The sequence below is a fragment of the Acomys minous genome, assembly GCF_964271855.1.
Source record: "Acomys minous genome assembly, chromosome: 17".
In the NCBI taxonomy this organism is placed as follows: domain Eukaryota; kingdom Metazoa; phylum Chordata; class Mammalia; order Rodentia; family Muridae; genus Acomys; species Acomys minous.
The window spans coordinates 16,931,317-17,003,405 of NC_140500.1; the positions used below are offsets into that span (position 1 = coordinate 16,931,317).

Consider the following 72,089-nt stretch of genomic DNA (forward strand, 5'->3'; position numbering starts at 1 on the left):
AAACAAGCAGCCTTCTCCTTCCTCCTCCACCTGTCTCCTCAAAGCCCCTTCCTCTCTCTCTGGGCTCTGATATTTATACTCTCCCAGAGTCCTCAGAATTCCACACTAATTCCAGCTGGCATAGAGCCTGTCTTGAAAGTGGCCATTATCAGGTGTGGACAAACTAAAAGCAACTCTATATTCCATGCTTAGGATTAAAAGAAAAAGCTGTTTACATAACATAACTTAGTTTTTTTTTTAAAGTAAAACTTCAACTACATCCTCCAACACAGACACTTATTCAACCATGTTCATTGCTACTACATTCATAGTAACAGGCAATAGGAAACAGAATACGTGTCCATCAACAGATGAATGGACAAAGACATTTTAGGTTCACAATAAAATTAAATGGAAAAAAAATGCAGTTTACATGTCCTTAATTGCTTGGTTACTTCATTAGTCTCCATCAAATAAATATTTTTGAACAAAGAGTTTAATTTTAAATTCCTCTATGGGAGCCAATGTGGGAATTCTCTGTTTTTCTCTCAATGGAGATGTCCACATCAGAATGACCTGATTCCCAGTTCATACTTCTAGTAAACTTACAGTGAAATGTATGTACCATCCCTCCATTTTAGTGTTTGTCGGTGTGTCTGCTGTTCTACTTACCTGTACTCCTTTAATGTTTCTTCAAAAATGCCTCATGAGGTTGCACAGAATCTATAGTGTGGGAGTATCCATATCCTCATGATATTAGAATGCATGGTTCAGTTTTTATTCATGATTTGGGGAGGTCTTTATTAATTCTCTCAGTATTTTTGGATATGTGTCACACATACTGATAAATTTCATGATAATTTTTCATTTGATTTTGGAATTTCTCTCTTAATTTATAAGTCTAAAATGAGTGATAATGTTCTTTCTTTCAACCAGCCTGCTGTTCTTCTACATTGTTAAATCTACTCATTATTTTCAGCATTTTAATCTTGTTTTCTTCAGTAGATAAATTAGAATGTTTCTTTCCCATGTTAGAATAACATCTGAGTTGAAAAACGTTTTATTTTTCCATCATTTGTTTCTTGTTCTTGACTCATTTTCCTAACTGTGGCCTCAAGGCTAATTTTAAGAGCAGTGAGGACATATGCATTCTTTCTCTTCTATCTAGCAGTTTAGAGAAAGCTTTCATTCTCTGTTAAAGGTTATGTTTATTAAAAAGTGTTTGTTTCTCTTAGATTCTCTCTTAACCCAACTATCATGCAAATAATTGAGACTCTATTATGTTTGTTTAATAACAAGCTTCACAACTCAGTCTTGAGCAGTTTAAGTCTGTTCTTAACCCTCTATTGCTATCCTGACTCCATCTTTGCCGAAATTCCTAAATTACTTGCTTTTTTATTCTTTCTTTGTTCCAGTTTAATCTCCTTCATCTTCCTGGCACCTCTGCTTGTGGCTGACTCCCCTCCTGAATCCTCTACTTCCTGTTCTAACTCCTCCTCCCTTATCTGTCAGGAAGCCCAGGGCTATTCTCTCCCCTACTCAGCGATTGGCTGTAAGCTGCTCTATTGGCGTACAGGGGGATAGTTGTTGAACAAATTTATAAAGCATTGAGATGTATTCTCAGAATGAGGCTTGCAACCATATATAAGGGATACAGAAATCAGCATTTGAATTACACTATAACCTTATACCAACATCTTCTCTTTTTAGTCTAATAAAAGGCTCTTTGTTTTACAATAACAAACTCTATGTAATATAACAAAATTATTAGATAAAATTTACACTTGTCTTTTTAGCATCCTTGGATAAAGTATTTTGCTATCAGTTTCTATCATCCGAAACAATTTAACTATGAGACTATATTTATCCAGTCTTCAAACCCATCAGGGACTTAATAAGAAATAAATATTACCTAACTATGTAGGAAGTGCAAGCAAGTTGTTTCCAAATGTATAGAAATGACAGAGACATTAGGCTTCTTCAATAGTACCCCAAAATTTCTTCATAACACTGGAGCATCATGTTTAGCCTTGTGGCTCAGGATATTTGACAGACTTTGTGAAGCAGGAATTATAAAAGGCTTGCCTACCTTGTCCTGCAGAGCTTGGCAGTCAACTTGCATCTAGTTTGTTCGTTTTGGACAGTATTCTGTCTGTGACTGACCCTAGGGCATCTTTTTTCACCCAGGGCCTGCTTACTATATACGAAATCTTTGATGCTTTTTGAAGTAAACTGAGGGTACTGGCAGGAACAGACCTGCCTCATTGTCAAAAAAGCCTTAATCAATACAATCTTTAAATCTTATATTCTGTAGATCTTTGAAGTTTTTGAAGACCATCTATCTATCTCTAATCTGAATTGTTTATTTTTAGCTATTTTATGTGTCACTACAGAAAACACATTTTTGTAACTAACTAAACTGGTATCTAAAATGACTTGAGTTTCATTGTTTCACTGTGAATATGCCTTTCTTAGTTATCCTAAGCAGCTGGCAATAGCAGCTTTCAGAAGGACTGGAACTTAACTTTGCACTTTTAAGGATTACATAGGTACAATACCTTAGCATGTTGTAACAAAGTATAATCTTAAATCTATATTAATATACAAAGATCTATACAATGCAATATTTTTGGGTATTAGTGTTCTTTGGTCCCAAAGAGGATTCAATAATCTACCCCTATACTTTTTATTCCTATAACCAACTCCTTTAAAACAATAACAAACATCTATCACTCATAGGATGACTAAAAACCATCTACCCCATCTTGATAACTGGGCATAGTTTTCTTAAATCGCTTCCTGTTGATTTGGGACATATTTTTTTTTATTTTGGGTGCCTAAGAATATTGAGATATTGTCCAATCTTAAGAAAGTTAGCAATAACTGTCGCTGTCCAGGATCTGAATGCTGAGAAAGTTCAGAGCTCAACTGAAGTCCTGACTGAAACAGCCTGTCATGTTGCATATCTAGCCAGTTGTTTGGAAATTGTCCCCAAAATGTAGAATTTTGAAGAAACTGTTATTGAGGCCATCTTTGAGAAAGAATCACCTGGACTACTTTTCTTGTCTTTCTTTGTGTATAGCTCTCTTGTTCTGTAAAATATATAAACTTTCAAAGGTTTTATATATTTTGTATTAATATATGTACGGACTACACACTGAGAACAGTTCACCTAAAGATGATTCTATATAGAACAAATTTTTATCTATGCCATTTAAAAGAATGGCATGGTAATTCCTGAGGACTTTGTAGCCAAAGAGTTATGGGCCATGCACTGCAGAAGTCCAGGCTGGAGACACATTCCTGTCTCAGTCAGTCTCTGAGCTGTTCCCATGGGGTGAGATCAGCAAATAGTTACCACGTGTTCTGTTTGGTCTTCTTGATATCTTTTCTTCAGTCTGTATCCAAGATCTTCAGGAGGTCTCACCCTGTAAAATCTTATTTCCAACAGTTCGGATGGAATACATAGCTTTTTATTTCCTGTTTAGATAAGAGCATATTCTCCTCCCTAATGCAACACCTTTCTTTTTTTTTTATTTATTAATTTATTCTTGTTACATCTCAATGGTTATCCTATCCCTTGTATCCTCCCATTCTTCCCTCCCTCCCATTTTCCCCTTATTCCCTTCCCCTATGACGGTTCCTGAGGGGGATTATCTCCCCCCGTATATGCTCATTAGGGCTTCTGTTTGCTGATCTAATTCAGCAGTCCTTTATAAAATCCAGTGTTATCTTAGCAGGTATGGTACTTGTCTCATTTTAGAAATTCAAGATCAATAAATCACTATTTAATTAATTTTGGTGGGGCATTATATTCCCTTTCTGCTTCATGACTACCTTCTAAATATGACTGTTAGATCTTTTTATAATTGTCTGATCTAGAGGATTACAGGTTATATCTGTGACAGGTTTTCTGTCATAATGTCTAAAAATGTGTGGATTCTAGTGGATACCCATGTAACAGCACCATCAGCCTCAATTTTCAAAGGCATCTCCAAGACAGTCACCATCTTTAACAAATGGATAACCTTAGAATCATGCTTTGCAGAATTTAATGCAGAAGCCAACTGGAATTCTGAGTATGAACCTATGGCATGGTACATATATTTCGCTTCTCCGAACTCTGCAAAAGGGATCACATAGACCACTGTATGACCTTGTTCCAAGGCAACACCAAACAGGATCTGCATTCCCTAGTTTAGCATATAGACCTTCATCCACGAATGGAACCTTGAAATACAAATACAATATCCCTTCTGACCGTGTGGGCCTATAGCTGAAGATTTTCTATCTGGCATCTAAATGGGCTGCCATTCTGCAGTTTATTCAAGCTTTTGTGGATCTTCCTCATCTGAAATTACCTCCTTTGGTATCACTGTAAGTTTAGTATCAGGAATGTCAATGACCAATACCTTAGCCCTATGGGAATGTCAAAGTTTTCCACAGGTGAAACTCAGAAGGATGGCAATGCATTCCTCAGGTCTGCATATGAATGTTGGCAGTGTGTTTAGATACCATTCACTGTACCTGTCTTGAAAACCGCTCCTCTGGAGAGACTTCTCCTACTCAGATAAGCTAAGCTTGACTCCTTGTTTGGCTGTATACCATGCCTCTCTGTACAACTGTAGATGGTAAACATGTAGGACGTCCTGTGTGCCACATCTTGTCTATCAGAGTGTCTAGGCCACCTGGTCACAGCTCTTCTGTGTCCATCTACGCATCTTTTTTTCTTCATTTGCTCACTGCCCCAGTTAGACCAATCCCTGGACGGTTGCAGAGCGCAGGTGAAGAACTGTATCCATTAAGTCTTCTGTGCTGACGGGTAGGGGCAAGAATGAAGAGAATGATTACCCATCCCTACCTACATTGATCAGTAGTCAATGGTTCCCAAAAGAAGGCTAACGTCCCATGAAACTTTTCCCTACACAGAATTGAATGTTGACAGATTGAAATTTGTGCAGACTCAGTACTGACAACTGCAGCTGAACAGAGGTACTGTATCATGATTGATAATGACATACCACAGAGAGAAGTCAAGTTGGGACACAGGCAGATCTTTCTTGCTACTGGCTAGTGTACACAGAGCTAGAAGGTGGCTTATCAGGTAGGGAGGGAAAGAATCCACCAACATTCTTATGCAGCTATTGTAGGCTTAGATTTTGCACAAACTTACTTTATTTAGGGTCCTTAAACATCTTTACCTTCCTTCCAATGTCCTAACCCTAGGTAGGAGAGAAAGAAAGTTAGATCGTTTTAATAGCTGGATACCTAGGCTTCTTGGATAATGAGCTAGGATAAAATATCTCATCAAAATAATAAAAATAAATATAGAACCAAGAGTGAAAGAATGATACAAAGGCTTGATAAGGTAGTTCATACTGTAATCCCAGAACTCACAAGTTAGAGGGAGTAAGATCAGGAACTCCACGCCTATGTCAGCTACATGGTCATTCTGGGACACCCTGAACTGTATCAGAGCATGTGTCCGTGGGAAAAACTCAAACATAAAAGAAAGAGTGCTTGAGGAGGATGAGCTGAGCCTGCAGACTACACAGAGGATGCAGTGGGGGTTGGGTCACTATGAAACAGTGAGAGAAAAGGGACTGAAGAGGCAAAAGTCTTAGTTATGGATTGGTTCTTAACTGTCTTCTCCATAAACAGGTTTTATACCTGGATATCAAAGAGCCCAGATATCCACATGAAACCCTTTTTGTGAGTCCCTCTTATCGCTTACGGAGTTCCTGGTCCATCTTTCTTATTTCTTCACTCTTAGTGCTTGAGCTCAGCAAAGATTGTGTGGGTAATGAGATAACACAGAGTGGCAGTGTCAGAGCAGCTGTGATTATAAATTCATGGGGTGGTTACAGGAACAGGAAATCTCAAAATAGAGCTCTTATGGGTTTACTATATTTTAGTGTTGTGGACATTCCACCCTATAAATGAAATATTTGGTAAGACACTGGCCAGGACCAGACACTCCTCCCAAAGATTTGAGTCTGGACATCCTTCCCTGTGGGGTGGTGGCTTACTCCAGGTGTACCTCACCTCAGCATGGAATAGGGCAAAGATAGCTTGCAGCTGTGAAATGGTGAAGGCGTTGAGATATTAGGGTGTGACTTCGTGGTTTGAATGTGTGACTAGGATTGTTTCTTTCTCTACATAAAAGAGTGGACAGTTGTGGTTTCTCAAATAAAGGCTTGTACGGTGAAACTAGCTTGTACGGTGTATATATATATATATATATATATATATATATATATATATATATATGTGTGCGTGTGTTTACATGTGTGTATATGTGGTTTTTGTTTTTGCTGTTTGGTTTGTTTCTCACAAAAATTAATTTAGGCTAATTTCAAGGAAAAACATTTCTTCAAGTATTTCACCTATTTGTTTTATTAGTTTCTGTCCTTCAAAACACCTGCACTCTTAGAAATGATCAAGTAGAAAATCTGCTCTTTGTCAGTCTTAGAGAAGCTTCTGACATATAGAAATCTTTAAAAAAGTTATTTTGAAATCTAAGAACTTCTGTCTATATTTCTCATTGCATCTATTCCAACCCTAGGAAGCAGGCAACATGCTCTTGATGACCATATGAAAAAAGAGACTGGAAGATGAGGTGTTTTGCTCAGATTTGTTTATAAGGAGAGATTGGAGCCTTGAACTATAAATAATAATGTTTAATGTGGAATGCGTGCTTACTATCTATTTGTCAGGTTATGATAAAAAAAACAACCTTGTGAATCTTGATGTGGTGGCTTACACTTTGAATCCCAGCAGTGATCTCTATGAAGCTGGATGTGGAGCTTCACACCTTTATTCCCAGCACTTGGAAGTCAGAGGCAGGTGGTCTCTAAGAGTCTGAGGCCAGCCAGGTCTACGTGATGAATTCCAGGCTAGCCTGGGCTACATAGTGAGACTCTGCCTCAAATACAACAATAAAAGCTATTTGTGTATATAATCAACCCCCCACAGCAACCTAAAGAGAAATGCCACTTCTGTTTTATTGTGGTCAAAGTGTGAGAATGATGGGAGTTACCTGAAGTCACAGGAGGCCGAGTTGATGTTTCTACTCATGTCTCCCATTTCTCAGACTCAGGCTTAATGGTAAGATAAAACCCATTCTGATTGCATTTGTATCCATATTCTGTGTATTCAGTAGGCTATATTTATTTAGTCTTAAGATGTCTTGTCCGTGTGTGTGTGTGTGTGTGTGTGTGTGTGTGTGTGTGTGTGTGTGTCTTAAAACTAGAGAGCAGTAGGATATCCCAGAATTAGTGAACAGAGACAAAAAAGACTAGATGGAGGTATTCTAGAAGCATCTATACTGCACTCAAGGAACTTGGCTTACACTGTTCATATGAGTTAGTGACTGAGGTGTTTCAGAGACCTTGGGTGCATGCCAATGGCCGACTTGAATGTTGTCTTTGAGCTATCAGGGTTTAAGAACCATAAAGGGGACCTGTGAGATGGCTCAGTGGGTAAAAGCATCGGCCACAAAAGCTTGATGTCATCCCTAAATTTGATTCCTAGAGCCCAAAGTGGAAGGAAAGTGTTAACTAATTCCCAAAGTTGTCCTCTTATGCCCACTTGCAACCCATAGCATGAATAGGTTCAAACTCTTATACACATTAGACACAATAATAATAAATTTCAACTTTTTAAAAAGTCTACAAAAGGAACAATGTAAGGAGACAGAAACTGGTCATGTAAAACACAGGCAGTGTAGTCCATTGGTGAGTACATGAGTGGATTGTGAAAGAGGTGGACATGTTGCATGTGGGAGCTAATAAAGGTTAAGAGAGTGATGGCCTAAGGCTGGGTAGAACTTAGAAAAGGAAAAGAAAAGCAGAGAGCTCACCTCTAGCCTTGTCAAGCGGGTGTCAGGTTTCTCTTTGTATCCTCAGTTCATCTTCTGTTCTCCAGCCCATGGCCCATGCCCAGGCTTCCGTTAAGCTATGTGACTTAATTTGAAGAACAATTTAAATTGGCTTTTTAAAAAAATAAAAATAAGCTAGTGGATTAGCAAAGCTACAATAAAATGAAATTATATTTAGTGAGATATTTAAATGTATTCTGAAAAGCTTCCGCTCATGACAACAGACTATAGACACCAAATAGTCTTCCATTCCCTCCTTTCTCTATCATCGTCACTTTATCACCATCCTCATTATCATCATATCGTGCTGTTTGGTGTCAAGCCTGGGCTTTGCACATGCTTAGCAAGGTCCCCAATTGCAATGAAATGTCTCAAGTCTTCAGAATGGTTTGAATGCGAGGCTGTGAGGCCTCACTGGCAGTGTGCACAGTGAGAGCTTGGAATGAAGACCTGTTGATGAAAAAAAAAAACACCAGCTTTCACCTTACAGGGAACAAAAGACAGTTTATTTGAGAGCCATTTGGAACGACTCTATTTCCCAACATGGAAGCAGTTTTGTGAAGTTTTGTGGTTTTTCCAAAGCTGAGAAAGCCACACATCAAGGCGGATTCAGCACACATTGGTGGGCACATCAGAGAGGTGGTTACAGCAAGACGAGGAAAGCTTTCCTGTGGGTCACCAGATGACATTCTTAGCCTTCACGTTGGTGCAAGTCAGTGGTCTGCTAAATCAATAGATTTCACAAAATGCTTAATCTATTAGCCACAGAATATTAGTTCTTACAAAGGTGGGCAAGGAATGGCTACTTAGGGGGCCAGGTCAGCCTGTAGTAAGGTAATTAGTCCCTGGGCCTAGAACATTCCAACCTCTCCACTTCATTTGCAGTTTTAATCAGTAAATCAGTCTTTGCTGACACAGCTTCTTTTCAAGAGTTCCTGTCACAAACCCATGGGCAGAAATCATAAAAGGAAACTTCACCTTATCTCATTTCTAAAATATCATTTTCACACACACACCTGGTAGACTGTAAATGAACTAGAGAGTGTCATCTATATTATCTGTATCAGAATTTCATAAATGTGTATCTCCTTTGATTGCATGACTTGATGCATAAAATGCCTTTCTAAGTATGTTCTAAAATATAGCCCATGTAGTATCTAAATTAACAACAACAAAATAGTGTAAATGATTTAAATGATTAACAGTAGGGGATAACCTAATTATTTACTATACGCTATACAGAAGGGATTAATAACTATATATGGGTTTAAATGTCTTGATACATATTTATGAAGTGCAGAATTGCTTATCATTTATTACAAAGTATCAATCAGAAATGTGATACAAATTGGTGTGGTGGTATACAGCTGTAATGCCAGCATCGAAGAGGGTGAGAGAAGAGACCTGTGAGTTTGAGGCCAGCCTGTGCTACAGTAAGACATGACAACTGTCTTTAAAAACGCCAAACAAACTGAAAGAAAAGCAAACAAGTAAACAATCACAACTCAAAGTCATAGTGTGTAGCTCAGGGGAAGAGTTTGTTGAGCACGCTCATTGTACTAGATTTGATGTCCCAGCATCATAAAAACATCAGCAGTTAAGACCACTTCGTATGCAATGACAACGACATTCACGGTAAACTTTCTCTATGAATAAAAAGCTAGAAGAGTAAGTAGAAATAGTTTCACAATGGACTTATCAGTGCTTTGAAGATACTCCTAAAACACACTTAGCTGCAATTAACTTAGTTCAAAAACAGAAGTATTTTTACTTTTTATCAAATAGCAATGTAAGAAAAAATTTCCAATAGCCTGTTAACAAAACCAGGAACAGAGGAACTTCAGTCCCCTCTTCTTACCAGTGGTTTTGCTAAGGATGCTGGCTTTGCTTTATCTGACAGTGTTGTCTTCTCAGTGTTCAATTTGATTATTGCATTTGGTGGGTTTTTTCCCCTCAGCATATAACATGATACGTTAGTTTATTTATTTATTCATTCATTTTTGCTTTCGGTCAGAAACAGCTTTCATCATACAGTTTCCTCTTCTTCTTTTGGTTAAGAGGAGGGGCTGAAAAATCATGAGTTCCAGTATCTCTTTGAGGAGGTTTATTTCTGCTTTTTCTCTTGGAGCCTCTGAGGGGACATAGCCAGGAAAGGCCACCTTGTCCCCCAATTAGGTAATCAATTCCATCCACGAGAATCACTTCCTCCCATCGGCACAGGTAAGAGCTGCTTTTATGGTATTTCTATCACATGATCATATGTAGTCTAGAGAATTTCAGATGGGGTAACATGAGAGCGGGATAGATGGGGAAGCCTTGTTGTCAGAGCTTGGCAGCATGTGAAAACTGGAGTTTGTTACTGGTTCTTTTCTGAGTGTGCTGTGACTCCTGATGTGAGCTAGAAAATTAAGATAGAGGATCTATGGAGCTCATTCCTCTTTTTGTTTTGATTTGTTTTTCAAGACAGGGTTTCTCTGTGTAACCTTGGGTGTCCTAGGCTCACTTGGTAGACCAGGCTAGCCTCAAACTCAGAGTGATTTGCCTGCCTCTCACATTCACAGAGATCGGCCGCCTCCATGAGCGCTGGGATTAAAAGCGTGTACCACCACACCCAGCTGAGTTCAGTACTCTTTATCTTGGCCAAAAGTTTAAATATAATTCGCTTAGGAGAAGTCATAACAGCAGCCAGGTATGATATCTCAGTGGGCACATACTTGCTACCCAGCCTAATTGACCACGTGACTTTCATCCCTGGAACACAAATAAAGGTAAAAGGAGAGAACTCACTTGGAAAAGTTGTCATCTGCACACATGTACGTTGTGGCATAGGTACACACCCAACAAAAAATTAAATAAAATAAAAAATTAAATAAAAAAATCTGTAATCAAATATTTTTTAAATATTAGAGAAAACATGAACAATTTCTGAAAACTTTATTAAAACACTGGAGAAGAATAATTCCATATGCAGTTTGTTTTCTATATTATTTGTTGCCTATAATCTCAGTTAATGGTGTAAATGGAAAGATTATTTACAAATATTTACTATTTAATAATACATTGATATCTATTATCAGATTAGATCCTTATGAGCATGAAGTAATTACTGCATAGTGACAAAACTTACTTCATGTAGGCTCCTTTGGCAACATCATGTACTAGAAGATCATAAGTGAAATGATCTTATACATGGAATAATTTGGGATTAAAACTTCAGGTTGCATCCTGCGATGCCCCTTTCTCTTGCTCCCATATCCCACCCCTGAATTATTCTACGTTCCTGGTTTCTGCAGTTACTCCAGGTGATGTAGCATCTCTGCAGGACCCTCAGATACAAGGAACACTGTAGCGTTTTTCTTTCTGGGTGTCACTTACTAGGCTAAGGAGTGTCTTTCCTAGTTACAGGCACAATCCTGGAGAAGAGGGAATGTATAGGCTGTGGCTAAGTGGAGAGGTTGGACATCTCAGGCGTTTCAGCTTTAGAAATATACCCAGGAGATATTTCTAATATTTGGAGACCAAAATGTTAGTCATCTGTAGTATCAAACTTCAAATATTCCTTGAAGGTGCTGGCTTGGAATGACTGATAATCATGTATAACTGAAAACTCTGTAAGAACGCTTTTTGTAGTCATGTGTTTACCAAAATCTGTAAGGAACTTTAAAGCAAAGATTTAAAAATTTTTTTATTTGAATTGATAGTTTTAAAAGTGTTTTAATGCTTTGAAGTAGTACAAAATTTCGCTACCAAAACTTTTAAAAATATATGTAGAATATTTTGAACAAATAGGCTGTGTCAATATTACAATGGCTTTTAATACATTATTAATTCTATCCATGTTTTCTAATAATAACTGCTGTGACCATTCGAAGTACAAATGCCTTCAACAGAAATGTGCAAAGACTTCTCACCTGTAGAGCAAATCAGGGTCTGTGGATGTTAGGGTATTTAGATCATTCAGGGAGTTAGTCAGACAACCCCACCCCTTTCCACCCAGTGCAGCATCAGATCCAGGTACCTTCCTAAAGGTGGACATTTAAACTTTTTCTTTAGAAATTGCTCAAGGCCATAGAGCAGAAAACACACTTCACATGAACAAGATGAGTGACCAGGATGTCACTTACTCAACTGTGAGATTTCATACGTCTTCAGGGTTGCAGAACGCAGTGAGGCCTAATGAGACTCAAGGGCCCAGAGAAGCTGCCCACAGAGGTAAGTGTTTTATGTGTCTACATTCAACTGTTTATGCATTGCAAAGTTTTGACCTTTGTAAGAAATAACCCTAATTCCAGCTATTAGCTGGTAACAGATAAAGCCTGAAGGGCAGCATAGAGCATTGGGAGTCTGTACAAAAAGGGGTATTGAAAAAGGAGAAGCGAGAAGTGATCACATTCTATCAAATTTGAGAAACCATTAGGAAGTTTTTGAAATTAGTCTAGTCAAGACAGGATTCGATTAAAAAAAGAAAAAGAAGCAGAGCCAAAAAAAAAAAAAAAATCCCTGAAGCCTTTAAAAGTAATAGACAAATTAGAATCTGAAGAAATACCAAATGTTCTAGTTAGAAAAATCTTAAGGAACTGAAAAGTTTTATTAGAAACAGTACTTTCACTCTCACAGAAGATGTTTAATTGTCCCAATTATTCCCAAGATCTGATGCAACAAAGCAGCAACAGTCGCCCATCAGAGGAGGAAGTTTCTTCCTGCAGGGATAGATGTGGAGGAAGAGATCAGGGGTGAGAGAGTATAGTGAGGTGGGAATGAGTAAAGCACACTGTGCATTCCCAAAAACGTCAAAGAAGAAATAAAATGTGTTAGCGAAAAAGAGGAGATCTCATTTTTAATCCTCTTTTTCTGCTCACTCTCCACGTTCTGTCACTGTTGAACTCCAACCTGAGAGTCTTTCCCTCTTCGATGTGGTGAAGATTTGCCGTTTTACTTTCCCATTCCAAGCAGGTTTTTAGAACTGTCTAAAGAGAAATAGAGTCTGTGGACGAAAAGAGACAGTTAACTTCTAGGTCTCTTTAAGGGCAGGGCTGTATGCAGGTCAGATCCTGAACAGCCATGGCTCCCTTTCTGAAGGATGCACTTCTGATCCTGTAGAACTGGGTGACGGCACGTGACTGTCACGCAGCTCCTTCTAGGCTGACTCAGGAGGACTCAGTAATCAAGAATAAAGGTGAAGGCAGTTCAAAATCCGGTGAAACTTCACACAAGTAGGACTTCTGAAGTCTTCTGCGTGTTAGGCAGAAAGCTACAAGATTGAAAGCATATTTTCAGTCGTTTCGTATCATGGACTCCTGTAAAATTTTTAGAGACCAGTATCTCCTTGTTTTCATGCTACAGAGAACTAGAATTAGTCCTGGGATTTGCTCTCTTCATGGTGATGAATTCCTTGCTTTGTTTTGTTGATTCAAGAGCGCTCAGTGCCCTGGAAGCTCATGGTGATGGTTCTTGGAGTCTTTTGTTTCCTTCTGCTGCTAAGTGTTGCCGTGTTGCTGACACAGAGTGAGTAACTGGGATGCATCTTCTTTGCCTTTCTGCCTAAGCAATGGCTTTAGACACTAATGATGCAGTCAACGCACTCTGTCCATTGTCCTGCCTTACATAACCAGGCAGTGTGCTGGACAGCTCTGGACTTTAATAGTTTTGCCTGACACACTGCAGCGTCCTGTTCTTTCACATACCTATTCTGTGAGCTCTGGAGCTGCCTTGTTTTATCTCATGGTCATGTTCCTTCTGGGCTCAGGTGATTGTGAATCTTAGGGAATCATTCTGTGAGAAACAGTTGTGCAGAAGAATAGACGAGTTCTCTTCATTTTTCCTCGATGTATATTGAGGCCATGGTTGCATAAATACACTAGCTCTGTACAGTGTCATTAAAGCTCCAGCCCTGTTGGATTCCTTCACATATATAGTGGAAGTTACTTTCCAGCCTATGCTAAAACATAGCCATGTATTCTTTATCTAGGTATTTATTTGTAACATGTTGCTAATTGTGATAAAATGAAAGACTTGGAAGGTACGATACTTTCACCGTAATTTAAATTCAGCTGCATCATTTATTTTACACTGAAGTTGATGATAAAATTCAGTGTCATTTCCATAGAGTAATTTGAGGTGTTATTTTCTAAATGTCAAAATACCAATTAAAATAATGATATGTGTTGTCAGTAAAGACTAGGCGTTTTTTTTTCTTAAATTTCAATATTTACCCCTTAAGAGCATTTTTGAATTATATACGCTATTACCTTTAGTTTTTCAGTATAGACAAGAAAAACATGAACTGAAGCAAAATCTTAACAACCTCACTCAAATGTACAGTACCCTGCAAAATAAAAGCCACTTAAATAATGAAATATTGAGAAATAATTCTCCAGAGTATGATGCCTCGAAACAACAGAAGGAACGAGACTCCATCCACAGAGGACAGAACAGATGCTTCAGGGAAACCAAGATGGGTTTAGAGTGCTCTCAGCCCACAGGTATGGAGGATCTTGACGACAGAATTGCGTTATTCTCTAGTTTCTGCTCCAGAAGCTTCCAACTCCACTTAGCAGCTACATGCTGGGGACTCTGGGTTAATGGTTTGGGGTTTCCTTATTTCATGTAGTAGCCTGGAACACCAGAAATCTCTCTCTGGATTAGGGGAGTCTTATAGTTTCTCGATGTCAGTGGCCATTCTGGCTTTCCTACTGCTCCCAGGAGATGTAACCACAATTCAGAACTGCTAAGAGTTCAGGTCCTTTGGGTTTATGGGCAAATCTGTGTCTCTAACTTTATTGCTGACAGAACATGCACTTTTTAAAGCAAGAGTCTATGTACCAAATATTCAGGCTAAAATGGACTAGAAATTTATATGGATAAAAAGTGGTGTGTGTGTGTGTGTGTGTGTGTGTGTGTGTGTGTGTGTGTGTGTGTGTGTGTGTTTCCTTCTGTCTTGTTATGAGAGAGGTGGTCTGCTTGTGACAAAGGATCCTCCATTTAGAGCACATAGCAGCTTCACCATGGTGTCCACACGCCACAATTCCGTCAGTGATGCAGTGAACAAAGCTAGAAAGATGAAGATACCAAGCATTTCAAGAAATCTTTCTTACTTTTCAATGTGCCTGATTATATTTAAATAACACAGTTATCATTCATTATTACATAGTTTTCCGGATTAGAGTTTACAAAGAGCTCTTGTACATGGTCTGACTGTCATGTGGTAATAGGGGACCTAATATTGTTAAAACTGCCACATTATGAAATATGTGGCAGGAAAAAGAAAAAGCTCCAAAAAGTCTCTAAAGTATTTCTGACCCATGAAAAATGTTTTCTGTAATTAATTTGAAATAACTTCATCATCTGTAAATGATAGCATAATGATGTAATCCCTCAAATTAGGAGGATGAAGGAGGAGGATTATAAATTTGCGTACAATCTGGACAACCCAGCAAACTCCAGGCCAGCCTTAGCTACACAGTGGTCACTGTTCACAGCAAACAAAGGTTGGAGATTAAGGTTGTCAGTAGAGCATGGCCATCCCAGGACCTCACTAAACAAAGTCATCATACTGACATGTTGCTACTACACAAACTGCCTACATTTTACTGTATTCAATTTGCCACATGGGCATACCAGTGAAGACATCGCACAATCAGGAGAACAGACTATCATCATCCTGAGCTCCTTTGTGTGCCTCTTATGTCTCTTAAGGTAAAAGCATTTAGCAGAGACCATGCATGACGCAGCTCTTAGTGTGCAGTAGCATGTGGTCCTCTGTGTGCACAGTGAGTTACTGCAGATCTGATTTCATCCTCCATTTAGCTGCCTGTGAGCAACAAGTACTTGTTTCCCATCCACAAGGTCATGGGATAGTACATGCTTCTGCTTCTTAGAGTCGGGCTGGGTTAGAACCCCTTTCTGAGTGGAATTATAAAGGCTGATCCTTGGCCTGGGTGGTTTCACTTTGCACCGATCCTCAAGTTCATGCATGTTGATCACATAGGTCAGCATCTCTCTTTGGGAGATTGGAGTTTCAGATGTGCTTTCATTCGGTAGCCCTGGCTCACTAGAAGCTCACGGTATAGACAAGGCTGGCATTCGAGTCACCACTTAGCCTAGGCTGGCCGCGAACTGTTGGTGATCCTCCTGCCTCACTGTTTGGAGTGTCCAGGTTATAGTCATAAGTCATCAGCCTGAGCTGATTTAGTTCCCTTTAAAGAACAACTGGTAACTTTTTGAGTATATGTGGTACATTTTCTCTACTGGTTCACCCACAAAAGACACTCAAGCTGTTTCCATAGCTACTGTGATAAACAGTGCTGCATAGAGCATGGGTGTGCAGGAGTCTCTCCACATTCTATAATCTCAATTTCTGAGAGCTGTGAGATTTTATATTCCTCTGATAACAGAATACCAGAAAATAAGCAGTTTAGCCATTCACCTTCTCTGTTGTAGGCAAACATGTTGAAGGACACTTGTTCTGCTGCGGCATAAAATGTTATTATTTCATCATGGATAATAAACACTGGAGTGGATGTAAACAGACCTGCCAAGATTGCGGCTTATCCTTTTTGAACATACATGATGACTGTGAAATGGTATGGTAGACACTTATCTGCCATTGTATTCTCCTTGACTCTGTCTCTTGGATAGTGAAATACCAAACCCAGGCAGATTTTCTTTGAAAGATAGACCTTTATGGTTATATATTGTTTTCTTGTCATTTGAGCAAAACTGCAGTAAGAAGGTCCCAGGAAACTCCCTTTTGCTCCTCACTTAGTGTCAGGAGACAGGGTCTGTTTTGAAATTTGTTATTACAAGGCTACCTGTGTCTTTCAGTCTTCTTCATTTCTCAGGCATCTGCAAAAAGAGTTTCTTAGTGAAGCATGGCTTTCCCTGATAAGTTTAACCCTTTGGTGTAGCACATCCTGTGACTGACAGTTACTTATCTCCATAGCGTGCAAACTAAACCCCCAGAGGCCACTGTCTAGGGTTTGCTCCTTGGAACCCAGAAGTGAGACTCCCAGAGATGAGTAATCAGATGACAATAGGGCAAGTAGTTGCCCTCTGGGTCTATATTCAAAATGGGAATGATGTGAGAACCACAGGAGTGAGTGGTATTTCCAGTAAACCTTATGGTGATTTTCACTGAAACTGTTCATAATTTTTACTTCATATTATTCTTAAGTTTTGTAAAAAGATGCCATCTTTAGAAGTGAGTACTTAAAAGAAAACGTTGCCAAGATGGTGATATTTTCTGTTTAAATTATTACCAATGAAATATTTTCATATATGAAGGTTTTTTTTTAGCGAAACGATTGCAGAATCACCTTGCAAGCTTTGTTATTCAGAACATGACACACTATTTATACACCAATTTAATATATATTAAATAACTGCATAAAATAGTTTCAAATGTCAGGTAATAATGTAATTTTCCATTTAACAGAGTAAGTATAATCAAATTAAAACCCATATTGTAAAATATATTCAGTAACTTAATTAGACATCATGCCATTCAGTTGTCTCAAGTAAGATCCTCTAAATACTTCCAAATATCTCCCACCTTCTCAAGTTCTGTCCTCTGCAACTGAACTAGAGAAAGGCTCCCTTTCTGTTCATGGAGTTTACTGCACAGCTTTGTAACTTCACTTACTTACTGCACAAGATTCTTTACCTCTATGAATTATATTTGAAGACAGGGCACTACTTCCCATATGAGCAATTCCAATATGTTTCTGTAGTATATGGGAACGCTCATTTCATAATTTCATAGAGTGTCAGAAATTGTTTAATGGTCTACTTATGTAGGGCACGTTTGTGGTCCTTAAGCAGAAAGACTGTGTGTTGAAAGCCAGCCTTGGTTACATAGTGTGATTTGGTCTAAGAAACACAGTCATAAATCATGTGATGAACCCAGTATTTCAGGACACATGAAGTTTTTATTTTAAGTGACTTATCAAGGTGACATCAGTTTTGTTTATCAATATGCTACCAGTAGGAAGTCACTTCAAAAAATGAACATGGTGGAAGTTACAATGGGAGTACAGGAGAGCAGAGAACTGACACAGGAATGCTGGGACCTTTTCCTGAATGTTCTCCTCAAACAAACAAAAATTGTATCATAAAGTATATTGTTTCCTTTACAGAAGCTCCTTCGGGATAAGATGTCTCCAAACAATTACTGGATTGGATCGTCATATAATACGAATACAAATAAATGGACATGGGTTGGTGATGACCCATCTAAATTGTGAGTTTCTGGAGCTATTCACACTCTAACGCTGGTGTGGGAATTGGGAAGATTGTGTGAAAAGGGGTTCTCCCATTCACATGGTTTTCTTCATTGTTTATGGAGGTCATGGGTAAGGACAAAATGCATGAGGCAGTGTCAGAGCACGTGTTACACAAGGACAATGTATGGTTGAGGAGCTGATTGAAAGTGTGTTAACACTGCATACATCTTAGGACTGCATGTTCTTCTTTTTAAAAATTTATTCAGATTACAACTCAGTTTTTATCCCATCACTTATATCCTCCCATCCCTCCCTTCCTCCTGCTTTCACTCTATTTCCTTCCCTTAGGTGTATGACCTAAGGGGACCTCCTCTCCCACTAAATGTTCATAGGCTATCAAGTCTCATCTTGGTAGCCTGCTTATTCTTCCTCTGAGTGCCACCAGGCCTCCCCACCAAGGGGAGGTGCTCAAATATGTAGCACCAGAGTTCATATCAAAGTTTTGATTGTTTGTTTGTTTGTTTAATTTTTTAAAAAAGATTTATTTATTATACATACAATGTTCTGCCTGCATGTACACTTGCCTGCCAGAAGAGGGCACAAGATTTCATTATAGCTGGTTGTGAGCCACTATGTGGTTGCTGGGAACTGAACTCAGGACTTTTGGATGAAAAGCCAGTCCTCTTAATCTCTGAGCCACCTCTCCAGCCCCCAGGACTATATGTTCTAAGATGCATGGGGCACAGGCAAATCAACAGCTTACAATGTTGTGAAGTGACTGAATTATCATGACAGATGCAATGGCTACGAGTACCTTAAACATTCATTTGGCATTTGTTACTGCAGTTAGCTTATATAATTGCTTGTTATTTATAAAAATAAAAGCATGTTTATATGTACACACCTATGTATATCTACCTTCCATCAAGGTGTTTTGTTGGGTAAACTCCAAGTTTTATGTTCACTTATTGTCTGGTAGAAAACTGTTTACTAATTATCTTTATAAATATTTCTTTTTCTTGATTATCTCATATACATAAAATATGATCATATCATCCCCTACACCCGCCAAAAACAACTTCTGCATCTGTTCTAATATGTGTCTTTCTAGCCCATGCCTTCTTAACTAACTGCCCATAGGTGCACGGCTGTAGGCCATCAAGTAGAGCAAGGATACACACCTTTGGCCACATCCTCAAAAAATAATGAATATTCCTTTTCCAGCAGCTGACACCTAACAATGGTGATTTCCTAAGACATAGAGGCCCCTTCTGTCTTTGCAGACATTTCATCAGGTCCAGAAGGCTGCATTTCACAGAGCTTTCCCCCTTCTCTGGTTCTCACATTTTTTCTATTTCCTCTTCCATGCTGTTCCCCTAGCCTTGCTAGTGGTGTGGATGGGAGGGAGTAGATGTAGTTGTCTCCTTTAGGGCTGAGCACATATTCTCTTCTCCTAAGCAGTTGGACCAATTCTGACTCTCTGCACTGACTGCTGCCCACTGTAAAAAGAAGTTTCTCTATGGAGGTTGAGAGCAGCACAAGTCTAGGCCATAAATATGAATATTTAATGTACTATTTGACTACTTGACCACTTAGTAAAGTGATTGTAGTAGGTTCCAACCTAGGGCCTGTGACCTCGATCTTGAGCTTTTGATTTGAGTTGCAATAGCAAATGTGATTTAATGTATGTAGTAACAGCCTCAACTCCAATAAGAAAGCAGCTAATTATCTTATTACAATGGCACCACTGGGAACATCTTACCTAGCAGGTCGGTCGGTGCTGTGGCATGCACAGTCCAGTGCAGGGTGGGACCATTTATATCTTCTCTGCCCTGCAACCTGCAAAGCACATTCTGATCCTTTGGAAGCCAGCACAGGGTAAGAGGTTTCCTGATTGGCTTGGGACTGATTCCTCTACATCCTGATGTCAAAGTATGTGTTGTCTGTAGCAATAGGGTCTTATCATATAGCTATGGTTGGGTAAGCAAGCCTGTGCTGTATTGCAGACATCTGTGGTCTCCTTGACCTGTAATTTTTCTGGAGGTAACCTCTGTCTTGCACTTTGATTCTCTTTTAATAATTCATATTGTCTGTGGTTAAATTTTTTTAAAGTTAAATTTTGATTTTTAACATTTTTCATAGAATATATTTTGATCAGTTTTCCCTTCCCACAAAATACTCCTAGTTCCTCCCTACCTCCCAGCCCTCTCAGCTTCAGGTTATTTCCTTCTCTTGCTCCACTAAACAAAGATAAAACAAAAAGGGGGAAATAAAATCAAACTAATACGCAAAACAACCCTGTAAGACAAAAAAAAATTTCCAAACAAATAAACAAACACACAAAAAATCCAAACTACCAATGAATAAAGAAATCTTATTTTTGGTTTTTGTCCATTTGTATCTTACCTGTTCTGTCTATGCCCCACAAGCCACTTAATTTCATTTATCTTCCTTGTGTCTTTTACATTATATAAATTTAAATATTCTATTTCTCCCCATCTTAAATACAAGATTCAAAGAAAGTGATTTATTTTTCACTAAACAGTGATCCCTTTCTTTTGGTTGTGTGGATTTCTCTCTCTTTCTCTACTGTTTTTGACAGAGTCTCATGAATCCAGACTAGCCTTAAACTCTCTATATGTTGAAGGTTAGCCTTGAACTGTAGTACTCCTACCTTCATCTCCTAAATTCTGGAATTGTGATTATATCCCACTATGCTTGGCTGGATTTCTTACTGAGGATCTCCATTTTGAGTGCATTCTTTAGTCATCTTCCTCTAACTATTAGTGGGAAGACTGGCTACAGTACTTCCCTGATCATCTGAGCTTCATTCCAATTCCTGCTACATTTCAGCTAGAGTAGATATCTGGTTTCTATTGGTTTATACTGAATTTCTTTTCTTTTCTTTTCTTTTCTTTTCTTTTCTTTTCTTTTCTTTTGAGACAGGGTTTCTCTGGGTAGCCTTGGGTGTCCTGGACTTGCTTTGTAGACCAGGCTGGCTCAAAACTCACAGAGATCTGCCTGTCTCTGCCTCCCAAGGTGCTGGGATTACAGGCTTGCGCCGTCATACATGGCTTATACAAGATCTTAATTAATTATTAATTAATTACTTTTTGACTTTTGATTGCTATGTAGCCTGGGCTGGCCAAGAACTCACAATCCTTCTGTTTTAGCCTATATGCTACTTTGCTGTTTTAATTATTATTATTATTTTTATTTTGCAGCATTTAATTTTTTGTGGCCTTTAATATATCATGCTGTGGAAATCACTGTTGTGCTGCATACAGGGAATTCAGTAGATCACAATGTTTCAGCGAAGACCTATTAGCTATGAGGTGGGGGAAGAAGAAAGGGAAAAGAATCCAAAACATTACTTACAAGCCCTCATCTCTGATTGTATTTCAAATCTTCCCTTTCTCCTAAATACACAAGCATATAAAATGTTGTTCTTAGCTAGGTGTGGTGGTGCATACCTTTAATCCCAGCACTCGAGAGACAGAGGAAGATGGATTGCTGTGAGTTCGAGGCCAGCCTGGCCTACAAAGTGAGTCCAGGACAGCCAAGGCTACACAGAGAAACCCTGCCTCAAAACAAACAAACAAACCAAAAGCCTTTTTCTGTGTGCAACATAGATCTGTTTTTACTTTTATTCTAGCATTTTTATTGACAAAACATGAGTGGGAAAGAAGATTAAGAATAAAATAATTTTTTGGAAATATTGAAAATCATTTTTACCTGATGACCAAAAATTGCAAGTGTGAAATAAGATGGAGATTTTGTTGTGATCAAGAGACCATTTCTTTCTAATGAGCTTAGAGAAAGAAAAACATTTTAGTGATGAAATTATGATTAATAGTTCCATATTCTATATACTTTGGCCAATAGAATTTTTGAAATCATGACTTATTACAGTCAGTGTTCACAATTAAACAGTTGCCCGTTATTGTTTTCATTCTTCAGAGACACGAATATAAGTAATTTCAATCCTAAGGAAGGAGCATGTGTGTTTTTATCTAAAACAAGACTAGAAAATATTAGCTGTGAAAAAGACTACTCCTGCATTTGTGAGAAGAGGATGGATAAGTTCCTTGATTCACTCTCCAACAAGAGTTAAAGGTAAAAAGAAACGTACTGGTCCTGGTTTATTTCCTGTGAGAATCTGTGACTCCTTACAAACAAGTGTTTTCATCACAGGACTTAGTCTGCTCTGCAAACAGAGAGAAGAGCTGGCAGAGGTTGGGAATGGTCTCTGGAATCTGACTTGACAGAGCAGAGACCTTCTTTCTTCCTCATGGAGACAGAACAGATCTTCTCTGATGCATGGACAGAGCACCAAGGAATCTGCTCAGTCTATTTGCTTAAGTTCCTATAGAAATAAATAAAGGACTCTAATAAACAGCCTGGGTATTTCACCATTAATAAGATAGATTATCTTCATTGAAATCACAATTCAGAGCTAGAATATAGTTGCAGGCTTCTGTGTCTCCTTTATTAGTTGATTGCTATTTTGTTTTGTTTTGTTTTGCTTTGCTTTGCTTTTTTGTTTCATGTAGAAGTTTTCCTCACTGTTATAAACATTTCTTTGAGGCATAAAACATAATTTCAAATTTGGTGAACAGTTGCAAGGGTAGTTGAAGAAACTCCTAAATATCTTTTATCCTAGACATCAGTTGTCCTTCCAACCTGTCTTTAATCCATCTATAAATTGAGGCCTTATAGAAATGGTGGTAATAACTCAAGTTGGCTAGGTGTAGTGGCTTACACTTGTAATCTTGGCAATTAGGAGGCTAAGACAGAATTGCTGAAAGAAAACGAATACAAGGAGAGCCTGTGTCATTGAACCAAACAAACCAAACAAAATCCAGGTGCAAATGTTTCTAAATATTTTCCAGGGACAATACTTTATCTTATACAACCATACCCAAATGATCAAACTCAGGACATTTTGTATTAATGCAAGTATTTGCTCTAATCTGGGATCTGTGTATCTATCCACATTTCCTCCACATTCCGGTTCACATGCATTCAGTGCATTAGTGTCCTTTAGTCCTGAGTGGTTTGTGTGTGTGTGTGTTTGCTGGTTGTTTGTTTTTTCGTGTGTTTTATTGTATGTTTGTTCTAAGGCAGAGTTTCTTTGTGGTACACTAGTTGTCATGGAACTCTGTCTGGAAAATATGCTTACCTGGAACTCAGATGTTCATCGGCTTTTGCCACTGCCTCGTAAGTGCTTAGATTAAAGGCAGAAGCTACCGCACATGGCTTGCAGTTTTGGTTTTTCACCTTGGTATTTTGTAAATCAACTTGTGGAGTGAGAATGTATATGTAAAAGAACACACCCAAATTAGGACATGAGAAATATGCATATATATATATATATATATATATATATATATATATATATATATGGTAATCTTGGCTACCCTGACTCTTGCTATATAGTCAAGGCCCTCAAGCTCAGAGATACTCACCTCCATTTCCTCTGCAAGCGCTGAGATTAAAGACATGTGCTACTAGGCTCAGCTGAGAAATATGGGCTTTAATAAATAATTTCACTTCTTATCCTCCATCAAATTCAAACAGAGCATTTCCACCTCCTCTTAAAGTCCTTTCTTGCTCCTGGCTGTGCTGTCTTACACTGTAAATAAGCTGTATTTCCATTATAGCTTTGTATATGCCTTATTTCTCCTCCTCAAGTTTTTTAATATTAACCCACAACTTTTCCTTTTTAAAAATAATATCTTATTAAGTCTTTTGATAATTTCATACCACGTATTTTAATCATACTTATTTCCTTTGCCTAACTCCTTCCAATTCACTCCCACCTCCCTACACACTCAGCTCCCTCTTCTGTTTTCTTCTTTTAAACCCATCAAATTCAGTTGTGTTGTCCATTTACTTTGGGTGTAGGAGCTGCCCTGGAGTTGGGTCATTGGAAGTATTAAGAACATTTACAAACCTTTGGCCAAATTAAACAGAGAGAATCCAAATTAATAAAATCAGAGATGAAAAGAGAGCCACTGCAACAGACACCAAGGAAATTCAGTGAATCATAAAGACATATGTTAAAAATATATGTTACACTTAGATGAACATTGCCTCCCCCAAAGCTTAAAACACACAGGAAAGAACACTTTCAAATTATTTTTTTTATGAAGCCAGAGAATATTTAGTATTGGACAACCTCTTGACGGAATTTTACTTTAGTGAAATGACCTCCTTCTGCTTCTCAGCAGTTTTGGTTTGAAGTTTATTTTGTCAGATATTAGAATAGCTATGTCTGGTTTTTTCTTAGTTCTGTTTGCTTGGAATATCTTTTCCATCCTTTCCCCCTAAGCTTGTGTAAGAATTACTTTTCTAATATTTGATAAAACACAAGGTTCATAAAAACTTATATAAGGAAAGGTTTATTTTAAGTTTGTTTCCTGAGGGTTACAGTCCATGATGATCAAGCAGGGACACGGTAGAATAAATAGCTGAGAGCTTACATCTCAAGTCACCACCAGGAAACAGAGAAAACTAAATATAAATGCAGGGAAGTCTTTTGAAACCTCAAAGTCCACCCCCAGTAACGTGCTTCCTTCAGCAAGACCACAGCTCTTAATCTTTCCCAAACAGGCATCAACTGAGGACCAACTATAAAAATGCCTTAAGCTTATGGGGTTTAAACCATCACATGTGGTATCCATAGGGCTGAGTTGAGTTTCTTGGAGGTGTATGCAAGAAACAAGTATAGTAAATAACAACAACAACAACAACAACAAAAAGAGATGTATTCCAAGTAACTATAATTGAGAACAGGAAAAAACAAAAACAATTCAGTGAACTTTAAGTACATCTTTTCTGGTCCTGGCATGAGGCTCAAGTTTAAAATAGATCTCAAGAGATATTCATAAACAAACAGCACTGTTCATGATGTAGTTCTAAATAGCACCACTGTGTTTCCTTCAGTTTCTTCTTCAATGTGGTCTGACATTTTGCTAGAACTGTTTTTCAATATCCCAAGACCCAAATGGAAAGTTATGGGTGTCTCTCTCTTAAATATTTTCACTCCTGTCAGGATGGATGTGCTGTATTCTCCAAACCATCTCTCTTTGGAACTGAATAAAGTGATTTATGCATATTAAGAATATGAAAGGGAATGATATAAATCTACCGTTCTTCCTTTTGAAAAATTATATTGCTTTGTTGAGTGTTTTGCTCTTGTTAATTTGTTTTTATTCTAGTTTAATTGTGATAGTGTTAAGTAGAGTAGCTATTTCCTCTGAACTAAAACAGCCTCTCCTATTATCAAGGGAGACTCTTGAAAATGTAGGAAGTTGAAAATCAAGTGACCATATATGTGTGGATTCATATCTGGGTCTTCGATTCGATTCCACTGATCAACCAGCCTGTTGCTGTGCCAGTACCATGCTGTTTTAATTACTATTGCTTTATAGTACAGTTTGAGATCAGGTATGGAGACTCCTCCGGAGCACCTTTTATTGTACAAGATTGTTTTATAAAAACCGCAAGTCTCAAAAAGCTCCCAAAATTTACAAGACGCCCAAAGACCCTCCCAAAGTTTATATAAGCAGTAGTAATCACTGGGAGAGGTCACTCTTCTACCAGCTGAGTAGACTGTAAGTTATGCATGGGGCTTCGTGATCAGCTTTCAGGAATCTATCACCCATGCTAGGACAGGCTTTCTAGTCCTGCAGTGGCACAGCCATACCCACTGAAAATGATGAAATTCATCAAGCCAGCACAGCTGTTTGACAAAGTTCCAACAAAGTTGAGCCAAATGATGCAATCGCTGTCAATCTGTCTCTCACTTTTAAGTTTTTAGTCTCCGTGTGTTACATTCTTGGGAACTCTCCACGTTATGATTCCTTTTATGTCTTTTCCTGAGAATATTATGGCTAAGTCATTCTAGGAAAAGTCTTAAACTTACTCATGCTTCTGCTTAGAGGTAAATAACCTTATCTGGCCCTGTTTGGAAGTCTTCCTTATGCCCTGACGATCATTAAGCACAGATAAGCACATAAGAAGACATTTCTTTATGAGGTCATTACTCCAGGAATCTTCTTGGGTTATCCATTTCTAAGCAAACTCAAAAATATAATTGGTACAGGGTAAATAGAGACATTTGACAAACTCTGACAGGTCAGGAAAAGAGGTTGCAGATTCTAGCCCTCCCTTTAAGTATGGTTAGAGCTCTTTCAAAATATTGTTTTCATACTAGGCCATCTAGGGATGTCCCTGGAGGAATAATTCAGTAAATAAGATATATTGACTAAAATAATCTTTTCTTTCTTAGTGGCATAGGTGATGAAATTATATAGTAAAAGGAGTTAGGTATTAGTATTTGCTATTAACAAAATGTTCAGATATTGCCTGCTTTTCTGGAGTGCTTTAAAACTGCAAACACTGCCAGCCTAAAAGCAGGCTGTCATGTAATAAATGTGTTTTCTTTGGAGGAGACATTCTTTAGATTCTTTAAATGGGATTTTTATGGTTGATAATAAAAATAAAATCTGTTCCACTGTACTTTCCAATTGTGACTGAACTTTTAACCTTGAATATACAATAAAAAAGTCAAACACATAATCTGTATTTTTGGAATAATCATTAGTGTGCCTTTGTTCTATGAAATCTGTATAAATAGAGAAGCAATCTGACTGCTAGTTAGTCAGAGGTGCAGGATTCTTCTGACCACCATGCTTGACTCACTTCCCCCGGCAATGCAGCTGTTCCTGATTTATCTACTTTATTGTTAGTAAAACCTCATTCATATTCCTGTAACTTACTCCCATAAGTTCACTGAAGTAGTTTCATTAGCTGATCACCAGTATTTGGAGTAAAGAGACGTTTGTTCATGAATCCCAAGGAGAAGCGACACAGTACATAATAATCTTAGTGAAGATTTTTTTTTTTTTACTGAAACTATCCAAACTATTTTGCTTTGTTTTTTGTTTTTTTGTTTTTTTTTTTGAAATAAGATATACTACTCAGCTATTAAAGACAAGGAATTTCTCAAGTTTGTGGACAAATGGATTGAACTAGAAATGATCATAATGAGTGAGTTAACCCAAAAGCAGAAAGAGTCAAATGGTATATACTCACTTATGTCTGTACACTAGCCCAAGGGGCAGGTCCCATGAAAATCTTTACTTATGAGGAAAGTAGGACAGAGGGAAGGACATCTTATTGGGACTCTAGGTGAGAAAAGCATGGGAGAATGGGAAAATAGAAGGATCCAGATGGTTCTAGAAACTTACAAGAAGAACATTATGATGGGCAGATCTGGGCCCATGGGTCTGGCTCAAACTATGGCTCCAGCCAAGGACAATACAGGCAGTAAACTTCAAACCCCTACCCAGATCTAGCCAGTGGACAGAACATTCTCCACAGTGGAGTGGAGAGTGGGGTCTGACTTTCACATGAACTCTGGTGCCCCATATTTGACCATGTCCCCTGGATGGGGAGGCCTGGTGACACTGAGAAGAAGGATAGCAGGTTACCAAGAAGAGACTTGATACCCTATGAACATATACAGTGGGAGGAGGTCCCCCTCAATCACAGTCATAGGGTATGGGAATAAGGGGAAAATGGGAGGGAGGGGAGAATGGGAGAATACAAGGGATGGGATAACAATTGAGATGTAATATGAATAAATCAATAAAATATATGTAAAAAAGAAATAAGATATACCTTTCAAAAGATATTTTCAAAACTTTTAGTTAAGAAGAAAAGCTACTCATAGAAATCAAGTTATATTTCTGTCACCTTGAAGCAGTATTCCCGACTCAGTTCTCAATTCTAATTATCTAGAAAATAATATGTACTTGTTGAGTAATTGTTTAATTATTACTCTTTGCAAAATGTTCTTCTTGGTGCTGAAATCATTCTGTAGAGTAAACCACAATTTTTTTTCTTGGAGGCTTAAATTTCAAAGATTAGAAGTTTCTGGAAATAGCAAGCCTAGACTATATCTCAGTTGATACACTGTTTGCCTGGCATTAAGGAGAAGTAAAACAAAACCCTGAAGAGTTGTAAGGCAAGGTAAAGATGTAGGTATTTGGGTCATGATTAAGGTGCTCCGGGGACTCAAGAGGCAGGGAGTTAATTCTATTGAGACAGGGCATTGGCGGGAAAGATTCTTTAAGAAATCCATTTGATTGGGATTGAAGAAACAATGTGCATCTGGGCATATGACAAAACAGAGTGAAATTTTACGTAGATTTATTACCACACAAATGCACACTTTACATGGATGACTGCAGAAGAAGGGTTTGGGCATTGCTGGAGGAGCTGAGGACAAGAAGATCCAGCACCTTGTTCATCTGTAGTAGGATGTTAGTGACTTAGATAACAGCTGTAAGAATGACCTCCATGGAGACATTGAACAAACAAACAACATCAACAGAACCTACGGATTCTGCATAGGTCCAAACCAGGTTTTTATCTCTTGTTTCCGGTCATAGAAACTAAATATTTCATCATTCCCACATAAAGCTGTCACCCAAGGGATCCCTTATTGACACATCTAAGAGGATTTCCCCAACACTCTGCATCTCCTTTTATGCAATCACTTTGTTTCCCTTTCTTTAAATGATACTTGCTACAGGAAACAGAACAGGGGGAGGAATATTACAGAAATAATACAAATAACATTTCCCCCATCTGTACCTGTCGCTCACTCCTCTACCTGCCTGGATGCTCTCATGGCCCCTGATATCACCTTTCTAATGAAAACCTGAGATAAGTCTGGCTGTAGGATTTCTGGATGCCCCACATTCTCTCAATTTATCTTTTAGGTATCTTGACCTGAACAATGGCAGGAATGCTAAAGCTACATCATTGTCAGGAGAACAGAGGCCAAAGATTAGGGAGATTTAGAAAGCCAGAGGTCTCAAAACATCTCCAAGCAACTAGACAAACTAGATGTTTTTGTACATATGTACAAATACATGACGAAGGAGGCAAAACATAGAGACCAATCATAATAAATCTGGATTTATTATCCCGGTAGCTATAAAATTTGGTCTTACAACTTGGCAGTGCAGTATGTAGAGAAAGTTTCACATTGCGAAATAAGATGGTCTAAGATGAAAAACAGCACACAAACGTTGGCAATCCAAAAGGAAATCTTTGTGTATAGTTGAAGAATTAACAGGACCCTAGGTCTCTCAGGTCATCAAAACTGCAAACCTTTGGCCTCTTCCTGAGATACCTGTTTTATATACACTGACATGTTATTTTGAACTCTTTTTCTGCCCACCGAAGGAGAATTTCTTTGAAGTGATAACATCTTAAAATTTTTTTCTTTGAGTGCAAAATATTTTCCATCTATCACCAACAGACAGAATTTCTCAAACCTGCAGACATTGAGGGTGAGGAATGCCAATGCAAATTTTACATAAGAGGCCCCTGAGAGGAATTCTTCAGATAAAGAATATCTATTGAAGAACAATTTTTATTAGCCACTTCATGTGACACATTATATACACATATACATATGCACATACACATGTGTATGTGTGTGCGTGTGTGTGTGTGCTATGATATTTATTATCAACTCTATGTGACACATTATGCGAATGTGTGTGTGTTACATGGCATTTAATAGAAACTATGTAACACGTAGTGTAGGTGTGTGTGCTATGATGCTTACTAGGAACTCTGTGTGGCACATTGTGTGCACGTGTGCACTATATGACAATTACTAGGGACTCTGTGTGACAAGCGTTTTTCCTGAGCTTTTGCACTCCTCTCCCTGTTCCTTATCTCATGGCCTTTCTCTCCTCTCTGGAAATGACTGAGGAGGGGATTTTCCCATTGTCAAAACCTCATTAGGAAAGGAAGAAGCTAATGTGACCTTATAATTCAGAGAGCTGATGCTATTCCTATTCTGATAAACATCATGTTAGCAGGGTGATTAGCTTTAAACAGGATCTCACATGCTCAACAACTCAGGAAATCTGTGACTTTCTCTTTACAGTTTACCTGCTAAGTATTTATCCACTGTGCTTCCTCTTGCATGTGTTACACACAAATCCTACTCAGAGCCTAAGTGGTGAAGAAGTGATAGTCAGAACACCCACGGTGATTTTCAAGGCTGGGCCTAACATCTTTGAACAAAGGACATTATCTCCTTGATCTGCCAACTGCAAGCATACAGAAAACACTGAAAGAATGTGTTATTTGACATAGACTCCAAGAGAGTCAGGTCAAGCCCTTGCTTTTATGAAGATGATAATAGTGACAGTTTTATTTGCTTACATTTGTACCAATATCGCTATTCCTTATTCTCATTGTGTTGTCTTTGACTGTACCCAATGATCCCAGTAGCTTTCTTCTTTTGGATCTTCATGCTTTCACCACTCCATGAATGTTTCCTAGTCAACAGCCAGACATCTGGGCAGAAACACTGAAAGGAACTTTCATGTTTTTTATAGCCCTGGGAAGCTTCAAAACACCCTGTATATAAAAATATTACTTGCAATTTCTTTTTACTAACACAGTTTTAGAAGTTATTTAAAATAACAAAGAAAATTTCTAAAAAAAAAAAAAACCCTGTATTTTCAGCGAAAGAAATTTAGAAGTTTGGTTTAAGGTAAACTTGAGTCATATAATTCTGCATTGATTATTGATTAAATGTTAAAATCATCCACAGTAGCCATTTATTGTTAAATAATAGGTAGAAGTCTGACTTACATCTAAATATGTGTGTGCATATTTCTACACATGTGCATGATACACGTTTATGAAAAGATTTTTTGTTTTGTTTCATGTTTTTGTTTTTTGAGATAAGATTTTTTTTTTGAGACAAGACAAGTTGGCCTCAAACTCTTGATCCTCCTGTCACTGTCACCTGAGTGGTAAAATTCAGTCATAGGCCACTATAGCCAGCATGAAAACTCACTTTTCTGTGACAGCTTTCCTTGTCACTTAACCATCAACTTCAGCAATGGTCTCTATATATAAATCTGTTTTGACTAACATAGTATTTTTTAAAGAAATACTTTTATTTTTCTCATTATCTTTTTTCTATCTGGTTTATTATACAATATACGCTGACTTTAAATGTGTCACAACTCTTGGCTTACAAATTGCCCCCGTTTCAGGCTGCTACAGGACTGAGGGGTTGACTATGGTCATCAGAATTCTTAGTTATGGAGGAGCCACATCTAGCCCAGCTTGTGTCTCCTAGCTTCTCTCCGAGCTTTCTGGCAGTTGGTGAGAGCCATGAATCCTTTGTGTCATAGGGCTATTTGCTTCATGTCCCTTTGTTTCATATTGTGATGAGGAAATAGGGTTGAAGGAGAGAGAGATAAGGGTCAAGGAGAGAGAGAGAGAGAGAGAGAGAGAGAGAGAGAGAGAGAGAGAGAGAGAGAGAGAGAGAGAGAGAGAGAGACGAGGAGGAGAAGAAAACCTTCAGGACCTCACTCTGGATAGAGAAGCACATGATGGAATAAATGCCAACAGCTGCTGTGATGATGATTTCTGGTGGTTGTTTTGGAAGCTGCCAACAATGACTAAATGTTGTACCTTTTATAAAGGGAGGGTAATTACACACACCAGGCTTTGGTCAAGACTTTTAACGATATATTTATTTATAAATACCCTCAATACACTGTAAAGAGGTTGAGTAGAAAACCCACCATGTGGAAGGCGCTTCAGAAGTCTGGGTAGCATGGATGACTTAAAGAGCACCATGTGACGCAGTTTCTAACTTGGCTTTAAGTGGCTTTTGAAAAGTTTTTGATTAAAATAAGAAGTATGTCTTTTGAACCTGTGAGATCTATACTATTTGTCATTTTTCTGTTAAATTGGTTCAAGAAGTCACTAGATTTTATGACTTTTGCACTGTGGCCACCAAAGGACTTAGCCAATAATCCACATAAACTCAAGGCTCAGAATTTGGAAATAAGTCTCCCTGGTGAGAATGAATAAATAACCCCCTGGATGCTGCAATTGAGAATATTAGTAGAACAGCACTATATGTAAACCTGCCAAAATATATTAGTGCTTTATATAAGTACTATATAAAGTAAATAGGTATATAAGTAAATAGGTATGATTCTGTATGAAATCTATCTTCAGAATGTAACATATATGACAAAATGCCCATGATTTCCCCCTTAACATCTCTTATATTGCCAAATACCAGATAAAGCCTTTGCCCAATAGTAGGGTAAAGGGTAAGAGTATTTAGTAGAGCCAGTCACGGTGTTTATGCCCATAAGCCCTGCACTTGGGAAACTGAAGCATGAGGATCACCACAAGTTTGAGGCCTGCCTGTGCTGCAGAGTGAGATCCTTTCTTAAACAGCCAAGACCAATCCAGGCATGGTATCACATATCTTTTAATCCCAGCATATGGGGGCCAGAGACAGGCGGATTCCTGAGTTCAGTGCCAGTCAATTCTATGGAGCAAGTTCCAGGACAGCCAGGCCTATACAGAGAAACCATGTGTTGAAACAACAAAAACAAACACCAACAAACCAACCAACCAACCAACCAACCAACCAACCAACCAACCAACCAAAAACAACAACAAACAAACAAACAAAAAAAACAAAAAAGGAAAAAAAGCCAACTTAATAATAACACAAAAAAAACCAAAACAAAATAAAAATAAAAATGTAACCAACTAAACAAAAAACACTATTTGATATACTTATACAATTGATAAGGATGAATATTTAAAATAAGCACTCAATGTTTGACAAAAGCTTCTGATGTAGTGCTGATTAGAAAACAAGGATAAAAAGTAACATGACACTCTTGCTGTGTTCTGTATAGAACAGAAAGGAGTTTATTATTACAGAATCAATGGTATAATTTTGTAATAAGAGTCCAAAGGCTTTTCTATCATTTTTCCTTATCGCTCCTATTTTCTTTTCCTTTAATTTTTATTGCTTCATTTTTTACTTATAACCTTCATTTTTAATCTACAAAATAATCAAAAAAGAGATATGTTACACAAATGTATAGATATCTATTTATCCATTGTGGATACTTCTGTGAGTCACCTAATATTCCAAAATTTCATATTTTTCTCACTAAGAAATGATAATAACAACCCCCCACTTGGATCTTCATTGTTACTTATCTTCTTTGAGTCTGTGTATTGTATGTTTTTCCTATCCTTTATGAATCTATATCATGTGTGTCCTTCTGGGTTGCTCAGGATGATCTTTTCTAGTTCCATCTATTTGCCTTCAAATTTCATGATTTCTTTGTTTTTAATAGCTGAGTAGTATTCCATTGTGTAAATGTGACACAGTTTCTTTATTCATTATTCTTTTGAGGAACATCTAGGTTGTCTCCAGGTTCTGGCTATTACGAATAAAGCTACTATGTATATAGTTAAGCAAGTGTTCTCATTGTATGTTGGGATATCTTTTGAGTATATACCCAGGAGTGATATAGCTGGGTCTTGAGGTAGCACTATTCCTAGTTTTCTGAGGATGTTGCAGATTGATTTCCAAAGTGGTTATACAAGTTTGCACCCCAAGCAATGGAGGAGTGTTCCCCTTTCTCCATGTCCTCTTCAGAAAATACTGTCACTTGAGTTTTTTATCTTAGTCATTCTGACAGGTGTAAGATGGAATCTCAAGGTTGTTTGGATTAGTATTTTCTTGATGATTAAGGACACGGAGCATTACTTTAAGAGTTTCTTGGGCTTTCGAGATTCCTCTATTGAGAATTCTCTGTTTTATTCTGTTCCTCATTCTGTTGATTGGGTTATTTTGTATGTTGGTGTTCCTCATTCTGTTGATTGGGTTATTTTATATGTTGGCGTTTAATGTTTTTATTCCTTTTATATTTTGGATATTATCCTTTTGTTGAATGTTGGATTGGTGAAGATCTTTTCCCAGTCTGTAGACTGCTGTTTTGTTCTATTGACAGTGTCCTTTGCCTTACAGAAGCTTTCAGTTTCATGAGGTCCCATTTATTAACTGTTAATCTTAGAGCCTGAGCTATCAATGTTCTGTTCAGGAAGTTGCCTACTGTGTGAGTAAGTTGAAGGCTCTTCCACATTTTTCTTCTGATAGATTTAATGTATCTGGTATTATGTTGAGGTCTTTGATCCACTTGGATTTGAGTTTTGTGAAGGGTGATAAATATGGATCTATTTTTTTCCATATGTAGACATTCAGTTAGACCAGCACCATTTGTTGAAGAGGCTTTCTTTTTTCCATTGTATGGTTTTAGCTCCTTTGTCAAAAATCAACTTGTCTGTACATGTATGAGTTTATTTCTGGGTCTTTAATTAAATTCCATTGATCAACTAGTTTGTTTCCATGCCAGGACCATGTACTTTTTATTACTATTTCTTTGTAGTATGACTTGAAGCCAGGGACAGAGATAACTCCAGAATTTCTTTTATTGTATAGGACTGTTTTAGCTATTCTGCCTTGTTTGCTTGTTTGTTTGTTTTTCCATATGAAGTTTAGAATTGTTCTTTCCAGGTCTGTAAAGAATTGTGTTGGTATTTGGATGGGCATTGCATGAATTTATAAATTGCTTTTGGTAAGATGGTCATTTTTACTATGTTAATTCTATTGATCCATGAGTATGGAACATCTCTGCATCTTCTGATATCTTCTTCAATTCTTTTTTCTGAGAATTGAAGTTATTGTCACATAAGTTTTTGATTTGCTTGGTTAAAGTTACACTAAGATACTTTATATTTTTGTAGATAACTAATTAATTTTTGTGTATATAGATATTTTGCCTGCAAATGTGTCTGTTTATCACATATGTTTACTCACTGTGAAGGCCCAAAGAATATGTCAGACTCCTCGAACTGGAGTTATTAGTTGCCATGTGGTGCCTGGAACCCTACCCAGGTTTTCAGAAAGACTAATCAGTGCTCTTAACTCCTATGATGGTTTGAATGAAAATAGCCCCAAAGACTCATATATTTGATTGATGATTCCCAAGCATTGGAAATGTTTGGAAAGAATTAGGAGATGTGGCCTTGTTGGAAGAAGTGAGTCACTGAGGATATGCTTTGAGCTTTCAAAAGCCATACTATTTCCAGTTAGCTTTCTCTGTCTCATGCTTGTGGATCAGATGTAATTTCCCAGTTACGTCTCTAGCATCATGCCTACCGTCATGCTTCCTACCATACAGTTCATGTACTCTAACTTCCTGAAACCATGAGCCCTCAGATATATATATATATATATATATATATATATATATATATATATATATAATATATAACCATGACTCTGTTGGTCATGGTGTCTTGTCACAGCAATAGAAAAGTAACTAAGAAAATTGCTACGCTGTCCTCCCAGTCCTCCCACCACAGCTCTATATTTTTTAAATAATCAGACACTTTAGTGAAATACCACATTCTACTATGAACGTTATGGTGAATATTTGTGGGAATCTATACACAAGAATAAAAATTTGAATCATTTCAAGCATTTAATGTAATATTTGAATAAATATTATTCATATATTATATACTATTCAAAATTTTAAAATTTTACTAATATACGGATGGAAACTAGAAAAGAGATGTCATTGTAAGGGTCATCTTGCTCCTTCTGTGAAAAGTTCTCTACCCTGGGAGTGTAGTGTACAGTGTGAGCTCCTAAGTCTGTGGTTTCCTGTGTGGTTTAGCACAAATGTCTTAAATTTCTCCAGACACTTATTTTCCTCTGGTGGCCTAACCTCTCGGAAAATATCTGGTCTATTTTTATATCTTACTTTTATAGAATCAATACATAAAATGTTTTATAGTGTCCTTTAAATTCTTGTGATAGTGTGGAGTTGGCATAGATGAACCATAAGCTGTTTAGAATCCATCAGTTATTTAACTAAATGTCATATTTTTCCTATTGGTGTTAATGTACTTTGAGAAAGCAATTGCCCAGTTGTTACTGAGATCTCATTTCCCAGCTCTGCTTATCTCTTTAGTCTTTGTGATCTCTATTATAGGACTCAGATGAGACACGGTGTAGCTTAGAAATAGGCAATGTTTAAATGAGGAGCTTGTAAGGGTGTGAGCTGCAATTAAGAAAGGAGTCATTACAGAGAACACTCTCACCCCTGTGGAAAAATTCACTGAATCATTGTCAACCTACCAGGGGATACTCTTAGAAAAGCATGTATAAGGACAGGACAACTTTCAATAGTCAGTTTTCCCCTGCCACAGTGAAATCCAGGTATCAGCATCAAGTCCTTAAGCCAGTGGGTTCTCAACATTCCTAGTGCTGTAAACATTTAATAAAATTATTCATGTTGTGGTTAACCTGACCATAAAATTATGTCATTGATACTTTATAACTGTAATTTGGCTACTGTTATAAGACTGTAAATATATGATATGCATGATTTCTTATATGCGACACTCAAAGGGGTCACGGACATCAGCTTGAGAAACGCTGCTTTAGGCTGAGCCATCCTGGCCTCCCTAAAGGAATGAAACTTCCACAGAACACTTCCTTAGTTGCATCTTGACATTGCCAAAAGAACAGAGTGCATAATTCTTAGAGTCCTTGTAGAAATACACCTTGCACACAGTGCTTAGACCCTGTCCAAGAGAATGTATTGATTACAGGAAAGGGCTAGCAAGCTCTCAAAGAGCGGTTATCAGATAATTTGTGAGTCACAGAAGAATTCAGATTAAAAATGAAACTACTGAATGAGCAGTATTTCCACTAGATAGGCACCAAAACCTACTCAGGATAAGCAGGTATTTTGTTTATAGGAAACTTACAACTCATGAGAAATGTTGGCCACTCTCTATGACAATAAAAACTACATCTCAGCGTAGAGGAGTTTGGCAGTGGACTATAATTGTTTCATTTCTTTTCAAAAGTTCCCTCATTTCTTCTTAAAAATTAATATGATACATTATTTATTCCAAAACTAAAATATTATTTGTTCCACATACAGTCACTATAAATGTTGTTAAAATCTTTCGCATGTTTTTAAAATCCAAATCTTCAAGTTTAATGTGTATTGCATATTTATCGCATCTCTAAATCCAAACCACGTACCCAGAAGCTGTGAGTGACCAGAAGGCACCATTTTGGACAGACAGCTCTAAGTGGTGGTCTAACTCATTTATACTTATACTTTATTTATACAGATTACAAATATGGTTCTATAAGTTTCTCTCAATGGGATATACTTTCTTCTTTTTTTCCCTGTAACTTAGGACATAAGATATTTTTCATAACTCCATCTTTAAGCTCAGGGTTTATATGCAATCATATATAATTTTTTGAGGTAGAGTCTTTCTATGTACATTTGGCTGCCCCGGAAATCATCATAGAGAGCAGGCTGGCTTCAAACTCACAGAGATCCACCTGCCTTTGCCTCCCTAGTGCTGGAATTAAAGGCATATACCCCAAACCATATTTTTTATTATGGTTAGTTCGTTGCAAATTTCATATATAAACAGTTTCCTTACTTCTTAATGTCATCAATCTACTCTTGTTCTGCATTGCTTGCAGCGTCCGTGACAGCCCACTCATTCAGAACTGCTAAATCTTATCTTACAGTAGGAAAGAGAAATGCCAACTGCAGAAGCTATTGATAAGTTGGTTCAGAGATCTGAACAGTTAGATCCTTTGTTTAGCTGCTCCTCAGAGAGGGGCCGCAGCAACAGATACCATCCCTGGTCAAGGTCCAACCTTAGGCAGAACTTGGACTGACAAAATGTGTTTGTCATGGAGTGCCCAAGGAAGGGAATGGAAAGGGCTCTTTAAAAAAAGAAGATTCACTTAGTTTTATATTATGTGTATGACTATATTGTATGGATGTATTTATGTGTACCACGTGCTTGCCTACTGTCCTCAGAGTCTAGGAAACGGCCACAGAGATTTGTCTCCTAGATGACTCTAAATCCCATCAAGTTGACAGCTTATTACCATTGTGGTGAATATAGAAAACAAACGGTTTCTGAAGGATCGCTTAAATTCAACTCCTAAGCTACCAGTGACCTCATGACTTGCTAAGGTATGACCTTTGATTAACTTTAAATGATACAAAGGCAACATGCATCCTTTAGACATCACACTTCTAGTTTGGAACTGCGGCACTTTGGCTAAAACCACACAATAGTATTCCTGGAGATTCACCTCAGTTCTTGAGTGAGGTGGCGTAAGGTTAGGCGTACTTCCCCAAAGAATGAAGCAGCAAATGCAGGAAGGACTAGAAGACTTCAATAAGGTGGATGTAGGAAGAAGTGCCTTGAAAGCTCTAGGTGGATACAACAGACAGCACAAGGAGCTGGGTGCCTGAGTCTTTTTCTTCTGGGGTCTTTATTGGGGTGAGCATGGAAACTCCTCTGCTCAAGATCATGTGAGTCATGCGTGTGAAAACTGACATTCACCTCCACAGGCCAGCGGGGAAATAAACAATTAACCACTTTCCATCACCTTGGTTTGACTCAGAAGTCAATGTGGGCAACCACATTTGATACTGCACTACTCCTGTAGCTTATGTTTGCTGGGGGGCAGGAAGGCAGAGCTAATTGTATTTAAAATTAAGCTTTGTGGGCAGTCCAGGGCCCCAAGCTACTGTCCTGGTTCTTGTTGAGCTAAGCTGTTTGAGAATCGCTGGACTCCTAACATCTGAAAGTTTTCAGCTGCCTCTTTGAGAACCTCTTTGGTTGGATCTCCCTCTCTTATAGCCGCCGTTTGCCTTAGCTCTGCTAATTACACCATACACACTGATTTAGCTATATCCTGCTGCCATCATTCCGTGTTCTAATTATATATTCTATCATCATTATCTCTGTCCTCCTTATCCAATCATTCATGCCTTATTTATCTATTCATTGGTTTTCATCTAGCAGATGACGTTAATAATCTTTAATAATAATTGCATTCAATTTCATTAACATTTTTATTTTAATATGGACTAGGCTAGCTAGATGTAAAATGGTAAAACACAAATGTCTTTAAAAGAAAAATGAAAGTTGACACAGAAAAGAGTTTAGGAATGGAGGCATTCCAGGAAGTGCTGAAATGTTCGGTGTGCATGTGTGCATGTGTGTGTGTGTGTGTGTGTGTGTGTGTGTGTGTGTGTGTGTGCTAGTGTGTGTGTTTATGTGTGTTGCCGTGTGTGAGTGTGTGCATGTGTGTACAAGTGTATGTCATGGTGTTTGTTTGTTTGTGTGTGTGTGTGTTTGAGGTCAGGGAATATGTTTATAATAAAGATATACTCTGACAATATAGTAAATATTATTAGTAAACTGTCTAGCTCCATAATTTGCTAGATGTTTTAGAACTTTATGTTTATGTTGTCCTCTGGCCTCCTTGGGTAACCACATGTATGTGGCATACATTCTCACAGACACATAAAACAATTCTAATAAAAAGGAATGATGTTAAATATTCACCTGTTAAATGACGTATATTGGTAGTCACAGACTCAACTGGGTATCATTCAACAAAATAATCAATACTTATGGGCTGAGAGCATGGCTCATGAAGGTGTTTAAAGACTTGTGCCTGCCTTTAAGAGAAACTCCACCTGCCTGGAGAATTCTACAATGCTTCCTTACTGCTGCTGCTGCTGCTGCTGCTGCTGCTGCTGCTGGTGGTGGTGGTGCTGCTGCTGCTGCTGCTACTACTACTACTACTATTACTTATTCTGGAAACTGGCTACCTAAAATGAATCAATTACTTCTTGTACAGGGAGGAGAAAACAAGAAAACAGATTAAGCCAAAGATAAATCTACCTTAGAAAAGCAGGAATTCACTAAAACATTTCTTCTGAGTTAATTACTCTCAACATTACTCCATATTGTCTGCATTGCTATTTATTATAATTAATTAGATAATCTGGACCTGGTTGAAGGTAATGGGTAGAGCTTATAGACTCTTTGGTGTTTATGTTTTTATTAGTGAAAAGCTGTTGTGGATTTTTTCAGTTCTATAAAAATGTAAAAATCAGTTCAGGCAGAATACAGGTATGTACTTCTCTTTTTAGTTTTGACAATTTTAAAAATTTAGTTGTTAACTTTTCCACATGCTCATCAAATTCTGAGACTGTACCTTCGTCACACTCAGTAAATTCAAATTTTCAGGAATTAAGTGTTTCCTGATATAGGTTTTATTACTCTTTTTTTAATCTTCAGAATATTTTTATTTTGCCAGGTAAGTTACATTTCTCTACTTTCTGATTTAGTACAAATAATCAGGGTGAGCAAGACTAAAATTAGAACTCATTTATAGGTAGCCATGTATAAGAAAAATATTTTTCATAAATTTTTGTGTTTGTTATAGAAGCATTAAGCATGCTGTTATTGGGTTACAAGTAAACACTACCAAATCAATACATTTGCAAATATGGAATTTTCAATTAGGAAGATCTGTTGTAAATAAGAACAACAACAACAAAAAATTGGAAGAAAATTCCACCAAATCTCTCAAGTACATGAAAGTATATTGCAAGATATTCATAACACTAAAAATAGAAAATTTGTCCTGCATTTCATAATAGTTTAAAAGAAATATTACTTTGTTAACCCTTAGAGATTTTAACAGAGAAAGTGAAATCATGTTTACATAGAATACAAATAAAAAATTTGTGACCGTAAATGTACCTACTTTTTGTAGATAGAAAGGGGTCTTTTTTACTAAATATTTTTTATTTTTATATATACATCTATATTATTATACGTATATATACAATAAATTACCTACAGCAGGAAGAACCATGAAACAATCAGGAATTATGTAAATGTTACATTCTTAGTATTTTAATTATTAGTTTTATTACTCTTAACTGACACTGAAACTGATGGAAAAGATGATCCTGGCTTCAGTGATGCTTTTTGGTGTAGGACTGTGGAATGGTACCATAGAGTGTCTTCTACGATGATGTACCGGAGTCAGCGATACCTGTCAGCAGGCCCCTCCCAGTGTCACTGTGAAGGTAAAGGCTTAGCAGAGCCAGCTCATCACAAGTCTCAGCTAGCTTCCAGACCAATCCTGCCTTCCAGCTGGTGAAAACTAAAAAGAATAGACCCGGGAAACATCAGAGTCTGTAAGTGTGGGCATGGGACTGTGCCCTCACACTGTCTGGGACAGAGGGATAAAATGTAATGCTACAGGATGCTAGGGAGACAATGGGAGGGCTTTGAATAGTTGCAGGAGAGAAGGGAACTGAGCCTGCACACTCATATCCAGAGTTAAGGTAGGAATGGACCAAAATGAGAGTGTATTTGAAATTTATTCACTGTGTAATGTGTGATGATTTTTAACTTCTCAGATATTTTGGATAATACTTATTACCTTTGTAGACTTTCCAAGTAGGCATTACTTCCTCCACTGTGAATAAGATTACTTCAAATTGCAAAAGAACCACATGCTTAACTAGTAATATATTTTATAATTCAAACATTGTGCTTTCTCCTGAACACTATGCTGATTCTGTCCTCAGAATTACCAGAAGCTTTTGTTTGGCGGAAAGATGCTTTGTCCACTTAAATCAACAAATGTCCCAGATTTCCCCAATAATTTGTTTTTAATTAGTTATGTAGAAATATACCTAAATACTTTAAGACCTCATGGGATGACTCATTAAATACAACAAGGTAACATTTGTATCGATTCAAGCAAAAGCTGTAAAAATAAACCGCATATATAAAATAAAAAATTTCCCAAAATGTACATTTTATAAACCAACAATTTATGCTATTTTCCCTCTTTTATGAATTTATTTTCCTATTTTATATGCTAAACATTTTACTTCAAATAAGACTATTTCCCCATTACAAACAGTATACTAAATGTGACTTTTTATAAGACGCATTAAAATACAGACAATTATTATGGGGTTTTATATTTTTTCATTACTTTTCTTTTCCAAGTTCCAGAAATCAAATCCAACTTTCAAATACTAGGCAAATTCTCTACCATTAAGCAAAATCCCAGCACCTATTTTTTCCTAACTTATAATCTTATTAAGGCAAAATCTGTCTCAATTAGTTTGATTGTTTTAGCAGATAAAAAAATTAAAGTCCAAAAGATCAGAACATCACTGTTTCTCTTGATTCACTTTGTTTTCTAGAGCCCTTCAGAGCTCTAGGATTTTACACATGTAGCTCTAGCTCTGATAACCTGGTTTTAGAGTCATCCATCACTATTTTCTTTGAATACTTGCTTCTGTCTGGGAAGAAGGGGGTATATTTGTTTTTCTTTTTAGTACTAATTAACTCAGAAGAAATTTTTTCTGTTGATCCAGACTCTTTTCTTGCTTTCTGGAAAAGCGATGTTGCTTCGATGAGTTAAGTATTTTTGAATTTATATATATCCACATAAACTAATGAATGTCAATTGTTGGGCATCTGATCTAGGAAATACAATTTGGATTACTTGAGGTTCAGTTTTTCCATCTAAAAAACAAAGCAAGAAATGTCATCACTATGTTGTTAGAGCAACAGGCAGAGATACTCTCTTGACTGCTTTGTCTTGACTGGCATGATTTTCTTATTTTTTCTCATAGTGTAGAACTGGGATCATGAAGCCCAGTGACTACTAAATTAACAAGATATGAAAATGAAATATGTTTTGTTAATGCAATAATAATGTTTAATAAGGGTGTGCCTTTGCTACAATGACTCCATAGAAAGTCTACTACAGTTGCCATTGGGGCTAATTCAGGCATCAAGTGATCAGATATAATTTTCAACACAGTATATAACTCTAAGTATGTAGAGATAATGTACATTGATTTCTAAATTTTACCAACCAATGGAAATATTTGAAAAATACATAATAGATTAAGAAATCATATCAAATAACTGTCACATAACATTATTTTATTGTGTTGAATTTTTGGTCTAAGGTATAACAGAAAAAATTATAATTCATTTAGACTTCTGGAATAATTAACTTTTTCCAGATCATCCTTCCTTCCTGTTACTCAGCTCCCTATCTCTATTACGTCATTATGTGTGTTCCCATTATAAATTGGATTAATTATACTTTGTGAAGTAAAGATGAATACCAGTATATGAAATTCAACACACTTAACTAATGTTCTATGACAGTTATTAGATATGTTATCTTAAGCATTATGCAATTTCTGAAATAATGCTATTGGTTGCTAAAATTCAGAAATCAATGTGCATTATCTCCAGATACCTAGATTCATATGCTAGTAAAGATGTTTGCTGTGCTCCTGCTTGTAGCAGCTATCAGACATGAATGAGGAAAGACCAATATATGCAGACCTGAAATTATCCCTGAAGAGTAAGAAGGACAAAAACCAGAAAAAGAGAGGTAAGATTTTTCTGTATGTGTGTGTGAAAGCACAATATAGAAAATGAAAAAGATGAACTCATATTAATGATGTTTATATATTTTATGTTATCTCTCTAGCTCTTTCTATCAATCTCCAGTCATAGGAGAGGGGAATAAGGGGAAAATGGGAGGGAGGGAAGAATGGGAGGATACAAGGGATGGGATAACCATTGAGATGTAACAAGAATAAATTAATAAAGGAGAAGAAAAAAAGAAAAATATACTTATGGGTAAATAATCAATGAGTGGAGATCAAAGCAAGCAACCTATCTTAATTTTAACATTAGTCACAAACATCCATTCTGCTGTAATTACAAGGTTTTCCTGTGTTTGTTACGTATCCTGCCTTTTGATCTCATGCAGACTGTCCATGGTGCATTAGTGCTGTGATCCTAGGAACAGTATGCCTTTGTCTTCTGATGTCAAATGCAGTCTTGGGATATCTTTGTAAGTATAATATGTAAATATTTTATGGCAACAATGAGATAAGAAACAGCACCACAACTGATGAATCTTTGTAAGTTTTGAAGTTTTATAAGCATCTTAGCAGTTATGGATATTAATGATACTGATGATGATGATGATAAATATTTTATTAGTATTTTATATTTCGGCTTTGATGATACATAAAAGAGTATACTGCTATAGTTACACAGGAATATCATGAATGAGTATAATGCTCAGACTAACAGAGCCAACAAATCTGTGCCTGGGGCGGAGGGCAGGGGGAGCTGCAGAGACTGATGCACCAACCGAGGACCATACACAGAGAAGACCTAGACCCCCTTACTCAGAGGTAGTCCATAGACAGCTCAGTCTCCATGCAGGCACTCTAATATGTGGAGCAAGGGCTGTTTCTGACATGGACTATGTTTCCTACTCATTGATCACTTATCCCTGGTGGGGCAACCTTGTCAGGCCACAGAGGAAGAGGATGCTGGCAGTCCTTATGAGACTTCATAGGCTGGGGTCAGATGGTAGGGGAGGAGGGCTCCCTCTATCTGATGATTAGGAGAGGAGTGTTGGGGGAAAGACGAAAGGAGCGTGGGCCAGTAGTAGACAAGGGAGGGGCTACAATTGGGATGTAAAGTGAATGAATTTTTAAAAATTATAAAAAATAAACAAAGATAAGTGTCATAAAAGAAAAGATTAGAAATTATACCATAATACAATTAGAAATTGTAATATTTAAACTATGGTTAAGTGAGTGTTGAACGTGTATAGATTTATGTGGTCTATTGGGTAGATTCACAAAGTGGAATTTTACAAAGATATGTAAAAAGTATACATGAATATTAGTATGATAATGTGAAAAAAGTAGCCTGATTTTGCATGTCATGATCCATTTTTATAAGACCTAAGCCATAAAGTAACAAAGTAAGAACAATTTTAAGAAATAAGAGCCTCTAAAAGTAGCTGTAAATCATGGGAATAATATGTAAATAGATACATGTATTGATTAAGGTGCTAGTTGCAGTTTGGAGCAAAAACTGAATAAGATTAAGTAAGCAAAGAAAAGGTCACAGAGCAACGGTGAGAGCACCCTCTATACCAAGAATTACAAACAATGAATTTTTCCCAATAACTATGAAAGAATTGTAAGTGAGGAAACCATTTTGTAACAAATCTCAGATGAATTTTTCTTGAGTTTTTTGAAGATATTTTGATTCCTTCCTTAAAAGATTATTTTTTCTTATGTGTATATGTGTATGTATGGGTATATGCATGCAAGTCTCCGGAAGCCAGGAGAGGGCCTGAGATCTGCCAAAACTGGACCTTCAGTCAGTTGTGCGCTATCCGTTTTGAGTCCTAGCAACAAAAATTGGGTCCTGTGCAAACGTAGTACAAACCACTAAGCTATTTTATAATCCTCAAGACTGATTTCTTACAGAGATTTTTCTTTTTCTTTTGCACATTAGAAATATATACATACCCTATGAGCATATACAGGGGGAGGTAATCCCCCTCAGGAACAGTCATAGGGGAGGGGAATAAGGGGAAAATGGGAGGGAGGAAGGAATGGGAGGATACAAGGGATGGGATAACCATTGAGATGTAACAAGAATAAATTAATAAAAAGGATATAAACTGAATAAACTGATATAAATTTGATGTCTTTGTACCAAAAAAAGAAATATATACATGACTTTCTTCATCTATATTCAATGAGTTCATTGTAAATTTAAATAGAAACTCAGAACCATTAAAATGCACATGCAAGCATTAAATGGAATAATAAACCTTTATTTGAAGAAAATAAATCTGTTTTTCTTTTCAGTTGACTTTTTAAAATAAATATGTCATAAACTCTTTAAAAGTAGCGTGTGACAAGTTATAAATAGTTGTATTTTAACATATATTTTATATTCTAACACTCTAAGGTATTTTGTATTTTTCTTACTGCACTTTAATAAGCACCATCTGCTATTAGCAATTACAATTAAAAGACTATAACAAAGTGTGCAGTTATCCCTATTTGTGGTTCTAATCTCATAGTATGGATTTAGATTTTCAGGGCACTTCTAACTTTAAAAATCAGCATGGGAAAGATGCAAATGAAAATACTGTCTCCGCAATGGAAGTAGTGGATTCTTCAGTTTTACGACCTATTACAGGTATGCAGTGAAATGTAAACTGAAAATTGACATACTTTTGACTGCATTTGCATTTCTGTCCCATTTCAAATTATAATCTTAAACCTTTACTTTGGCACTTTGGCAGGATTCGAGCTTTGTTAACTTCTTATCAAATCCTTTGTTGTTGTTGTTGTTGTTGTTAGAGGTAATTAAAATTTTGGTTCTCACTTAAGAAGTTGCTCTTGGTTATCATCTTGGTTTTATTGAGCATTTTATGCTATTCCACACTGCGTGCGTATTTGCCTAATGTAGAGCCCTTCAGATCAAGGTCACTTCCATTGCTCATATTCTTACAGATAGAAATGCCTAAGGCTGTCATCTTTCTCCTTGAGAGGTCAGTATTTATCAGTGTAGCTACAACAAAGTCCTCAGATCTGTCAGAGACAGTCTCTGTATACACAACATTTTTCCTATAAAAATGTAGGAAAATGTATTCTCATCAAAATCAATTACTCTTTGGAATTAAACATGGATCAAACAATGAAGCACCAAAAACTCATGTCTTGAAATGAGTCTGAGGATAACGGTTGCTTTTATTTTAAGAAGAAGACTGCTACCCATGTCCAGGAAGATGGATTTGCTGTGAAGAAATGTGTTACTACTTTTCAGAAGAAGCAAAGACATGGGAAGAGAGCGAGGCGTCCTGTAAAGACCAGGGTTCTAGACTCGCTAAGATTGACAACAGACATGAGCAGGTGTGTGTAATGTGTTACCTGACCAAGTGTTTTCCAGAGAAGTCTGGATGGCTTGAGCTGTGATAATCACTTATATTCTTCTACTTTTCTTTGCCTTCTTAATGAAAGCACTTTATATATTGACATATATTTACCAGAAAAGGGCACATATAAAAAATACCCAGAAGAATGTCTTATATCACAAGAAATAGCCTGATGTGGATATCAAAGGATAATTCTCAGCCAATTTATTGTGTTACACCTTCATAGGTTAACTTGAGCAAACCATTCATTGTTAAAGCTATTTTAAAAAAGCTATCTTTGATAATACATGTGGTCCAAAAGAGGTTAATTTTATTATTTTATTATTCTTGAGTTATGTTTTTACCATCAGTATGTGGGAAAAAATGCACTTGTAGGGAGAAACATGATTTTCTATCATTAGCATTGGAAAATAAGATCTAAAATCAAGACAAAAACAAAAGAACGATGCCAGAATCATTCCCCAGAAATAAATTTTATTTTAATCATAACTCAGGATGACAATAGTTTCTCTGTTCTTTGCATATGACAAGAGCTATTAGTTCTAACATTTAAGAAAAGTCCACTCCAGCTGATTCTGTAGATTTATTTCCAACAATCCAAGTTAGGCACTAGCTTCTATTTTTATGTTTACTTTTAAGAATGCTATTTCTAATAGTGTCTTATGAAGGATACATAAAACAGCATTATGCTCATTAACATAATTATTTTATGAAAATAGATGATTTTTCAGCAATCATTGCTTTGCTTTAATATAGAGTGATATGCCCTAGCAACTACAGCAGGGTCCTTCAGTTCTCCCTCCCCTTCTTCCAGAAGATTCTATGAGCTTCAATTTTGCTTGGCTGTGGGTCTCTGCATCTACTTTCATCAGGGGCTGGGTGAAACCTCTCAGGTAACAGTTATGCTCGGCTTCTGTCTGGAAGTAGAACAAAGTAGCATCAATACTGTCAGGGATGGGCTCTCTTTAATGGCATGGGTCTCAAGTTCAGCCAGTCATTTGTTGGGCATTCCCTCAGTTTTCGCTCCATCTTTATCCCTACGCATCTTGTAGGCAGGACAAATTGTGAGTCTAAGGTTTCATTGCTGTGTTGGTGTTTCCCATCTCTCCGTTGTTTCAGGCTCCATATCCTCTGTTCCTGAGTCTTAGGGTTAGCATCATAGATTCCTGGGAGTTTTCATTGTCCTAAGTTTCTAGTGCACCCCAGAGATTGCCTCCACCCCACTTAATTACCAACATTTTCTGTTCTTTCTCCCAGTTCTGACTCCTTCTGTACTTCTCATACTTGATTCATCCTATTCCCCTCTCCACTCCTTCTCCCACCGTTTCCTCCCTGCACCCACCCCATCACCCAGTGTTTGTTTTTATTTCCTCTTTGCAGTGAGATTCAAGCATGCCGCCATGGGCCCTCCTTGTTACTTAGCTTCTTTGGGTTTGTGGATTGTTGGCATGGCTTTCCTGTACTTTATGGCTAATATACACTTATAAGTGAGTACATTCCATATTTGTCTTTCTGGGCTTGGATTACCTCACCCAACATGATCTTTTCTAGTTTCATCTATTTTCCTGAAAAATTCATGATGTCATCGTTTTTAATAGCTGAGTTGTATTTCATGTGTAAATGCACCATGTTTTCTTTGTTCATTCTTCGGTTGAGGGACGTCTATGTTGTTTCCAGTTTCTGGCTATTATGAATAAAGCTTCTATTAACATATAGTTGAACAACTGGCCTTGTAGTATGGTAGAACATCTTTTTGGAATATGTACAGGAGTGATATATCTGAGTCTTGAGGTAGAACTATTCCCAATTTTCTAAGAAACCACCAAATTGATTACCAAAGTGGTTGTACAAGTTTTCTAAAATAGATTATTATATAAGTAAATAAAAGGTATAGACAAAAAGTAAAACCAAAACCAATTTATAATTTATAAACACTTTTGAAATTTTTAACCTCTATTGAAAAATAAGTTCTTCAGTGGTTCAAGTATTATTTTACTCTTCAGGTATTTACATAATTTGTATATAATGCTTTATTTTTGAACAAATGCATTAAAATATTTATTTTACTCCCCTGACCCTCCCCCCCCCTCTCTCTCTGTGTGTGTGTGCATGTGATTACTTGTGGAAGCCAAAAGATGTGTCAGATCTCCTATAGCTGGGCTTAGAGGTGGTTGTGAGCCCTGAATGCATATGCTTGGAATCAAACTTGGTTCATCTGCAAAAGCATTAAGTTCTCTTAACCACTGAGCCATCTCTCTAACTCCTGTATAAAATTCTTATGGGATGGGAGGAAAACTTGTGGACTAGATGTTGCCTGTACAGCCTGTGGTATGGTTCTCTCAGGGACCCTGTGAAGGCAAACAGGACTTTTGATGGCCTAGGAAGGAGAAAACAGTGTCTCTATCTGACAGAGAAATAGCATGGGGTCTTGTTAAAAGCAGGTAGGATCTTGAATGTGAAGAGGAAAGAGATGGAATTATCTGGACACAGCTTTCAGGCTTCAAAAAAGGGAAAAAGTGGCACTGTGCAATCTAGGAGGAAGGTACACTATATTACCTCATGATAATACAGTGGTAGGATCCCAGGAAAGGAAGACAGACTACTGGGTGGCATAGAGAGGGGGAGGGAGTGGGCCATACTCAGTGACAGCATTGTCACAGAAGTCCCAGGGAATAGAGATGGGGTGCTGGGCCATCTAGAGAGGAGGAAAAAGGCCTTACACAGTGGGACCATTGATATGGGGTCTATGTCTATTTTTTTTATTACCAGAAGATGTGTGTAAATGAATGAATTTACAGACATGTAACTTATATGGTGTCATAGATATAAAATGTGTCCTTTAATATGTTCCTATAATGTACATACATTTTCCTGTATTGAAATTTTTCTTGAGAGAGAAAGAGTGAAGGTGAGAGTGAGAGAGAGAGAGAGAGAGAGAGAGAGAGAGAGAGAGAGAGAGAGAGAGACAGAGAGAGAGAGACAGAGAGAGAGAGAGAGACAGACAGAGAGAGAGAGAGAGAGAGACAGACAGACAGACAGACAGACAGACAGACAGACAGACAAAGACGGACAGAGACAGACAGAGACAGAGAGAAAGTTTTAGCAACAAAATTTATTGCTACACATTGGCATGTATAAAAAAAATTGAAGTGAACAATACATACTATTTGGAAAGAGGATTAGAAATGATGAAGACCTTGAAAGTCATTGTTTCAGTACAGAAAATCTTCAGACAGGTACTATGATCTACACAAAAGGAAACACAAGTTAATTAATTTGCTTATTATATAAATAATAACCAAGTTTAAAACTTGAATTAGTCTTATGTTTTACATTATATAAGATGTTATGATACAGATACAGATTATCTGTTCTTTATTTACTCATAGTAATTTTCTGTAGGCTTTGATCTTTTACAAAGCTACTTTATTTGAGGTTCTTTAATGCCTGTATCTCCCATCCAATCCTCCTACCCTAGATAGGAGATAAAAGAGGTTAATGGGGACAGGAGAAGTAGACCATTTTAGACTCAGTTCTGTGCAGTGTCCACTCTTCCTCAACAGGATCCCAGCAGAGCTGTTAAACAGCAAACGTGACTGCAAGTGCAGCAGCTGAAACCTGGAATCCTGAAGTGTTCTCTGGAGCTTTTCTCTCTAGGAGTGTCTTGAATTGGAGCATTGAACAGCTAAACAATAGGAAATGGTGCAAAGCCAAAAAAAAAAAAAAACCCAAAACAAACAAACAAAAACCAAAAACGAACAACAACAAAACAAAACAAAACAAAAAACAAGCCTCTGGGTTTGGGCTCATATATATCTCCTCTTAGAGTCTGTACTAGGATGTTCATCAGCTGGCAAAGACCATGGCCTCACAGGAGGCAGTTCCTCTTCTGGTGGACAAACACCAAGTGCCCTCTCACAAATCTGTTTCCAGCAAGCAAACACCGCATCCCCTCACACTTGTGATCAAAACAAAATCATGTTTACATCCACTAGATTTCGCTTTTTATGTCAACATTCTCAAACTTGCCTTCTCTGCAGCACTGCTCTGTGTGGTTTTTGTCTCACATTACTATAGGACTAGAAGGTCACATAATAGGGCAAGGAAAATTTAAAAATTCCCAAGTAATCTTCCATGTGATATCCGTAATGTAGGCCTAGTCCTCTGATCCCATCGGCCACAGGACTTCTCGCTTCATTATTCATATCTCACCCAAGGTGATAATTGGAAAATATATTGTTACAGCTTAAACTTGAATGTTTTGATTACCACTGCTGTGTTTATGTCTTCTAACTTATATGTGATTGCTTTATGCCAAGCACCACATCTTCTTGCTTTCCCCCCCTTTTTCCTGTTGGATAAATTTCTTCATGTTGACTTACAATATGTCTTTATTGGTCCTTTAAGTAACTACAGGCATCTCCAAATCTGAGGCTTCACGTAACAGGTTTTATAAAGTGTCTTTTGATATTAAGAAATTCTAAATTCAGTGTAGCTGGGCTTTGAACTTTATGTAGATATTAGATGATATTACCAGTGCTGTGAGGAAAACTAAAATTCAAATTTTCTCACAGAACTTCATTCAGTCACAACTGAACTACAGCTATTGGGTTGGATTGCGTAAAAGAGGAAGTCAATTCCAGTGGGTATACCATAACGACAGAAAACTTTCTTCAGATTTGTAAGTTATTATTTCATATACTCAATAGCTGATTCACAGCTAATAGTCTAGTTGACCATCATTGTAACTTGTGTCATGCATGCCTTTAGATCATTACTTTCCTCATTCATATGTGGCATCTCAGGCAATATTAAGGCCAGATTAATAAAAAAAAAAAGAAGCATTTCTTTCCATGTTTTTCTATGTGGTATTTTATTATCTTTTAAAAACATGTATGTATATTTCACCTATGTCTGAGCACCATGTACATGCCTAATGTACTCAGAGTCAGAAGAGGACATTAAATTCTTTAGCACTAAAGTTACAGATAACAGTGAGCAGCCATGTGGTGTTGGGAATGGAAACAGATCCTCTGGAAGAGCAGTAAGTGCTGTTAACTGCTGAGCTATCTCTTTAATCCTTTCATTAAGAAAAAGGATAATGGGTGTTTGTTTATGACAGCCTTGAAAAACACATCTTTCCTATCTTGGTGCATCTAAAATTCTGAATGTAAATCAATCTCCATCACATCTTGTCATTATCAACTTAAAACACCTACCTACACCTAAAAACATCTTAAATCCTAAACAACTAAGCTTCATTGTAAAACTAAGCTACCTGGTCTTCAACTACATCAGAGACTGGAGAAGAAATACACTTGATTACCTGAGTATGCTGGGAGTTCAGGTTAGTAGGTTTCCAAATGAGAAGATGACAGAGACAGTTCACTACCTGAGTAGTCACCCAAAACTCTCTATTATGTTGGAGCATCTTCTTCAGCCTTCTGGCCCAATATATGTGACATATTTGTGAGGCAAGAACTGTTGAGGACTTGCTTAACCTGACTTGGCAGAGTTTGGCCGTCGACTCTGGCTTCATCGCAGCTTGCCCTTTTTCTTTAGGAACAATTCTGTCTGTGGTAGAAAGATGTTTTCTTCAAGGCTGTCAAATACAAATAGCCAAAACAATAAGAATGTAAAATTTATATAATTCCTGATTATGTCATTGTTCTTCTTGTTATAGAAGTTTACTGTATATATGTGTAATAATATAAATGTATATGTAAAAATATAAATGTTTAATAAAAACCATGTAAAAAAAGGAAAAGAAAAAGGATACTGAGTCCCCGTACTGGGGCCTTATCATTTCATATCTATAGTAAGAAAGTTGCGAAGCTGACTGAAATAATATTTATGCTTTTAGGTTGTGATAATAAAAGTCATGTTTAATGATTAATTTTTCTAAAATAAAAAAATATTTTTGCACAGGAATTTTCAGTCAATGCCTGTGGCAGATGCAGAATGTGGATACCTCAAGCCAACGAGTTTCTCTGGTGCTCCATGTACTAGGCATTTTTATTACATTTGTGAAAAGAAATTCACCTGCCTTGTGACTTCAAAGGATGGGTAAAGTAAAATTCAACAACTTAGAACATTCACCCCAATCAGTGAACCATACATGACTTATGAAGCATTAGTCCCCTTAAACACGGACAAAACACAGGGTTTTAGAGAATAAGTGAAACAAATTGAAAAAAAAAATGCATGTATATTTTTGAAGTGGCCAGAATCAGTAAATGGAAAAACATGAAACACTTTTTTCTTTTTGGTGAAAGACCTCATACTTATTTCTCTTAATCATTTAGGCAAATTTAATTCAATGGTTGAACATTATATTTACAATGTTTAAAATACAAAAGAAAGCAAAATTGAGCTGTAAAAGTACCTATCTTTTCCTTTCTTTTCTCCTAATCCCCTGTCATTAGATTTTAGATATCATTCCATGGATATCATATGGAAATGCATTGTATTTGTAAAGTAAATGTTTCATATTCAAAAACTGTAGTCTAGGTTTTACACTTTGGGGCATGGATTTCAGGTGGTGCCTCATATGTAGCTGTTATTGGCCTGGAACTCATATAGAACAAGCTAACTTGAAATTGGTGGCACTCTCTAGCTCCCAAGCTCTGCATGCTGGGATTGCAGATGTGCAACACCAGCCTCAGTTTTGCTTTTCAATATTTAGACATGGTAGACTGTTTCTTGTCAGAACATAAGGTAGATACTCTCTTTTATGAATCATCTGTAAGCATTGTGCTAGTAAGAAATGTGCCCAAATGTACTTAACCATCCTTATTGCATAATATTGGAAAATATTGTTACTTAGGCTTATTCTAGAATTTGCAATTACATAAGCCATGGACTGAGTGAGACTTCACACCATTTTATGTAACATGTAGAATGTCTCCATAATAAACTCCTGCCACTGGAATTTCTGTGCCAATTTTTTTTTATATTTTAGTAGATCACTCATATTGGCTGTGCCTTTATCATTTTCTAAATAGTAATTTTCACAAATAATTGGTTCCTCACATTTAAAACATCATTTTGTTGTCAAGGCATTTTCTTTGGTTAAGAAAATATTTTCCAAAAGTGGTATCTTTTATTACTTAAATGAACAGCTCCTCATTTGTTTATGATACTAAGCATGACGTGTGCCATTTGTTTAGGCACGTCATGCATGTCTGTATAAATTCATGCTTGAACAAAAGGGTTTGCAAATTGAAAACTTTTCAATGGTTTTAAGTTTAAAAACTAATTTTTATTAATAAATTTTAAAATTTTTAAATAATTTAAAAGAACTGTAGTTTACAAAACAACACAGCAGTTGTACATTTTTATGGGTAGTGAGTAATGTGATACATGTATGTAATGTGCAGCAATCAACTCAGTGTAATCCATTTCTATGTCTTAGGAAACCTTAGATTCTTCTGCTTATAAACACAAATTTGAGTCAAAGAAAACAGACTTAACATGGGTCATCATCCAGACTTTCACTCATTAAGAAAGTTCACTATTAGGTTATTCTAATCCATGGTATTAAAAATTAAGGTAAAGTTTACTTATTGCAGTATCAGTTTAGTGGTGGATAATGGAATAAATGGGTAAGCGTGGAACATAATACAGTAACCTTCTGAAAACCATTCTCTCTTTGAATCCAGACTATTCAAAACCATGAGCAAGGACACTATCTGGAAACATGAGCGCCGGGAAGGCCAAACTCTCCTGGCTGTATTTTATAAGCTAGCCCTTTCTAGACATCAGACACAGCTTCAAGTTCTAGGCCAAGATCCCCAATACCTTTCCTCTTTCTTTATTAATTGTAGCCTCCAATGACTTTAATAACTGGGAGGAGACTCTTAGAGCCAGAGGAGAAAAGTAAGGAGAGAGAGATAGGAGGCAAACTCAGTAGATGGCTGTGGCATTTGCTTCCTTCCTGGCCATCTCAGGGAACACTAGAGCTCCATCTGGTGACCACAGTTCAGTCTAAGGGTGCTAACAGTTCAGTCTAAGGGGTTAAGACTTCTTTCCCATTGTTACAGTCAGTCAGGACAGCCAACAGTCCTCCCAGATGTGGGCTATAAACTTCCTCAAGGCTGTGTCCAGGCTACAAAGTAATGATCAGTGTAAATAGAAATGTCTCCTCTCTGACCCATCTTGAGGGAAACTAATCTCCATTCAAGGAGAATCTTACATTCATTTCAAACCTAAAGATGGACAAATACCTCCAGTTTTCTTCCTGGAATATTAAAAGCACAATAAGAACAAGAGGCTCCTCTTTCTGAGGACCAGTGGGGCCCTGAAGGGGTTCACTATGATTGACTCTCTTAGCTCTAGATGCAGCAGAAGTAAAACTTCAGCCTTTACACTGCTGCTCAACTTTATGTACCCTGACTATGGTTCAATTATCTGGTCCTGAGTGCTTCTTACTGGTGTTGATGGTAAGCCCCAAGACCCTACTTTACAATTCTCTTAAACTCTACAATAAAGGACTGTCTGATTGTCTTTTCATTCACTCCTGTCTCATTCTACCATGAAACCCCATTCCCCTGCTTGACATGGAGATATCCAAACTTCAGGTCCCAAAAGAAAAACATATTATACTAACCTGACCCTGATTGCTCAGATCTTGTCCCCACGGATGTGAGAGACCTTACACAATACACTCAATACCAATATCCTTGGGGCCTATGGAACTTGACCCCAAAGAACCATTCTTAAGATAGGCTGCCAGTGCTATGATGTTTTTACTTATCCTGATAGAAGGATGTCCACTTATCTATCCACATGCTGATCCACAGAAACAGCTAATTGATTGATGTATTTTCTCTGGAACACATTTCTATAATGGATTGTTTAAACATCTCTTCTAATCTAGTAAACTATTTTCCCTTCAGTTTGTCAGGGCCTACATGGAATTTATGCTTTTGTTTTTGGTCCCTTTGTTTATATATTTTCCCAGTGATAGAACAGCAAAGTCAAGTTTTAGTCAAGGAACAAAATTCTTTTCTGGAGCTTCATCAGATAGCCTTTGACTCTTGGGTGAGGCATTAACACTCCATGTGGTATGACTTTTGCTTTTCACCAAACCAGAGAGATGCTTCCCTTTTTCCATTGTATGGCCATGAGTACTACATTTTTGGGGGGACAGGGAAATTCAAGACAACATGTAGCTATGTCTGCCTTTGAACTTATTATGCAGAAACCCACCTGCCTCTGAGATTAAAAGTGTGTGCCACCATGCCTGGCTTTGAAGACTACATTTTTAAATAAAAGTGAGAAAAAGAGTAAGAGGAACCTAGTGGTGAAAATCTTTAAAAATCAAGACAGGGCAAACAAAAATATAGAAGGTAAAGACATAAAAATGTGCTCCAAATAGTCTGCAGAGGGCAACACTTTGAAGGGAGAAGAGGGTAAAATGAAAAGAAGCACATTTGAAATCTGTTCTGTAAAGGGGGAGAAAGAACCCGCTTGTGTATACAAAAGGGATGGGTGATGGGAGAATACCGGAAAAAAATCACATACAAACACACACCCTCATGTGAACACACACACACACACACACACACACACTACTGTCTTTCTCCTACGTCCACTTAAGAAGCTGCATTGCACTATTGTAACAGAAGAGGATGCTCTTGGCAAAGGTATCCAATGAAGTTCCCCAGACATCCCTGTGCATTAAAAGAAAAATTTTTTTCATCATGGTGAAGTTATTTTGAGAACACAGAAAACAGGAATCAAAACTATTGTACTCATTTATCTATTTATTATTGTACAAGGTTACATAAGGAAAATTTTACACACATATATAATATATTTTAAACACATTTCTCTTCTACCCAACTCAAAATATTTATGTTTATATCGATTACAATTCTTACACACACACACACACACACACACACACATACACACACATACACACACACATATGTACATATGTATACAACTACTTCCTCCAGGAAAAAAAGTAGGAAACATAGAAATGTTGCATGACATCACAAACTGCTTTAAGGATCCCAAAAGAAGTAGAAAATAGACATGGACCAAAAATTTACAAGGATCAAAATATATAATCTAGAAAGTAACATGATTTTTTTGCCTTTGCCCATCTACTATTATAGAAATTCTTTTTAATTTAATAAGACTTTGTAGCTACAACTTTATTCCTAAAAATGTCCAGTGTTTCAGTCCTTTAAGAATCAACTTTTCTAATGCAAATATGAATTAAGTGCATGTTCATCATCAAACAAAAATTTTCTGAATACACAAACATTAAATCATTTTCTAGATAAATGAGCTCTCACTTCATGAGTTTGAATTATGTTAATGATATCACATGTCATGTACAAATCCTTCTAAACAGCATCTTTTTTCTGTTTTTTGTTTTGTTTTGTTTTGTCTGTGTGATCACAGCATCCCTGGTGTTTGAATACCCCATCCTGCGATCTACAAATGATGATCTTTCCTAAACCTTTTTCATTCTACTTCTCAGGCAACTATAGACCAACAAAGGCTCAGGAAAACCAGATCAACAACACAAATGTTTATAATCAAATGTTCTAGACTATATGTAGTCTACCTGGTGCATGCTTATGATGCCAGAGCTCAGGAATTTGAAGCAGGGTGATTGTGTGATTGTGGCCCTCTTGGGGTACATAGTGAAAAGATACCTTAAGCAAGAGCATCACTTATATACAACTTGATAAAAAAAAAGTAGAAACTGAAAATGTGGCACTGAGAGGTAAAGAAATCATTTCCAGGGTTTTCAACAGGAGGCAACCTAGTTTCAGAAGTTCCTAACCCTTGTTTGCTTTGATAATAACAGCACAACATTATAACATGGTTAGTTTTTCCCCTGTTTATCAAGTACTCTGTCCTCGTCAAAATTTATCTCCTTCAAAAGATGGTATGTATATAGGTAGATTCACAGTTTCTTCCATGAAAAATTATTTTGTAGGCTTAAAGCATAACTGCTATTTAAGTTTTTGGTTGATGATTAAATATGACAAAATTATAAATTTAGTACTCTGTTAAATGACTGATTGTATTACAACTCATATATGAGTTAATGAATATTCTCAACTCAGAGGTAGGTTCATATCCTTGAAGCCATTACTACACTCAAGGCAACATACATCCATTGCTTCTGAAAATTTCTTCTTGTAGGGTAACAGGCCAGTAGAAAAATCCCCTTGCCCCTGGCCTGGCCTCAACCCTGGGACTTGCAAATCCCTGCCCCAATAGCTCAGGGTTAACAGCCAATCAACACTTCTGGCTGTGCTGCACTTTTTCATTAGCTCTAAAAACCCTTTCATCTCTGAGCCTCATTTCTTTTTAATAGAAAAAATTAAATTTAAAAGGGATTGGTGTTCTGATTTCATCATACTTTGACATGCTTTGACTATTGTAGGTCTTATGGATTTCCAGCTAAAAGAGTAATTTTCTTTATATACATAAAATAGTTCCCTAGAAATTTCATTGGTATTCTATTAACTCTATAGTTCAAGATGAGAACTGGCCCATTGCTTAACAGTATGGAATTTCCTATTGTAGCAACTGTAGAGGAATTTTAATCCAGCAACATGCCTGCTCTGGCATAGAACCACATCCAAAAATATGATCTGGCTGGAATGCAGACATGTCCTGGATTGCAGTATATTTTGGCTGAGATACAGACAAACCCTCAGCACACATCTTTAATCATTAACAATGAAGGTAAGGTTAGTTTGTAGAAGGAAGCAACCATATTTGGAAGTGATGTCTAATTGAAAGGAAGACAAAGTGATGAATCAGAGAAAGATTTGACAGAGTAAGTCAGAGATAGGATATACTCAATTCATGTGCGAGTGGCAAAGGAAGAGAGGCTACTTAAAAGCAGCAAGAGAGGAAAAAAAAGGTGAGATGTGGTTTGTGTGTGTGTGTGTGTGTGTGTGTGTGTGTGTGTGTGTGTGTGTGTGTGAGAGAGAGAGAGAGAGAGAGAGAGAGAGAGAGAGAGAGAGAGAGAGAGAGAGAGAATGTGGCAGTGTCCAGGACAGTTTTACAGAGACACGTTGCAGAGAGAACAAGCTAAACACAGGTGAAGTCAGAGCAAGCCAAAGAATAAGGAGCCAGAAGATTAGAATATATTGCCAGTGAGTTTGAGGCCAGTCAGAGTAATTCTGTTAGTAGCCAGATTGAATCAGTCAGCTTGGAAGATTCACTTGTACAGAGGTTAGACGTTTCCAGGCCTAAGCCTAGGGATACTTGGAACAGAGAATAAAACACTGTGGGCTTAGCCGAAGCTGTATATTTGCACAGCTTGGGTACAACTCTTATCTCTTCCCTTCATATTAGGAAACAAAGGCAACATTACAGCAACATAGATAACAGTGCAATGTAAATCTTTGCATTGATTACATCTACTTTAATTTACTGCCGACATGTTTTAATTTTTTACATAAAATTTCTGTCTATTCCTTGTTAGACACATAATTATGTCTTTTATTTAAAAATTAAAATAAAAAACAGATCTGTCCATATATTGTTTTTGTTGTTACAAAAATAAACATAAATGGCACTGGGAAAGATAAAACCTAGATGAAATATAAGAGGGTAGTATTCTGATTACTCAGATAATGAGGCAAAAGAGGAAGAGACTGTATTTAAGGTAATAAAAGTTTTTCTCTGTGCTCAGTCGGTGTACATGCCTTTATGGAACAAAATTTGACTTTCCAAGGTTATACAATAACTGGCTTTGCTTAAAATGTGTTGTTATTATTGTGTATTATGTGACGTGTTTTCCAGAGCACATTTGCCATGGTATGTGTGTACAGGTCAGAAGACAATTTTGTACAATAAATAGGTTAATATCATTTCCTATGAATTACTCTTCTTTTTGTACTGTTTTTTCTGTTTTTTATATTTTAATTTTATTAATTTATTCAGATTACAACTCAGTTGTTATCCCATCATTTGTGTCCTCCCATTCCTCCCTCCCTCCCATTTTCACCCTATTCCCCTCCCCTAGGTCTAAGACTGAGGGGGACCTCCTCCTCCACTATATAATCATAGGCTCTCAAGTCTTTTTTTGTTTGTTTGTTTGTTTGTTTGTTTTCTTTTTTTCCTCCTTTATTAATTTATTCTTGTTACATCTCAATGGTTACCCCATCCCTTGTATCCTCCCATTCTTCCCTCCCTCCCAATTTCCCCTTATTCCCCTCCCCTATGACTGTTCCTGAGGGGGATTACCTCCCCCTGTATATGCTCATAGGGTATCAAGTCTCTTCTTGGTAACCTGCTGTCCTTCCTCTGAGTGCCACCAGGTCTCCCCCTCCAGGGGACATGGTCAAAGGTGAGGCACCAGAGTATGTGAGAAAGTCATATCCCACTCTCCACACTATGGAATACTATTCAGCTATTAAAAACAAGGAATTCCCGAAATTTGTGAATAAATGGATTGAGCTAGAAATGATCATAATGAGTGAGTTAACCCAGAAGCAGAAAGACTCAAATGGTATATACTCACTTATATCTGCATATTAGCCCAAGGGGCATGTCCCACGAAAGCCTTCACTTACCAGGCTCTCAAGTCTTATCTTGGTAGCCTGCTTATTCTTTCTTTGAGTGAACAGGCTATTTATCTAGTTTTCAAATTCAGAAACTTAGAGTTTTGATGCTTTTAGCTTGTGTGTTATTATCAGTCAATGACAGACATTTCTTTTTAAAAAGATTTTTTAAATTTTTACTTAAAATTTTTTATTTTGCGGGTGTTTGCTTTCATGTATCAGAGTACCATGTACATGAAGTTTCTGCTGAGGATATAGGAAGATGTGGAAGCCTCTGGAACTACAGCTACACTTAGTTTTTAAGCACTGTTTTTTCTGTAACTCATGAAATTTAGTAAATTTTACTTTGATTTGTTGAAAGTATATTTTAATTCCCATTGGTTTTTCTCTTATGCCTAGTTACTCCACAGTCCTATGGCTAAAAGACAAGTGTATCCCACCAGGGACCTTGTGATACACAGAGCAGAGGACATGGGATGAGAGCACAGTAAGGGTGTGGCCGTCCATGTGAACAGGGTGTAGAGGTGTTTAAAGCGTCCTCACCCAGGAGGGTTGTGATCCAGGATATTTCAAATTAGCTTTCTGGGCTATTTGATATCGAACCAAGAGGAAGTGGGAAAATGCATACATCAAACAAGACACTGAGTTCAGAGATGCACTATTTAGTGTTTTCCATATGCTCCAGAAAAATCAATAAATTGTAGGCCAGATATTGCTTCACTCTTAGAGACGAGGAAGAACTGAAAAAGGAAGTATAGGCCTACCCTGGCTTGAGAAACAGCTGAAGTGCAAAGAATTGATTGCAATGTGTAAAAACCAAACATAGCATGTGTAGAACCAAAATGTCAACAGAAAAGTAACACATGCTCCTGACAGTTCTGCTCACATCTGGCAAAACACAGCAAGTGCTCGCCGTTGCCAGGGATGTGGTAAGAACCTGTGGCTTCCAGAGGGTGTGAAACTCTGCTAGTGATGTCAGCATGGTCAGAGGTGCTGCTTGCTCTCTGGCCAAAATACGGCCTGACTTAGGTGTCAACTGCTTCGCCTATGATTTGCAGTCAATGCCCCAATGTGACTTTACATGTTTATTACAAGTGCTTTTAAATTATTAGCTTTGATCATGTGTGTCCTTGTATGTGTATATATACACATGAGTGCAACTGCCCTCAGAGGCCAGTGGAGGACAATGGACCTCTGGAAACATGAGCTATAGGTAAGAGAACAGGCTGACATGCATCTGAAAGAGCAACAATTGCTCTTAACCAATGAGCCATCTCTAGTCCCTTATTCCAAATGTTTATTATTAAATTGCACTGAGGATGGATGTTTTCTTAACTGTTTAAATATATGAAGTCTACTTTATTCACATTACGGTTCTTCCATTATGAATAAAATTGTGTTGTCATACACATAAGTTTTGAAAATAATAGTAAAATATTTCAAAATTGAGAAAATAAATGTTTTATTTCTTTGTTTTCCTGGTTGAAACAATTATTTAATATCTTTAATTTTTGAAAACTTTTTATTGATTCTTTGTGAATCAATGCATAATATGTACTCCAGTCCCATGCATCTCACCTTCCCCTCATATCTGCCCTTTGCCCTTGCAACATCCCTCCCCCAAATAACACACACACACACACACACACACACACACACACACACACACACACACACACCAATGACAACAAAAAAATTAAAGCACACACAACAAACATCTCATCATGGAAGCTGTACTATGTCACAGTGTGTCCCACACAATATCTCTCTGTCCGTACATCTTTACTTGCAAATGTTCATTGCAATGAGTCAACGGTCTGGTTTGAGATCTGGTTTCTATGACACTGTCAGTATTGGATCCTTATTAGAACTCCTTCCAGTTATTCTGTTGTTGCCTCATGTGCAGCGGTCGAAGAGCACGACTGGCCCTTTAAATCATCCTAATCATTTGCAGATGGTATAAATTTTGGGACGGGCCATGTCAGAGTCCTGGATCTGTGCCTGGGTAATAGCTGGTCAGCCCATTTGCTTTCACTTATCTTAACCACCAGGGTGAACTCACCAATACTGCTCTGGCTAAGCCACCCATTGCCACCATCTGCAGAAGGCAAGCTCAGCTCTCTTGCTCTCATGCCCTTCTGCTCACCCACACCCACACCTCCAGAACCAGCTGCACTGTTGGGGCCCACACTCCAAAGTGCTGAAGCCTGTGAGGGGCTGAGACAATTATCCTGCCCTCACACCCTTAGGGTTGGCTCACCTGTGCCTTCACCATCATGGCCAGCACCATTGTGCTGCCCAGGGTGGTACAGGGCAGGGCCTACTCTCAAGTGAGGGGGCAGAGCAAACTCTTTTGCTCTCATGCCCTCCAGGCCAGCGCTCCCAACTCCCACAGGTAGTAAAGGGGGAGGAAGGGAGAACATCACCCTCACACCCATGCCATGTTAAAGTAGACAGGTAGTGGAGTCAGCTCTCCCATGCCCTTATACTCAGGGCTGGCTCACCAGAGTCCCCTTGATGAGACCCAGCACTGCTGCGCTGCCCAGGAGAGATTCAGAGCCTGTTCTAATGAGTGCTGCATCCCACAAAGACAGGGTCATCTCACCTACTCTTATGATCCTGTCCCTTTCTCCAACCACCAAGTGTGTGTGTGTGTGTGTGTGTGTGTGTGTATCAGAAGAATGGCAGGGCCATCTTTCCCACATTCTTGCTCTTGAGGCTGGCTTACCTTTGCCCCTACCACCACCACCACCACCACTAGGGTCAGCTATGCGATGCTGTCCAGACAAGGTTTAAAGCCCACTCTCCAGAGTGCTGCAGCTAATGAGGGGCAGGGATCGCTCTCCAGAGCTCCTGACCCTGTGGACAGCTTTTTTGGCTGCTGGAGGTGTCTCAGGGGGGCATCATTTCTGTTCTCATGCAACATCATGGTAGACGAGGGATGAATCAGCTCTCCCACACTCATGACTTCATGGTTTGGCTTACCATACTCCAGCTACCAGGGCCAACTCTTCTGTGCCTTCTGGGTGAGGGGCTGGGCCTGCTCCCCTGAAAGGTGACAGCAGTGAGAGATAAGCTAGCTCTCCAGGGTGCCATATCCAGTGATGGGTGGGGCAAGTTCTGCACAGTCCCTAGACATCCAGGTGGACCAGGGACATCCTCATGTTCTTTTTTTTTCAGTTTTAAATTTTTAAATATGTTTTATTAATTTATTCATATTACATCTCAATTGTTATCCCATCCATTGTATCCTCCCATTCCTCCCTCCCTCTCTCTTTCCCTCTACTCTCTTCCCCTATGATTGTGACTGAGGGGGACCTCCTCCCCCTGTATATGCTCATAGGATATCAAGTCTCTTCTTGGTAGCCTGCTATCCTTCCTCTGAGTGCCACCAGGCCTCCCCATCCAGAGGATGTGGTCAAATATGGGGCAGCAGAGTTTGTGTGAAAGTCAGACCCCACTCTCCACTCAACTGTGGAGAATGTCCTGTCCATTGGCTAGATGTGGGCAGGGGGGTCAAAGTTTACTGCATGTATTGTCCTTGGCTGGTCCCTTAGTTTGAGCAGGACGCCTGGGCCCAGATCTGCCCACCATAATGTTCTTCTTGTAGGTCTCTAGGACCTTCTGGATCCTTCTATTTCCCTGTTCTCCCATGCTTCTCTCACCTAAAGTCCCAATAGGATTGTCCTCCCCTCTGTCCTACTTTTCTGGTAAGTGAAGACTTTCACGAGACATGCCCCTTGGGCTAGTTTCCAGATATAAGTGAGTATATACCATTTGAGTTTTTCTACTTCTGGGTTGACTCACTCATTATGATCCTTTCCAGTTCCATCCATTTGTCCAATAATTTTGGGAATTCCTTGTTTTTAATAGCTGAGTAGTATTCCACAGTGTAAATGTACCACAGTTTCTTTATCCATTCTTCTACTGAGGGACACTTAGGCTGTTTCCATGTTCTGGCTATTATGAATAAGGCCACTATGAACATGGTTGAGCATATGTCCTTGTTGTGTGCTTAGACATCCATTTCTTATTCTAGTGTTGGGGATATTGCTGCTACAATTTGGTTGACTACATTACTTATGGCTTATTTTATTTTATTCTGATCCTTCAATTCTGTAAATACTTAGCTTTTTTCACACAGTTTATGAATGTTGTAGTTATATTCCAGTGAATTGCTTTGCTATATTAATGTGTGAATTTAGTATTTCTTGACCTTGCCCATTATCTTTTTTAAATTTGCTTTCATTTTTTATTTGCATTTCATTTTATAATACTATCATTAAGGGTTTTTATTTGGTTCACTGAGCTCTTTACTTCCAACATTTTTATTTATTTACTTATTCATGGTAGTTTTGTCAAAATTAAGTTTACACGCTGATTTTCTCTTCTGTTTTACTTTTTCATTTATATTGTTATTGTTTTCTCAGGGTCATGATTTGATTTTCTTATCTCATTCATCACTAATGTCTTTTAAGTCACTGATCATTTTACAACCAGACTATTGAACAGTATATCTGGCATTTTACTCACTTGGGGGCATTATTAGTTGATCAAAGATGTAAAGAAACATCTATTCACTTCACATAGGACACTGAAAAACCGAAGAAATAATTTTACTTAAGTCCCTTTCAATAAACCAAAGTGTTTATTGAGGTTACTTTAAAAGCATGGAGGAGTGAAAACAACTCTATCATTGAAAAGTTCTACTCTAACAATGGTAACAGCTCATTGGTAATGCTGGAACCTGATCTTCAGCCAAGGGTCCCATTCCTATGTATTCTGGGATGCACAGAGACCATGCTTAGCAGATGACAGTGTGTCCACAGAAGGCTGTAAAGGATGGACTCTCAGTTGTGTGACAGGTGTCCGCAGAACCTCATGAAGTCCGTCATCATCACCATAGGTCCCCGCATCACTGTTTGTTCTTGCTTTTGTAGCTGCCATAACAGCGGGGCCAATGCCTTCTGTGGTGACATTTGTTGCATGATTGCCAAGAAGAGAGAACTGTACCATGACACCACATCCCTACCTTTGTGTTCAGCAATTAAGGAGTTGCACTCTTTGGAGACAATATTTTTTGTCGCCTTTTCATGTTTCTTGTGCTTCCATGTTGTGACTGAGCATCTTTGGTTTGTATGTCTTCCCATCTCATTAGGGGCTGAGGACATAAAAAACAGCAAAACAAACTAACCAAACAACAACAACAACAACAAAGCCACTGTTACATCGGAAATATGTTCAAGTTCACTATTTTGTCATCAGTTACCATAGATAGGAAAATGACCAAGCTAATACAGAGTGTGCTATAAAGTTAAAATTTATCTGGGACAAATAAAGAAATATCAATTTAATAAAATGTTTAAAAGTGCACGAAAGGGGGAAATCAAAGTGCAGAAACAAAGTTAAATACAAGCAAAAAAGAAAAGCTAACATCATAAGGAGTACAAGAAAATAAAAATAACAACACATAAATGATTCCCCAATAAGGAGAAAGATACATTAAGAAAATGAGATAAATGTAATTAGGAGAATGATAATGAAGTTTAAGAGCTTGCATTTTATTTTGCTTATATTTTTTAAAAATAAAAGATAACGACGAAGTATTATTAAAAGTTCAATTTTAAAAAGGACAAAGACAAGACGATACATGACCATCTTATCATCTAAACTGGGCTTGACCATCTGGACGCTGAGAGAAGGTCACTTGAACTTGAAGACACTTGTCTCTGAGATTTATGATGGTGCTTAGGCCAAACTGGACAGGTGACCACCAGAGGTGTTTTCAGTGTTGTAGCTTTCCTGCTTTGCACACCAGGAGCTTCTGCTAGCCAAATTTGCTTTGCAGTCTGTGACATGGGTGGGCTATATCACAACTTCCCACCATGCTGACAGAGACATATTAGAAAGAGATATAGCAAGACGTTTGATGCAATACATTAAAATGACCCAAAACTTTGAAGCGACATAAAATAAGCACTGTGAGCTATTTCAGATATATGCACAATATCTAATGAAATACTAAGCTCTTCATATTGGTCTGATTTTCTTAACATGGCTATTATCTGCAGAACAATGGGTAAAAAGATAGTGTAAAAGTAACTTTTATTTGCTGCATATAATCATCATCTGTGAGGCTTACTGCTGAATAAGATCACCCTTTCTAGCTCTTTCTGGGCTCTGGCTGGTTCAACTCAGCTGTTCTGGTACAAACTCCTCTTCAAGCTGACTGGTTCAATCTGGCTTCTCTCTGGCTTCCCAATGAATTGTTCTGCTTGGCCTCATATTACTTTTGGCAATTTGTCCTAATCTTCTGGTTCCTTCTCATTCTCTGGCTCGTTCTGTCTTCTTGTTCTCTCTCTGCAACCTTTCTCTGTAAAAACTGTCACAGTAAAACTGTCCTCTCTCTCTCCCTACCCCCCATACTGCTATCTTAAGTCACCTCTCTTTTTTGTGCTATTCTCGTGAGAGTTGGGCATATCCAATTTCTGACTGTCAAAAACCTTATAATTCCATTGAGAAAATATTTCTTATGACTGCCAGTTTATATGAATTTTTATATTGAAAAGCTCATTATGAATGTCAAATTCACAATAATTGTCAGAGATACATTGTGTACAAACTAAATAGAAGTCTGAGGAAACCACAAGGGGTTTCCTTAGTCCATTAGTGAGCTTTTACAAGGTACAATGCTGGAAAACAAAACCAAAAAAAAAAAAGAAAGAAAGAAAGAAAGAAAGAAAATCCAAGCTAAACAAAACAAACACCTTTAAAATTTGCTGGATAATGTCTAGTATGCCCTTGTGTTAAAAATGCATGTATCAGTAGTTATAATAACGATGGTTCTTGTAGTGCTGACCACCCATTTCACTCATTTAGTTTGGGTTTACTGGGGCTTTTTGCTTGTTTGTTTTAGAGAAAAGACAGCCCATGTTGAAAAATTGTATCGACTGCTTAGGAAGTCAACAGAAATGGGCAGTGTTCTGCATTTCATCCACACATGCCTAGCCTGTTGAGGAGGCGTTAGGCAGCTTGCACTGTGAAGGATGTGAGAGACCTGGGAGCAAGAGACTCAGTCCCAACCTCAAGGAGGAAACAGCTGAAAGTGAGTCTCTAAACTCTTCAGAGCAACAGTTCAGCAGAGCATACAATGAGGTAACTTGAAATAATGACCTCCTGTCTCTCCTTACCTCTTGGTCTTGATTTCATGAGGTTTCAAATGTTCCTACCTGTGGGTTTTCCTCAGCCCCTTCACGTTGCAATATCTATGGTTCTCACCACCATTTGTTAAGTTATACACTTTGGATGGTTTGAGGTCATTTTAGAGGTCTTTTCCTGTCGAGATAAATCTGGACATCATGGATATGGCTCACCGTTCTCTTCGTCCATCTTGTCGTCATGGATTATGGTAACATAATGGTCATTCTGCTCAAACTCTTTGGTGCTCAGCTCAAGCCTGGATGCACTGCACTCAACCATAGGGGCTTCTGTTGCCCTTTTACTGTATTATGTGCCCTGCATAGCTCTTTCCCTGCGCTGTAGACTCAGGGCTTGGTCTTCACTAGGGATATAGTGGCCTATGTTTCCAACTAGTGTACCAATGGTTATTGTGTTCTGCGTGCCTATTGTTGCCTCTGCATTGCTGCAGGCTACACAGGCGCCTATTTTGTGGTAAGCAACATCTCCATACCCACAACAATCCCCATAGGTTACTTTCTAGAAAATGTAGCATCAGGAGAGGAGGTTTAGGTGTTTTTGCTCAGGAAATATAGGCATGTCTGTTGCTGTTCTACAGCACAGTTCTTGAGAGCAGAGGACACTTGGGCAGCCATGCTGCAACCGGACTCTACCCTCCAGGCCTCGCTTTAGTTCTTCAGCACCTGCCAGTCTCAGCTCACCAAACAAGTAACTTAGGTTGTTCTAAAGGTTAAGGTAATGGCAAGATAGAGAGCATAAGAATACAAAAAAATAGGATTTCTGAGCAAGGACAGCACCCCTGGGTTATGCCTCAGGCCTGAAGCTTGTTCTCTACAGTATTAACAAATGGTTATTACAGTGCTGGACACCCATTTCACACATGTACATCTCCTAGACAGCTCCTGTCCTCTTTGTTCAAGAGCCTGGGTTGCTTTTGGAAACAAATTCTACCATGTTTTTAGAGGAATGGAAACCTGGGCAGACAGCCAGTCTGCCTGTGAGGAACGGAATTCTCATCTTGTGGAGATAGACTCCAAAGCAGAGCTGGTAAGTCTCTCTCTCTCTTTCTCCCTCCCTCCCTCCCCCCCCCTCTCTCTCTCTCTCTCACACACACACACACACACACACACACACATACTCCTGCTTTTCTGTTTCTTTACCACTGATGGCGCTGGGAGCACTGGTCATGAAGATCAGGATTTGACAAAGTGAATGTCCAGGAGGACATGTGATACCTGCTAATGGTGATTTACTGTCATCCTTAGTGAGGGCTTCCCAGCATTATGATGCTCAATGCTACAAGCAAACCAAAGCAGTGGATGAGCTGCAGCTGGCCTGCTCTACTCAGCAGCCCCGCAGGCTGCTAGTTCGTAAAGAAGGAAGAGGTCACTTAGCGTGGTAACTCGTTGCTAAAACCCCAGCACTTGAGAGGCTGAGACAGGAGGATCACCTTGAGCTTGAGGATTGGGTTACATCATGGATTTCCAGTCCATGTTGAACTATAGGATGACATTTTTCTCAAATTTTAAAAATATATACAAATTTTGAAAATTAATTTTTAAGAAGCATAAAGAAGAGAAAAAATTAGGGTTGTGCACTCACTTATGGGTTGTGTTTTTCTGTACTCAAGAGGAAAACTTGTTATTGTTTGCAATTGATGGCTGGATTCATCTCAAAACAGATGAAAGCAATTGGTCCTGGCTGTGGGGATTTGACACTATAACACAGTAAACCCTATAAGTACAAGGCTTGGATAAAGTTGGCTTTGCTGAGGGTGCTGGGATTTTTGTGCATGTCGGCTCTGTCTGTGTGTGACAGAGAAGGAACATTCAGAAGAAAGAGAGAATTATGATACGGAAGGAGCAGTGTGAGGCCATGATAGAGAAAACATGTTAGTGCTAAGAAATGTCACCCTTAGAACATTTGTATTTTCATTCTCCTGGAGTCCCTGGAGACTTTTTTGCATCGGTTTTGAAGTTTGTAACTCTAAAGCAGTGGTTCGCCATCTGTGGGTGGTGACCTCTTTGTGGGTCAAAGGACCCTTTCATCGTGGTCACATATCAGATATCTTGCATATCAGATATTTACATTATGATTCATTGAAGTAGCAAAATTATAGTTATGAAGTAGCAATGAAATAATTTTATGGTTGGGGGTCACCACAACCTGAAGAGCCATATTAAAGGGTCGCAGCATTAGGCAGATGGAGAACCACTGCTAAAGCCTTTTGCCATTTCCTTTTCATTTGAACGGCATCCCTACCTTCTCAGACGGTGCTGGAGGAGTTTGTGCCACATGTTTTCTTCTAAGCTCCCTGTTTTGCAAAAAGGCCATCCTCCTCCTGGCTCTTTGTTTTCTTCCTGTAACAGTAATTTTTTTTACCTCTTTGTCCTGTTCTAGTTTTAGCTAATACCAGCTTTTAAACAAAAAATATTATGTGCAGCAGCCACCTTCTGCTTTCTGACTTCTCTAAAATTGTTTTTACACAGAATTAATGATTCAGGAAAGAAGAATCATAGTTATCATTATCTGCATGGAAAGTAAATTTATCGTGGCGACTCTCCATCTAAGAAATCATACACCTGTGAATTCAATATATTGTGACACTTATTCACTAGCATAATCTTTATTAAATTATGAATTACAAAATATGTCTGTTATTTATTGGTTTATAATTTTACTTTTAATATTAACCAAACTGCTAATAACTTATGATTCTTTAAAAACATGAACTTTTTTTTTTTACTGAACCAAGCATTCAAGCATGAATCTATTGTGGGGGCATTCCTTATCCAACCACCACACTCTGAAATATTCTGCTAACACCTGGTCTTGATTCCTTTTGAATTGCTGTGACCAAGCACCATAACCAAGGAAACTTATAAAAGAAAACAGTTAATCTGGGGCAGTTGCAGAGGGTCAGAATCCATGTCCATCCTGGCAGGGAGCATGGGAGCAGACAGGCAGGCATGGTGCTGGAGCAGGAGCTGAGAGCTTACATCTGATCCACAAGCATTAGGCAGAGAAGCCAATTTCTGTTTCATGGTGAGTTTACAGGCTAGCTTGGACTATGGCATGAAAATCTGATTCAAATTATAAAATTATGTACAATTCTTTAAAAAAAAATTAAGAACCAAAATAATAAGAGAAAGAAAAGAAAAAGGGAAATAGTCTCAGTTGTGTGTTGTGATTTCTTTTACTCAACATGAAATTTTGTTAGTTTTTTTTTTATTTATGGGTGAATACTTAACAAAGTGAATGAAACACTTGAGTCCTGGTTGTGGGAAGATGACAAAATAATACATGGACAGCAAATCTAGTAAGTTCCATGTTTGGATAAATTGGCCTTTGTTGAGAGGAGTGGGATTTTCATGTGTGGGTTTGTGGGCACACAAGTTTGGGAAAGATTTGTCCTCAATTATTAACTTAACTCCCTTTTACAACCTTTACATGTTTAATTTATTGACTGCTGTCTAGAAATTGTGCATGGTTTTGGGTGAGTTTCTAGACCTAAAATCTTTGATTTGATCTCTTGTCATTCAGTCCATAATTTGATTTACACAAACAGTGTAAGCCCAGTATTTCAGTAAAGTTTTAGTTAAAAAGTGGTGAACTTTACTGAAACCCTGCATTGAAGCTGTTTTCATTCCTTGGTGTCTGCAGTATGCAGGACTCCAGGTGCATACAGCTTAGATCTCTGAGATTGTTCTGGAATTTTACGAAGGTGCTGTTGAAGATGGAGAGATTGGGCAGGGTTGAAAAATAACAAATACCAATTAAGGCAAATAAGATTAGCAGATTCTGAGTCTAGCTACAGTGCTGGGACATCAAGGTTGCTGAGAGGAACTGATGCACAGCTGTCAATCATTTCAAAATGAACTGCCTTACAGTGTAGGAGCAGGTGAGGACATGGCAAAGGCATGGAAGCCATTGGAGGGAACCAAACTCCACACCTTAAAGCTTGGAGATAAAGTAAGATTTCCACGAGGAAAAAACCCACTTTTCCAAATTCAGTGTATATTTTAAAGATTTATTTATTGTTACCTTATGTATATACATATATGTACATGTATATACATACATATATATGAGTGCTTTGAGTGCAAGTATGTCTGTGCAGCATGAATATGCAATGCTTTTGGAGGTCAGGAGAGGGCATAGGATCCCCTGGTAGTGGAGTTAGAGATGGCTGTGAGCCACCTGGTGGGTCCTGGGAATCCAACCCCGGGTCCTCAGAAAGAACAAGTGCTCATGTAACTGCTAAGACAGAGCTCCAGTCTCCTCACCAACCATAGTTTAAAATGTACAATTTACACAAAAATATGACATGTTTTGGGGAGCTGAAAAATAAGTTCTGAAAAGGTGAGATTTCACAATTAAGACCATCAGTGTCTAATGACTGAAATTTAAAAATGAAAGCAAGTGCATCGAAGGCTCTCAGCATTCTCAAAGGGCACTGCTATGATTTAGATCTCAAATGTCCCTATAGGCTGTTGCCATGGATGCTCACTTTGAAAACGGCAGAATGTTAAGAAGGTGACTCTTGGCAGGGGGAGGTGGTCACTAGAGGAAACACCTTTACATCCCTCATCCAGCATTGCTGCTTTTTCTCTGTCACCACATAAATAACCGAGTTC

The 72,089-nt window shown here is 37.8% G+C and overlaps 2 protein-coding genes across 3 annotated transcripts; both read left to right on the top strand.

Annotated features, from left to right (window-relative positions):
- Positions 1-9,878: 9,878 nt before the first annotated feature.
- On the top strand, positions 9,879-26,646 carry LOC311588595 (killer cell lectin-like receptor 2). 2 transcript variants are annotated; one of them, XM_084766383.1, is made up of 8 exons: positions 9,879-10,078; positions 11,912-12,070; positions 13,274-13,363; positions 14,113-14,340; positions 16,298-16,440; positions 17,992-18,095; positions 22,039-22,194; positions 22,273-26,646. In XM_084766383.1, exons 2-7 carry the CDS (start codon positions 11,950-11,952, stop codon positions 22,190-22,192), a joined length of 840 nt encoding a protein of 279 aa, XP_084622509.1. In that variant the 5' UTR covers positions 9,879-10,078; positions 11,912-11,949; the 3' UTR covers positions 22,193-22,194; positions 22,273-26,646. The 2 variants fall into 2 exon arrangements, with proteins under 2 accessions (XP_084622509.1, XP_084622510.1); XM_084766384.1 differs by lacking the exon at positions 13,274-13,363.
- Positions 26,647-41,012: 14,366 nt separating this feature from the next.
- On the top strand, positions 41,013-53,537 carry LOC311587959 (natural killer cells antigen CD94-like). The gene is made up of 7 exons (XM_084765293.1): positions 41,013-41,090; positions 43,240-43,330; positions 43,715-43,798; positions 45,859-45,966; positions 46,531-46,682; positions 51,280-51,386; positions 52,634-53,537. Exons 2-7 carry the CDS (start codon positions 43,252-43,254, stop codon positions 52,773-52,775), a joined length of 672 nt encoding a protein of 223 aa, XP_084621419.1. The 5' UTR covers positions 41,013-41,090; positions 43,240-43,251; the 3' UTR covers positions 52,776-53,537.
- Positions 53,538-72,089: the final 18,552 nt, after the last annotated feature.

Excerpts from the sequence above, each read along its gene's own strand:
- LOC311588595 (XM_084766383.1), top strand. The coding sequence starts at position 11,950 with ATGAACAAGATGAGTGACCAGGATGTCACTTACTCAACTGTGAGATTT. Across the intron at positions 12,071-13,273 it reads CAGAGAAGCTGCCCACAGAG|AGCGCTCAGTGCCCTGGAAG; the intron begins GTAAGTGTTTTA and ends TGTTGATTCAAG. Across the intron at positions 16,441-17,991 it reads TACATGATGACTGTGAAATG|AAGCTCCTTCGGGATAAGAT; the intron begins GTATGGTAGACA and ends TTTCCTTTACAG.
- LOC311587959 (XM_084765293.1), top strand. The coding sequence starts at position 43,252 with ATGAATGAGGAAAGACCAATATATGCAGACCTGAAATTATCCCTGAAG. Across the intron at positions 43,799-45,858 it reads TGCAGTCTTGGGATATCTTT|ATTTTCAGGGCACTTCTAAC; the intron begins GTAAGTATAATA and ends GTATGGATTTAG. Across the intron at positions 51,387-52,633 it reads AGAAAACTTTCTTCAGATTT|GAATTTTCAGTCAATGCCTG; the intron begins GTAAGTTATTAT and ends ATTTTTGCACAG.